At 43.0% G+C, this 72,089-nt stretch overlaps 1 protein-coding gene across 1 annotated transcript; it reads right to left on the bottom strand.

Moving 5' to 3' along the window:
• Window positions 1-25,814: 25,814 nt before the first annotated feature.
• On the bottom strand, window positions 25,815-50,708 carry LOC147629645 (uncharacterized). The gene is made up of 7 exons (XM_086811149.1): window positions 50,589-50,708; window positions 50,460-50,497; window positions 50,270-50,375; window positions 49,707-49,794; window positions 49,501-49,590; window positions 26,452-26,556; window positions 25,815-26,317 (listed from the first exon to the last, which is right to left on the bottom strand). Exons 1-7 carry the CDS (start codon window positions 50,607-50,609, stop codon window positions 25,953-25,955), a joined length of 813 nt encoding a protein of 270 aa, XP_086667275.1. The 5' UTR covers window positions 50,610-50,708; the 3' UTR covers window positions 25,815-25,952.
• Between the last annotated feature and the right edge of the window lie 21,381 nt (window positions 50,709-72,089).

The raw sequence follows: 72,089 nt of genomic DNA, 5'->3' as shown, positions 1-72,089 counted from the left end.
AGCAAAGAAAAATAAATAAATAAATAGACATATATACATATATATATATCTATTTAGATACATATGTATATGTATGTATGCGCCGCTGTTGAGTAGCCGATTGAAGGGAGTGCAGAGGCGGTTAGGCCCAGGAGTGAAGAGAAACAAAAAGAAATATATATATATTTATATTTCTTTATATATATGTTCGTTGAAAGAAGGGCGATTGCAAGCTGGCGGTGAAGCTGTAGGCTGCGGCTTTGGTAGCTGGCGAAGAAGCAGAGGCGACGTGGCCTGGCGAGAGGCAGCAGGCCGCTGAACGCAGCAGCTGCAGGAGCTAAGGCTGCTAAGTGGGCAAAGAAGGAGAGCCTGTGTGAGTGGCCACTGGCTGTAAAATAAATATAAAAAAAAAACGAAGGGCACGGCCGGCGACTCAGGTGAAAGGCGCCGGCGATAAGCAACAAAGGGGTGGTGAGAGCTTTGGAAGACGAAGTGGGGGTGGCCGCAAGTTGGTGAAGTGGTCGCTGCCTCAAGAAAGCAAAGGTGCCTGCAAGCAGCAAGCAGTGGAGGTGGCCGTCGACTGCTGTGGCTAGTGAAGAGCGCAGCAGAAACAAAAAAGGACAAGCACGGAGCTGCAAGGAGGCACAGCTGGGCGGCGTTAGCGAAGAGAAGCGAAAGCCTGCAGGTGGAAGAGAGGGCGTCGGCTTACGTGGCAGCACAGCTGCAGAAGGAGTTGGCATAAGAGAAGCGAAGCCTACACCTGTGAAGGGTTGCAAGGAGGTGAGGGTGAGGCGAAGGCAAAGCCAGGCTGGTGCTTCAGCTGGCTGACGGGGTCAGGCACTGCAGAGAGCAAAGCTAGCAGTCAAGGCTGCTGAAGCACCGGCTGGAAAGGGTGCAAGCGGCCGGTGACGTTGGCATAGGCGGGAGCAGCAGGCATAGCCGGCCGCCGAACTGAAGCAACAACAGCGAAGAGGCGTGAAGCAGACTGAAGCAGAGGTGGCCGCTGAAGAAGGCGAGCAGAGAGAACGTGCGGTCGGCGATAAATCCGGGGGCGAGCGGTGCGGCGAGCGGCGCGAAGAGGATAAGGTTAGTGGATTTTTCATTTTTTTTTATTTTTTTATTAATCTTTATTAATTTTTATTTCTAAATTAAAAAAAAAGGAAAAAAGAGAAAAAAAGAGAAAAAAAGAGATTAAAAAAAGAAAAGAAAAAGAAAAAAAGAATTAAAAAAAAGAAAAATAATTAAATTGAGAAAAAGAAATTAAAAAAATAAAAATAAAAAAAATAAAAAAAAATTAAATTATTTTTTTTAGAAGTCCATATTGTTTGCATATTTTTTATTTTTTATTTCTGTAATTTTTAGCATAATTAGTTTAGATTTGCATTGTTTTAACTTTTTGTTATTAAAAACAAAAACAAAAATAAAATAAAAATAAAAACAAAACAAAACAAAAGGAAAAAAATAGAAAAAGAAAAAGAAGAAAAAAAAACAATTTCTATTTTGAAATCATTGTTCATCATTTAAATTTTTGCATAATTAAGGTAGCTTGCATTTTTTATTTTGTATTTTTTATTTTTTTTAGAAGTCTGTAAATGATGCATAATTAGTAAACTCATATTTTTTGGCACGAAATTTATTTTTAAAAAAAATAAAATAAAATAAAAATAAAAACAAACAAACAAACAAACAATAAAAACCAAAAAAAAGGAGGAAAAAACAAAAGAAGACAAAAGAAAATTTTTTGATTTTTTAGGAGTCTATTATTTTTTGCATATTTTGTAGTTCTTCATTTTTTTTAATTTTTTGCATAATTAGTTTAACTTGCATTTTTTAAATTTTTGTAACTTTGTGCATAATTAGTATTTTTTAGGGTGATTCATAATTTTGTGTAAATTTTAAAAAAAAAAGAGTAAAAATCAAAAAAATCATAAAATCATTTTAAAAATAAAAACAATTAAAAAAAATAGGTTAGATAAGTACACCATACATTTTCTTTTTTAATTGTCTTTAGTGGTTAGGTAGGGTAAAATATATATATATATACATATATATATATATATATATATATATATATTTTTCAAAAAAAAAACAAAACACAAAAACCAAAACCAAAACCAAAACAAAACAAAAACACATAACAAAACCAAAACAAAATTTTGACCTTATGCACTTGCGGTCAGGACGTCTTGTAGATTCTGCCATAGGGCCTAGGGCACCTTCTAGAGTGCCTACGCAAGAAAGTGGGACCCAATCGGTAGGCAATTTGGCAGATATTGCTGAAACCCTTACTGAATCCCAATCCGATACCCTTTCCTCCAGAACAACTAGTTCATTGTCCATGGACAATCTAGGGCCATCAACTAGTCATCCCGTAGCCCAAAATAGGACACCCACACGATCCTTTAATCCATTTGAAGCCGATACCATGGGGTTAACATTCAATGTGAGACTCCAATATGTCTACACAAATGCTCAAGGAGCTGAGATCTTTAGGGACCCACAACAAAGGTACCTTGTTAAGATCGCAGACATATTCTCAGAACTTGATAGAGCACCTCTAGTCAATGACCAGGGTAACATGTACATGGGTGGAGATGGTGTTCGCTATGAAGTCACCTACCATCCGGAAAAGGTAGACAAATTAGGGGAGCTCTCTAAAACTGAGTTGTTAGACTATTCACAACTTTCCAGAGCAAAAGAGTCTAGAGATGACTGGCTTATCGAGCCGGACATGCCTGGACCATCCAATGCCCAATCCTCAAAGCCATCCACCATAGATGATTTACTTCTTGTAGATCTAAATTTGGACAAGGATAGGAAAGGCAAGTGTAAAATGGATCAGGGGGATGAAAGTCAATGGGAGTTTGTACGACAAATTCCTGTGACAAAGGTTTTACAGGATGACCAACTTCAAGAGGTCTATAAGGATTCGTTAGAGGGATACTATGCCACAACAAAATCGCCAGAGCTGGATCTTCCTCTAGCTTATGTAGTGGTAGTTGAGAAGTGTGCAGGACACATGAACAGAATAGTTGATAAATGGGCCAATGAATATCGAACGTTAGATTGGAAAGAGATTAGGGAACTCACGTGGAAAGGACAACCATTATTTATGGAAGTGTTCTCAACACATACAGCCAAACCAGGAGAGACAGCCTTTCTTGGAGAAACTGTTGCTCCTCCCCTACGAGAGTTCACTAGAGAGGGACCTTCAACATCTAAGTGGACCACAGTTAGTAGCCCAACTCTAGCACCAAGATATAGTCCTACACCAAATGTGCGACCACAGGTCACACCACCACAACAACATCTTTCCCACTATAACAATCGGATGAGAAGGGAGCCAACTCGGCCTCCTATAAGTGCACCTCCTGAAATGAGGGTGCCAAGATCTTTAGAGGGGTTTGGTGAGGCTGGTAATAGGGTACCCACACCAATTTTGGAAACATGTGGACCATCTTTCCAACGAGAGGAACAATTCCCACTAAGAGCGAGAGGCCGTAGGCCCTATGATGAGTATTCACGACAAGTAAGGCCATCAACTCTTCAGAAATTGGTTAAGAAGTATGAAGGGTCGGGAGATCCATACGACCATGTAGCAGCTTTTAGGCAAGCAGTTCGAGCTGAGCAAGTTGCTGATAAGCATACTCAAATAGAAGGGTTTGGACTCACTCTTGAAGGAAAAGCCCTTGCTTGGTTTCAGGCATTAGAAGCTTCTGACAAAACTTCTTTACGAGTTTTGGAAGAGAGATTCATTGCGGCTTTTTCCTTGATGGGAATTCAACATGACACGGTAGCACACATCTACTCTTTCAAGCAAGGAGAGAATGAGAGTGTTAGAGACTGTGTAAATAGAATGAAGCAGTACATTAATCGTTGCCTAGAAGATGAGAAGCCCGCCCAAAGTCGATTAATTTCTCTCTTCTTAAAAGGCCTCAAAAATTCAACACTGCATACACATCTCTACGCAAAGAAGCATACAAGTTTCAATGAGTGTTGCCATGATGCTATGGATTTCACCGATAACTTCAAGTTCCAAGATGGTTCTGGCCCTGAGGTGAAACCTAGAAATCAGTGGGGTGATGACCAAAGTTCAGGGTCTAGCGCGCTAGTAAATCCAGACCAGATAGCTAACCTAGTACTACGGAGATTGGGACAGACCTATCGTCCACCCATGCAGCCACAACAACAGCAGCAGAGAATGAGAAGTGTGCTTCCTACAGGTCCTCATCTTTGTGGAGCATGTGGCGGTGACCATAAAACAGAGGACTGTAATACCTTTTCTCCTCTAGTCACAAACCAACCCACAAAGAAGTGGTGCCAAGCCTGTGCTTGGAACTTTACTCATACCACACAGGAATGTACTCGCATTGCGAGAATGAGACAGGAACGTGAGCAGCCGAGGGGTGGAATGGCTCCACAAATGTATCAACAATATACAAATTTTGCACGTAACCCACCGATGACACAAGAACAAGCACGACCTGTTCTTGGTGCTCAACCTCCTGCTCCAGGGACTGCTCCTGTGAGGGTTGTCGACTACGACAATTCAAATATGTGTAGAGAATTGGTAAACCCAGGCTATGTGGAAGAAGAATATGTATCATATTCATCCAAAGAAAATATCTTTGAAAGTCCCGCATATACAAGCCAAGCACTGGAGATTCAACCAGGGGAACAAAACTCTTTAATGTTGCTAGGCGGCTACCAACCTAGGACTCCAGGCCCCTCAGGTCAATGGCAGCCAAGGAAAGTAGAGGCCAAACCAATGGGCCCCTGTTATGAGTGCGGAGAACCCCATTGGGCTCGTGATTGTCCACATCGCTCAAGGCAAGCATCTCGGTCAAATACAACAGTACAACAGTTTCCACCAATCGAAAGATATTGTCTAGGGTGTTGTGTAGAACACTTCCCAAAAGACTGTCTGCTGAAACCACATGAGGAAGGCACCTCTCAACCAAAGGTTTCACTCAACCTTGTAGGTACAGTTCCATCGCCACCTTCATCTGAGAATGATGATGTCGTGCCACTTAGAGTCATGACTCGATCACAGACAAGAAACGCTGAAATACAAACTGATGAGACACCTCGAACTCGGGACGCAAAGACAAATCTAGTGGACAAAACCCTACAGTCCGGTAGAAAAAAAACCACTAGGAGGAAGAAGAACCGAAACAAACAAACTAAAAGTACATCCACTAGTTCTCAGGAGACCTCTAAACAAGACATGAGGGATAAAACTTTTACATCCCAGGAAGTGCGTGAGGAACATCAACCTCAACCTGAGCCTAGTGTTAAACAAGAGGAGGCTAGTACGACTGAGGTTAGTTCTGGGGGTTCTGTTTTTGTGGATAAAGTAAATGAGACTCTAGAGGCCATCATTGATGCTCATAAAAGTCGCATTACAGCCTTATCTGAACTACCCAAGAAGCTTCAAGAATACCCAAACCCTCGTGAGGAGAAGATCAATTTAGCTGTACATCAGCAAATCATTAGGGAAGCTCAGTCGATACTTAAGGGACCACCACCACCTATTCCTCGGGGCCCAACCTCTCTTAAGCCAACATTAGAAACTATACCGGAAGTGTCATCAAGTAGAGAAATGAAAAGTGAATTCATTTCACAAGCTCAAAGCGAAAGATCGGCACCAAGTGACACTCCATTGAAAGAAGAAAGTCTACCATCACCTAGCCTTGTCTTCCCATGCAATGATGAAGTTATTGATGCTAATGAGGACATGGCAAACGAAATGTGGGCCGCAGTAAATGAGAAAATTAATGGGAACATGTCTTCTGTTAGTTCGCCTCCATTCTCTGAGGTGGATTTTACCAGAGACACGGAAAACAACTTTGGACGCCCAAGCATCCAGGAGGAAGGTCAAACAATGGTTTCTCCTAGAAGTAAGCATACAATGAAAACCTTACCGTCCTATCTGGGAGAATATGAGAACTGTTCTCAAACCTTGAGGATACCCTCCATGCATAAAAGGTTGACTAAGGAGAAAGATATGAGTATGGTGCAAGCTATTTTGTCTGCACCAGTGGCTTGTAACTTACCTTTGCTTGAATTGATAAAGCTTAAACCTGAGTTGTGGAATGATATTGCCACATGTTTGTCAGAGCAGGTATTGCTACAAAAGGGTCACCATGAGTGTACTATACACTCTGAAACAAAGCATGTAATGCCAGTTCCTATCAACAAAGTAGGAAAATTTTGTGAGGACGATCAGGGAAATGCTACCCTCCCATTAGAAGTGCGAAAAGTATCTTCAACTGCAATACTTGATAGTGGCGCAGGAGTGGGCATTGTGACAAGGTCCATTTGGGAAAAGTGGGGCAAACCAGCTATTAGGAGTACAAGGATGCGCTTGCAGCTAGCAGATGGAAGCTTAGAACATCCCCTTGGGCTGCTTGAGAACATATTGGTCACCACATGTGGGATTGAATATGAGCACACCTTTGCAGTAGTGGATTTTGGAAAACATCCAAACTACGAAGTGATATTGGGTAGACCATTCATGCGACAATTTCAAATGATTCAAGATTGGGGATACAATTATTTGTACCTCCGACATGATTCTGTCATCACAAGGGTCAACCTAAGGAATCACTCATATCGTGATGTAACAAGGTCTCCAATAGATGAGTTTGATTCTGCTTCATCTGAGGACTCAAGAGTTACATTGTCCGACGGGCGAGAAGATCTATGGATGTGCGGAGCCTCATGTAGGGATTTCAACACTGAGAGACTTAAGGGTAATCGAAGTGTATCAGACGAGGCATACATTCCATAACCCTTCCCTGAGCATTTAATTGATCCATTAGAATGGAGTCATGTCCTTGCAACATTATCGACATGTGCTTTACTGAAGCCAATTCAATTCTGTGACTCAGATGGATATGATATTGTTCCTATACGAATGGTACAACCACATAACTTTCGAGATGATTTGTACTATAGGAATGCATCCACAATAGCATTGCATGTTAAGGAAGTCTCTGCTACACCACGAGCTTTATCGTGTCAAAGGGGTAATGTTTCTACCTTACCCGACCCACAATCAACATCTGCTCTTGAAGCTCCAAAAAAAAATGATGTGGATAATTGATGAGTACTCAAGTGAGGGCCATGGCTGGCATGTACCAAATACTCTAGTTGCTGCTCAAAGAAGGCCGAGCAAGAAGGAATTATCAATGTGGCTACCCAAAGATGCGTACAAACTTGTACCATCTAGTCCAGTTGCTAAGCCTCTTAAGAAGCACATCATTTCCAAGCCCAAACCTCGGATTGTTACTCGATGGGTCCCAAAACAGGTTCTTAAAGCACAAGGTTATTATGAGGGTGCAACAGCAATTTGGCTTCCAAAATGCCATGCTTTGCTAAGGGTAAAAGAATGTTTCAAAAAGGTTCCAAGAGCCACCCTTGATTTTCCATATCAGTGGGTACAAAAGAAGTCAACACAAAATCTTCAAGAAAGGAAAGGTGGCTGTGATAGCACCTACATATCTACTTGTGTTGATCTTCCTAAAACATGTATTGAAACACCTGTTGTCCCGATTTCTCCTTGTTACATAATTCAACCATCAACTGGTGTACCTAAGACAAGTCCAAAGGAGTCTCATTTGAGCATAGATTCTAGCATTTCAATGCCTAAATCCTCTTATCTTGCTCAAATTCCAAGACAATTGATAAAATTCCCACCCAAGAAGGACATACCTAAAACCAAAGATAAGGCATTAACACTACAAATGAAGCTCTTTGGTAAATCAATGTTTGAATAGTGTGGTTCCTTATGCCTTTTGAGAATTATGTTCTTTTTGACACGGACCCACCATCAGCGCAAGAGTAACTCAGTGACTCCACAATAAGAACGACAAGCCAGGGCACTTTTCTCCCATTGGGTTTTTTCCCCTCGGCTATATTTGGTGATTGGCACCACTAACAAATTTTATTCTTTTGTTTTCTTTCTTTGTTGGTTAATAAAATTTTTGCAGCGATCTCAGCTTAAGAAGAGCATCAGATACGCCCCTACAGTCCACCTATCGTGCACACAAATTAGGAAGGGGGGAGATATGCTATGCCTACAGGGATCAAGGAGAAGCAATCTGCACAAGATCAGCAATTATTCAAGGCAAACGAACAACATCAACAGGGCACTACAACAGGTGTATGCAAATCTTAATCTTTATTTCTTTAAGTGCTCTTATCTTTCGAATATATAGTTTGCATGTACACAATATTGGCTGGTTTGAGTTTTTGATTTGTAGTTAAAATATGGTGAGTGAATTCTAGAGTTTTAGAAGACTTAGTAAAAGATATGTCTATCCAAAGACAGTGTAGGATATATACCAAGGGAGTATGCCAAGTACTTATGTCTTCAAGGTATATTAGTTATCCCTAGTGGTAGTTATCTCTTAGATATGAGCTAGGTGCTACGAGTAATAAAAATTTATGAAAATATACCCTACAAAAATATATATATACAAAGTGAATTGCGACATGAAGTGTCTACTGCCATGTGAAATGCTTGGTAGGACCTGGGGATGTCTCAGCACCTTGGGGCCGATGCCTTGGTTTCCATGGGGTGAACACTGATGTCTAAACACTTCAGAAGAAGAACTTTGAGGAATCTATCGCCTTGATAGATGTTGGTAGGACTCGGGGGTACACTATGGGCCCTCAAGACCGATGCCCTCATCTTCAAGGGGTACTCCTTAGGTCATAAAAGAAAGAAAAAGGGTCTGTCACCCTTGAGATACTTAGCGGTCTTTAGATTCTCTTGGCGGAGGTCTCTTGGCCATTGCTCGGGTCTCATGGGGATAGAACCTTAATCTTTATCACCTTCTACACACATATCAAAAAAAAAAAAAAACAACAAGAGAGAGCTCCAATCACCTTTGCTCATACTTAGGAGTAGGGTTGCCACTTAGGAGTAACTTACATACTGATAGGACATTGAGACTGCGGTCATAACCGGCGGTGTACTAAGCACATTTGCCTTTGCATAGCATTATCTACTACCTAAGTCTCACTTTGACTAGTTTTTACTCACCTCTTTTAGTACTCATTAAAACTTTAATCAGCCTTGCACTTGTATGCTCACGTGTGTAATTATTATTGCTGATTTTTCTTTTCTTTTTATCAATAAAGGACTTTACTTGTATCAATTGTTTTTTTGTTGCAGCTCTTGCTACTACCGCGCTCGAGGACGTGCGCAAAATAGGAAGGGGGGAGTGTTGCTTGCAAATGAAGATCAATACCAGGATGCAACAAAAACGATACTTAGGGCTCTTGAAAAGAGTTCCACTTTGTAGATGAATGTGGGAGAGGGTTTGATAATAATCCCACATGGGGACTTATGGGAGTCCTAGAATTTTTGTATAAAAGGTGGCTCATTTGAGAGCTTAGACACACTTTGGGCTTAGTTCATGCAAGAGCTCCTTTGAGAGACCTACTCTCCCTCTTCTCCATAGAGGTGAAGACTCTTCTCTCACCCCATCTACATTATTGTATGAGGTAAATCTCTTCATTGAATCATTAGCAATGTCATGAGTCTTTCTCATCCTCTTCTCTAATCATTTTACTCTTATGCATGCTTTTAGTATTTCATTTTTGAGTACATGGATTGATTTGAAGCGTTCATGGAAGCTTGATGCTTGAATGTGTGCATGCTTGTAGGAAGATAGGAGTGGAGTGAGGTCTTTCTCTTTGCTTGAGTGCATAGTGATTGTATTCCTCTTGCTTGTATTTGTGAATGAAGGGGTGTGTAGGAAAGAGGACAAGTTGAGCTTGTGTGTATGCTTAGTCTAGTGTCAAGTGATGGTAGCCATGAGCATTCTCTCCATTTGTGGATAAGCTCTTGTGCACCGGTACGGGTCGAATCCCTAGCTCCGACAGGGATGCAAATCCCATTGGATTGAGCTACATGTGGATCGTGCTACTCTTACTACAAGTGAGAGAGTTTTCCGTCTCTCCAATAACCTGTTAGAGTGTCACCCATGCTGTAAGTGATGCCATACTCAAGAGTACCTCTGATGTACCTAAGTACCCTCATCCCTTCCTTCCAATGACTCTCTCATGGCTTGTTGGAAAACCTGCTCAACACACCAACTGTGAAGCTGATATCAAGTCTAGTGTTAATGAGAAAATCAAAGTCCCCACCAATTTCTTGTACTTCCTGATGTCAACAAGTGATGAAGAATCCTCTGCAAAAAGCTTCATGTTCACTTCCATTGGCGTAGACATAGGCTTGCAGTTTGTCATCCCAAATGCTTTGAGAATCTCCCAAGCATACTTTTGATGCTGCGAAATGAAGATTTTACTTGACTCTTGCCAGACCTCAATCCCCAAACAGAAATGCATAAGACCCAAGTATGTCATCTCAAACTCATGGCTCATCATATCCATTGTCTTCTGGATCATCTCTTCATTGTCACCTGAAATGTTTAAGTCATCTACATATACAAGACAACCAAAACAATCTTGCCATGACTTTTTAGAACATATAGGTTAGCATTAGAAGCACTTCTTATAAACCCAATCTTTTTGAAAAATTGGTCTATCCTGTGATACCATGCCCTTGGGGCTATTTCAGCCCGTACAATGCCTTCTTCAGCCTAATGTGCAAACTTTGTTTTCAGATCTGGTCATCTCAAAACCTCGTGGTTGAGCTACATATACCTCCTCCTTGAGCTGTGGGAGCAAAGGTTTCATCAAAGTTGAAACCCTCTACCTATGCAAATCCCTGTGCAACCAACCTAGCTTTGTATTTTTCAAGTGAGCCATCAGCCTCCTTAAACTTAGCTTTCCAAACCCATTTGGTATACTCAGACTGCATTACAACTTTCCACTTTGGATTTGCTAAGGCTTCATCCAAGGTGGATGGCTCCTTCATTATTCCCATTATCTTAGCCATCAAGGCCATATTGACAATGAGATCATATGCTCTTCTATGCTCCTCTATTCTCCTTGATCTACGTGGTCCATCTGCTGAAGATTCTGGCTTCTCAAGTATTGAATTACGCTCACCAAAGAACTGCTGTGCCCACTTTGGAAGTGGCTTTCCTTGTGGTGTAGCAGCAGGCTGTTGTGATGTGTGAGAGTCTTCATCGTCTGAAAACTCCTCCTCCTTGATAGGAAATATGATTGGTAGGTTGGTGGACTATTTCTCCGACTGACGATAGAGTGGACAAACCTCCCTTCCTCCACTGAGTGTGGCTGTTCTACAAATACCACATCTCGGCTGGCCACAATTCTCTTTGCCTCTGTATCATAGAGCCGATATGCCTTCGACTCTTGACTATATCCAAGAAAGATACACTTCTTGCTTTTGGTATCTAGCTTGGTCCCTCGATGCATCTGGAATATGCACATAACTTTCTCAGCCAAATGTTCTCAAATGAGAAACTAAAGGTTTCTTACCAGAGTAGGCCTCTTGAGGTGTAACATACTTGAGTGCCTTTGTGTAGCTCCGATTGAGGACATACACTGTTGTGTTGACTACTTTAGCACCCAAAATGTATTGGGCAAACCCTTTGCCTTCAACATGTATCAAGCCATCTCCATGTTAGTTTGATTGCGGTGTTCTACAACACCATTTTGCTGAGGTGTATGAGCAGTGGTTAGTTGGCGCTTGATGCCATTCTCCTTGCAGTAGCTGTCAAATTCCGTTGAAAGGAATTCTCCTCCTCGATCTGGTACAAAACTTCTTCACCTTCTTTCCTGTCTCATTTTCCACAAGCTTATACCACTGTTTGAACTTGCCAAAAGCTTTAACCTTATCCCAAAGGAAATAAACCCACATCTTCCTATTATAATCGTTGACTAACAGCATAAAGTAAGAAGATAGACATTTTACCACAAAGATTAGCATGTACCAGCTCTAGAGGAGTCTTTGCCTGATTGCTACTTTCTTGTGGAAATGCCTTGCGTTGTTGCTTGCCCATCATACAAGCTTCACATGGTTCCTTCAATTCTGAAAATGTAGGTAAATTCGTTACCATACCCTTTTTCTGCATCTCCTTTAGCACGGCAAATCTAATGTGACCAAATTTCTCATGCCAAAGCTTGCTTGTGCTCTTATCTGCAAACACACTGTAAGGGCACTCAGTTCGTAGATATTGTTGCGCCTTACTCCTTTGCCGACTACCTTGCCAACAGCATCTAGAATTTCTGCTTTAGTTTTCTTGAAGCGTACTTCAAGCCCATGATCCATCATCGTAGAGAAATTGATAGTAGATTTCTCTTTATCTGGGGTACATAGAGCACATTTAATAACTTCTTCTCTTCACCTATAGCTGCCACAAAAGATATGGTTCTAGACTCTTTGGCTAGACATTTAGCATTATTCCCAACAATAACACTGATGGGTTCCTGTAGAGGCTTCCAAGAACTATACCAACCCTTCTTATTGGTCATGTGTCGGGATGCCCCACTATATCCAAAAGCCATGAATCATCAATTGGAGCCTGAGCAAATGAACATACCTCTTCAATGGCAACCCAAAGTTCAAGCTCAGTGTCTTGACATTGTTGACCGACTCCTTTCTCTTCCATGAAGACTTCAAGGTGCCGTTCTTTTCATCAACCTGCTTCTTTCTATAGTCTTTGATAGCGTGATCCTTCTTGTCCACAGTAATAATAGCTCCCTTGAAACTTCTTCTTCTTTGGCTTCTTCTTCTTCTCATCAGAAGATGTCGTGCCTTTGCCTTTAGCATCACTACGTGGGTCTTCAGCTGCATCTCCTCCTCAAGTAGTATAGCACTAAATTCTTCAAATGATAAAGATGGTACTCTAACCTGAGTGTTTAGTGATGTAGCCAAGCCATCATACTTCTATGGAAGAATTCGGCAACTCCTCACTAGTGTGTGTAATCCCTACTGTAGCCATTTGATCTCTCAAATTTTTGATCCACGAGATAAATGCTTCAACAGCTTCTCCTTTAGCAAAATTTTCAGCAGCAAGCTGATTCTCTAGGGGTTAAAAATCCTGGTCTGATTGTTGCGAGTCGTCTCATACTGATTTCTCAGTATGATCCAAGCCTTTGTAGCCTTGGTAGTATGTTGAATCAGAGTGAGAACATAATCACTTCTGCTAGTGAGACGATGGCACAAAGTGCGTCAGCATTGTGCCTTCTCCATGCCGGAAGAAGTGTAGCATCTGGTAGAAGCACGTTTGTAGGGTAGTTGGGGTCGAGACTTCCCACCACTGGTTCTGCATCCATTCCCAGAATAGTTTCTAGGAGCTCATAAGAGTCTAGAATGGCATTAATTTTGAATTTCCAAAGAGTATAGTTCGTCCCATCAAGCTTGCCTTCCGTGAAGGCAAGTGGACAAATGTGCAAGATTGGTGCAGCAAAAGCAGAGCAGTAGAGGTAGAAGCCATTACTCCTAGGATTCTATGCAAATAAAGACTAAACTTTATGCATCTGATACCATATAAGAATATGGCATAGCGGAAAGAGATAGCAAGACAAAGCACAATAGACAATCCAATAGATACACAGTCACCAAAGATATCCACGCGTGTGTGGAGGAAGAAAATGGAATAAGGTGTTAGAGTTGTTTTTTGAACTCGAGCATGGATCTGGTTGATTGGCCTTGCTGGTCCTCAACGAATGAGTCCATGGCTCTTTTATATGGATCTGTTGGTTGATCTTGCTGATCTTCAATGGAGAGTCCATCCGGATTTTTCTTATGTGATTATATTTCTGGGTACTATGAGCTAAGAACTATTGAAAAGGCCCCTGAGTGAACAAGTGGTGAGCGTTCTGGTTGCCAATGATGCCATAGGTACACCGATGAAGGAATGATTGGAAATTAGAATTCAAGCTAGATATTTTGGAGGATTATGATCAGTGATACTATGGTTTCATTAAAAGATTGTTTTAAAGACAGCTGAATCTGTGAAACAGGCAATTTCATATTGGGTGTGTAATTGGTGTGACTACCTTGAAGTTTGCTTGAAGCGTCAGCTAGGGGGCCTGGAAACTCTTTTCCTTAGTACCCGGGGCAAAACATAACCAAATTTCTAAATGGATCCTATCACTATAGTGGTTGGCTAACCCATGGGATTGGATGGGGTTAGGCTCGACTGATGGATCCCTAAAATGAGACTCAACGCTGTTAAGTTACAATAGTTGAAGTAAATCCCGGATAACCCTTGCTCTATGGAAAAGAATCAACAGCTGTGGAAAAAAGCGTTGGACTCTATGATCCAAGTACAAGTCTCTTCCTTGACCTGACCATGAGACTTAGGGGTTTAGTTGAATCAGTTTGGTTAGTTAAGGCTCTTGGCTACGTTATAATAAAATATCCCGGAGGAATCACCTATGTCTGCTTGGGGAGAGGGAAGTTTTTTTGGGTTCGATTTTGGAAGAACCGAGGGATTAGTCTCTTGTCCGGATATCCGTGGGGGGCGAGGCCTGAGTGAGAGGCTCTGCCCTGCGCAAGAAGTGCTACTTCAGCTGCTAACAGCCCAGAATTCGTTGTGCAGAGGGGGCAGGGATCTTTCAGCTGGTATCAGAGCGAATTGGCTAAAGAGGATCAACCGAGAAGCAAGAAATATCAAAAATTTATGAAGTACCAGTAAAAGATTGTAATTGTGTGATGAAATTCATACAAATTGATATTCATAATGAAGATTCATAAATTGAAAATCGGGTCTTCAAATGGAAGTACCACAATTGTATGGAATCCCTAACTTGGTTCAGGCCTAGATATGATGGTATTTACCTTATAACTCCAAGGACCATGACTACCCATATATACCGTGGGTATATCTACAGCTCTTTATTGACAATATATATGAGTAAATTTAAGACCTTGAAGTTATAAGCAAAATGCTATCTAGAGGATGAATTCGAATGCTGGTTGATATGATTTTTTCGAATTCTAGTTGAGAATTGATGAATTGATTTGGATTCTGATTGAAAGATGATTTCTGAATTTTGGTTGAAAGAAGATAAGTTAAACAAAGCCACAATAAGGATGAATAGGACGAATCCCAATGATGATGTTAGTAACTAGAAGACGATTATGACTTCAGCAAATCACTATGAGATTAGTGGATTGTGCTGACAGATTGCTGTTGTTTGACCTTTGACCTAGTGGATCTAATTAAGGGATGACAAATTGAGAACTTGCATAACTGAAATTCCCGTAGAGGAATGTTCAGATGAAATTTTTGATCTGATGGACCATTATTGTGTTAAGAATATGAATGAATTATTATCTGGTAATTGAGTTCTGTATGTTCTTGTAGAAGGCACATTTATCCCAGGATTCTATGGGGAGCTGACCAAACTATAAAGAACCCCAGAATCAGTTGGATCTAAAGTTGGATTTTAATTATAAATAAAGTGGTCTTTTCGCCTGAGCATCTTGGTTAATTTGAAAAAAAAGGGGACTTAATAATAATTTTCATATTGATAGGATCATGGATCGAGGTCGTTGCGGTGGGAATGTTAACCCCCAACTTGATGAGGAAGAGCTCGACCCGGATGTTCGTAAAACTCCATAGATCGCAACCTGGACCTTTCAAGGGTGAAGGGTTTTAAAAACCTGGGTGAGGCTGTGGAGAAGTGGATCGAAGCAATGGAAAAATACTTCGATGTCACCGAGTACAACGAGAAAAGTAAAATGGCTCTTGCAAGGCTGAAGATAGTAGAAACAGCTAGAGTGGCATGGGCGAGACAAATCGTCTGAATTGGAACACCGAGACATGGAATGATCTCAAGATTTACTGAAGGAAGAGATTCTGTCCTCCTGGCATTTTGGAAACTAAGATGAAGGAATTCTTAGAGTTAACCCATGGGAGCAGAACTATTGAAGTGTATCACCAAGCGTTCGCTCTCCTCCTTAATTACTCACCACCGCTGGATGAAGAACAGCTGATGGCAAGGTTCATTTCGGGGACTGAAGTTTCTTTCCGTCAAAATCAGGGAAATCCCAGAGGTAGACCCTCTAACCAATCCTTAGTTTCAATCCAAAGTAATGCAAGACCTCCACCTCAAAATAGGGGAAGTCAAAGAGAGATGTTCCCAAATCGGCCATCCACTTCCAAGGCAGTAACGTTGGAAGTGATTGAAGAGGAAGAAGATGAAAGAGATTATACTCCACCTTCGAGATGAGAACATCTCGCGTTTTTTAAGTGGAGTAGGATGCAAGATTCCTCCCTCCATCTTTTGAGGTGTAAGGGTGTAAGAACCTCTCCTTCTATTCTTGTAATTATTCCCCTCTCTGAAATAGAAAAAAGATCTTGTTTTACCCTGTTTTGGCGTAGAGAGAGAAAATGTCTAGAGAGAGATAATCCAAAATTGAGATATCTTAATATATAAAAATCCTCCTAGTGTCTAAAATGGATTCCCCTGAACCAGAAGTTCAAAATAAACTTTCCAATGTGCATTAGGGATTAATTGAAAATGGTATAACGGACCTTAGCCTAAGGGTCTACATTTTTAGAATTTTTGGATTATGATCCAATTAAGGTTCCAAAGGGCCAACTAGTTTAATCCAAGTGTTGGGATGAAATAAATCCAAGAGAATAAAAGAAAATACCCAAAAATGAGTAAATGCTCACATAAGATGAAGAGTTTACTGAGTACAAGGTTTATTAGTTAAAAATTATGAGATATTACTAAAAAAAATGAGATATTTTAGAATAATGATGCATTTTTGACACCTTGGTAAGGAAAGGGGGACTCTTGAGGTAGGCTCCTCTTTCACATGTGTGGAAGGGTTTTTAATTCAAAAAAAATGTGATATTTTTATCTCTCCTCTCTCCTGGATCAAACCAAATCAAAAAGGAAGCCAAACTGGTCCGAATCTTGTCCAAATTGAGTCAAACTGAACTTGGAAAATTCTAGAACCCAGTTGGACTTGGTTAGTGGCCTCTCTCACCTATAAATAGACCCTTAGTCATTTGTAATTGAATATTGGAGCTATAAGTATTATATTAAAATAATCATATTTTCTATTATCCCTTAAAATTTCCTCTCTTTTGGGAGGTTGGAGCTCTCTCTCTCTACAACAACTCTTGGAGTTGCTCTTTTCCTCTTGGTGGACTAATTGATTGGTCGGGGGCTTCACTGCAATTAGAGAATCAAGCCAAACTTGGAGGTAAAAATAAATTTTATGATTTTTTTTAATTTTCTCAATAACTTTCTTCTTCTCAACCCCTCTCAAGCTGGAGAAGCTTTCAAAACGATTGTTTTAATTCAAATCAAGCTTTCTCTAAGTTTCTTAATTTTTAATTAGCATTAAGTTAACCTTTATGCTTAAATTGTAATGCTTTCTTTAAGTAAATCTCTCTCTCTAAAAGAATAGCCATCTTTATAGCTAAATCCCTTGAAAAAGGATGCTTCTCAATGATAGTTTATTAATTCAAATCTAAACTCTAGGCTTGATAAGCTAAGAAAATAAAATTTTCATGATTTTGTACTATAAAAATAATGGTAAATTCTTTTAGATTGTTTATGAGAAGTTGAAAACTACTCTAATTCATTCTAAATAAGAAATGGATTATCCTACTAATTTGGAAAAAGAGGAATGTTGAAATTAGCTTAATCTAGTGGGATAATCATAGTTATGTTTAATTTTATAGTTAAAATTATGATTTAAATTTATAGTTGGATTTTAAGCTTAAAAGAGGAACTACTATCATATTTTCATTACAAGCTTTTATTCTTTTAGAAAAAAAATTGAGAATTATCAGTAATAGCAGCGAAGCTATAGCAAAATTTTCAGAAAATAATACATATCTTATTTTTATGCATAATGCTAAAAGAGGACTTCCTACCATATTCTAGGATTGGACATCCTATGCAAAAAGAATGATTTTTATCATATTCATGAGAAATATTTCTTTTGTAATTATGCATAATTAATTGATTATGAGAAATTTTTAGAAAATTTATTTTGATGCAAAAAGAGGAATTCCCATGATATTTGAGATCCAAGTAATTAAATGGTAAAAGAGAAATTTTTGGTAAATTTATTTTATACAAAAAGAGGATTTTCCATGATAATTGAGATCCAAGTAATTAAATGGTAAAAGAGAAATTTTTGGTAAATTTATTTTTATGCAAAAAGAGGAATTCCCATGATATTTGAGATCCAAGTAATTAAATGGTAAAAGAGAAAATTTTGGCATAATTCAAATTATGAGTATTTATCAAAAGTGGAATTTTGAGTATTATTATTTTTACTCGAAAATAGGGGTAGAATTGATTTTTGTAAATCCCATGAATCTTTTACTCAAAAAGAAGAATATTGAATATATCTTACTTGAGAAATTTGAGAAAGAATATAAAAATATCCATTGAGAAAACTTGGATAATTCTTATTCAAAAAAGAGAATCTAGAATCCCTGGGAGGATCCAGGATCCAATGAGTAGACGAAAGTTTAGAATTAATTCTCATTAATGAAGCTTAAGGAATGAAAATACAATACTTAAATGCTCTTTCTGATATGGATATGTTGGTTGATCTTGCTGATCTTCAACGGAGAGTCCATCCGAATTTTTCTTATGTGATTATATTTTCGGGTACTATGAGCTAGGAACTATTGAAAAGGCCCTTGAGTGAACAGTTGGTGAGCGTTCTGGTTACCAATGATGCCATAGGTACACCGATGAAGGAATGATTGAAAATTAGGATTCAAGCTAGATTTTTTGGAGGATTATGATTAGTGATACTATGGTTTCATTAAAAGATTGTTTTAAAGACAGCTGAATCTGTGAAACACGTAATTTCATATTGGGTGTGTAATTGGTGTGACTACCTTGAAGTTTGCTTGAAGCGCCGGCTAGGGGACCTGGGAACTCTTTTCTTTGGTACCCGAGGCAAAACATAACCAAATTTCTAAATGGATCCTATCACTACAGTGGTTGGGAGGTTGGCTAACCCATGGGATTGGATGGGGTTAGGTTGGACTAATGGATCCCTAAAATGAGACTCAATGCTGTTAAGTTACGATAGTTGAAGTAAATCTCGGATAACCCTTGTTCTATGGAAAAGAATCAACGGCTGTGCCTCTTGATGAGGAAAAATGCGTTGGACTTAATGATCCAAGTGCACGTCTCTTCCTTGATCTGACCATGAGACTTATGGGTTTAGTCGGATCAGTTTGGTTAGTTAAGGCTCTTGACTACGTTAGAATAAAATATCCTGGAGGAATCGCCTATGTCTGCTGGGCGAAGGAAGTTTTTCTGGGTTCAGTTTTGGAAGAACCGAGGGATTAGTCTCTTGTCCGGATATCCGTAGGCGAAGCCCCGAGTGAGAGGCTTTGCCCTGCACAAGAAGTGCTACTTCCGCTGCTAGCAGCCCAAAATTCGTTGCACGGAGGGGGCAGGGATGTTTCATAATGGGACCTTGGCATGTGGGAGTGGATAGATCCCTTTAGCTCTTAGAGTCCCACCACCCCCTTTTTTTAACTACTTGACGTCGGATACAGATGCATGAGATTTGAAAAGATGCAAAGGGGAAGAGAGCTTGAGCTCTTGCAAGCACACACACACACTCACAAAACCCTAATAGAGAACACACAAGGTGAGAGGCTGAAAAGCTTCTTCTTCTCTACTCAACACTCAACACACCATATACAAGAATAAGAGTACACATAATATGAAAGGTACTCAACCAATACATACACTGGTTCTCTATAGTGTGAACCCGACTAAATGAGCTGGCGCTATAACTATGCCAGTCTCTAGAATGGCTGTCACACAGCCTGTCATCCCACTGGCCTCATATCACCCAAGATCTCACCAACCATGCCAGTGGTGTAAGTGTGGAGCCTATCCCCCAGGCGGGTCATCAGTGTCCACCGCCTCACTAGACGAGCTCGATATCTCAACACTCCCCCTCGAGCTCAACTCCATCTCATGTACACCAAGCGAAGCCCTGAATCTGCGGAGCTTCTCTGTACCCAATGCTTTGGTAAAGATGTCACCTGATCCTCTGTGCTGACATAAACAAGGTCAAGGTCTCCTGCTAAGACCTTCTCTCTGTGACGAAGTGGTAGTGGACCTCTATGTGCTTCGTACGAGCATGAAAGACTGGGTTCCTGGCCAACTGTATACTGCTAATGTTGTCACAGAAAATGACAACTTGTCTATCCACTGATAGACCCAAATCTGCAAGTGGCTTTCTCAACCAAGCTACCTCACATGCTGCCATAGCAGCTCCTCTGTACTCGGCCTCTGTACTCGATAGAGTAACCGTAGGCTGCTTCTTGCTGCTCCAAGTCACAGCAGCACTCCCCAAAGAAAACATGAATCCACTGGTAGATCTTCTATCTGAGATACTACCAGCCCAATCGGCATCTGTGTACCCATGTACACATATCTCTGTCCCAGTCTCATAGAATAGTCCACAATGCAAAGTAGACTTCACATACCTCAGTATGCGTCTCACTGCATCCAAATGCGATTTCCGTGGAACCTGCATAAACTGACTCACCAACCCAACAGCATAGCTCAAATCTGGTCTGGTGATCATCATGTAGATCAAACTTCCTACTATGCTCCTGTACATAGTAGGATCCTCCAAGATCTCTCCTGAATCTGCACTCAACTTGCCATTCTAATCCAATGACACAGAAATAGGCTTACAGCCTGTCATACCATACTTGGACAACATATCCAAGCCATACTGTCTCTGCAGTAATCCAATACCATGTGGTGACCTAATCACCTCAATGCCTAAGAAATATCTGAGCTCCCCCAGATCCTTCATCTCAAACTTCTGTCTTAGCAAGATCTTTACATCAAAGATCTCTGCATCATGGTTCCCTGTAATGATCAAGTCATCTACATAGATGACAACAAGCACAACTCCTCTATCACCATGTCTCACATACAGCGAGAAATCTGCATTGGCTACATGAAAACCAATAGTGACAAGATATTCAGAAATCTTGTCAGACCATGCCCTTGGTGCTTGCTTTAAGCCATACAAGGCTTTCTTCAACCTGCAAACATGCTCGGGATGACCCACATCCTCATAACCAGGTGACTGCAACATATACACCTCTTCTTGCAAATCCCCATGCAAGAATGCATTCTTTACATCCATCTGATGTAAAGACCATTGCTTTGACGCAGCCACTGCTATCACAACTCTCACCGTTGCCATCTTGGCAACTGGGCTGAAAGTTTCCTCATAATCAATCCCATATGTCTGCGCATATCCTTTGGCTACCAATCTAGCCTTGTACCTGTTTATACTTCCATCACTGTTATGTTTAACTTTGTACACCCACTTGCATCCAATGGCTTTCTTGCCTTCAGGCAATTGCACTAAATCCCAAGTTTCATTTCCATATAGTACATCCATCTCCTCATCCATAGCTTTCTCCCAACACACATTTCCAACAACCTCATCAATGCATGTGGGCTCTACAACCTTCACAACCTTTGCCATATATGCATAGTGATGTGCCACATAACCATCATATGTAAATCTCTGCACAGGGTTCTTCACTCTCCCTGATCTTCGCAGCTTTTCATTCATGGCTTCCATAGCCTTCTTTACACCAGGTGTTCTCATAGCTGGGATCCCAAGCTCCTCATCAAGGCTCATATCTGAGCCACTAGACTCTCCATCAACATGAGAATGCCCTGCAGAAATGTCAGGCATACCAAGGGGCTCAACCACTTTCTCTTTTCCTTTACGTGATGTAGTAATCACATTTGCAGGACTGGTATTATGACGCAGCCTGCCACTCCATGGTCTATCAACAGACCCACTAGATGAGGACTCTCCTGGTCCACTCAAAGACTGTGATTGCTGACCTGCATTCTGTGCAACCACACTTCCACTCACATCAATCCCTTCATGAAAATATCAACCACTTGATCCTCTCTATGCTGACATATACTAGATCTACATCACCTGCTAAAATCTTCTCTCACAAAGTGATAATGCACCTCAATGTGATTCATTCTAGCATGGTATATTGGGTTACTGGCCAACTCTATGCTACTCACGTTGTCACAATAAATAACAACTACCCTATCCCCCACGGGGTCACCCATATCACCAAATAGCTTCTGAAACCAAGCTACCTCACAAGCTGCCATTGCAACACCCCTATACTATATCACTATACTCGACAAAGTAGCTTTTGGGTGTTCTTTGCATGCGCAATGGGATACGCAGTATCATCGCTTGTTTCTACATAACCTGGTTTTTTTCATTTTTTGCATATCTCTAAACCATTTCACCATGACTGGTCCTGTCATTAAAGGTGAAAAAATCCACATACCATATATCTTTAGATCTTGACAAATCTCTTGTTGTGGAACTGAGCATGTGCTACATCACAAACAACTGCTTACTTTTATCATCACCACCATGCCAGATGATGCATAGTTTACCATGCTACAACTTTTCACTTTTAATTTCATTCTGCTTTTTAAAGAAGTCCTTTGCCATGTGCCTTGGTTTGCCACAATAATATCACTCTATGCTAATTACACTCTGATTTCTTTGCCAACCACCTCAGTCCCTCTGACTCTCTCTACCTCTAGACTGGCCTCTTCCATTTGTGTATAATTTCTACGAATCATTGGACTGTTGTTGCCCCTAATTATGGTTACGGTGTCAACCACTACCTTGGCCTTGACCACAACCTCTACCTCTGCCTCTACTTGAATTTGAGTAGAAGGCCTATTGTAATGTGTTCTTGCTTTGTGAAGAAGATTCCTCACCAAGAGACTTTTCTTCTATAATCAATATAAACACTAAGTCCCAAAAGTTGGAAACATTCTCCCTCACTGCAATGGAGGCCTTGAATGGCTTGTACTCTTTGTCAAGTCCATTTAGACAGACACTCACTAAATCGTCATCTTCCACTGATACATTAATAGAACCAAGGGATTCAACAATGCCCTTGATCTTTAAAGCATAGAAGCCAAACTAAAGGATCTCGTTGAGCCTTAAGAGGAAGATATGAGGCTAGTGCCTTTGATTCAATTCCTACAACATTGGAGGTTGAGTGGTATACATGGCATAAGAAGGCACAAAGAAGGCTGAAAGAAATCCCAGTGGAGATCCACATGATACCTCTCACACAACGACAACCCTGTCGAGGTCAAAGAAAAATACCTACAACATTAGGGACATAGTGATATCCATGGTGAGAAGGCTCAAAGAAGCCTGGGTGGAGAGCCACATGCCTCTCATGACAAGCCAATCAAGGTGAAACAAGTCGACCTTGTTTGTTTTGGTAAAGAACCTAAGCCACTATTTATTTCCAAAGACCCCATCCCCTGTGAGCAAGAAGGCTCAAAGAAGCCTAGGTGGAGAGCCAGAGAACCACATGATGCCTCTCATGACGGCCCCACCAAGGTCAAAGAAGTAGATCTACAACATTGGGGACATAGTGATATCCATGGTGAGAAGGCTCAAAGAAGATCGGGTGGAGAGCCACATGCCTCTCATGGCAAGCATGCTGTGGTGAAAAACGTAGAGCATAGATATCCCGAGATACATACATATAATGCTATGCATGTCACAATTGGCCAACTCACGATATCCTCCCATCGCCTCAAAGAGACTGGCAAAGCCAAGAATTTCCCACAAGATGAGAACATGCACAGTATGCACCACTGAAGTGTTAGAGAATGAGGCCCATTATATGTTTACCTATCCGGCTTACTACGAGATGCCAGGAAAACTTACTACCTTTTTCGAGAGGGATTGGGGATACAATGCATAGATCATAATGCTTGGCCATCTACTTGATGGAGCTCAAACGACACATGGATGTGGTATTAGCAACATGGGCCCAACCCAGCACGACCCCTTCCACAAAGAAACATCACAAATTTATTTGTGATATATGCATCCATATCAAAGTCCACCACCCATACCAATGCCTTCAAAGACCAAGCATATTCGTGCTCCAGCTCCGCAGCCCTCCGCACCCCAAAGAGTTCTAACGAGAGCCCAATCCATTCTACGAGCCAAAAACCCCCCACCAAGAGCATCAAGACCCTCCACCACACGAGTTCTTAGCTGGAGAGCCCCGATCCATTCTACAAGCCAGACGCCCCCAACCCAAAGCATCAACACTCTCCACCATCCAGAAACAAATCCAGCAAGCTCTCAACCAATGTGCCATGCTCTTGCCATCATAGAGGTCACCCTCTTTCTACCCTAAGATTAATACTAAGTGAGGGAAGATCATAGGAATATCATATACTATCCACAATACCATTTCCATTCAATTCTTCCATGATTAAACATATCCACTTTACCATTTTACTACTTGTGAATTCATAGACCCTTGGTGGATTCTTCTTCTCTCTCTCTCTCTGTCTCTCTCTTCCCCCTGCTACATACTAGGGTTTTCTTGTTCTCTTAATGCAATGGAATCCTAGAATAGTACGGAGACATCATCGGCACAACCTATTTTAGCAAAAGCAAAAGAGGTCGAGGGTAACAAAAGTGGAACCATGGATACCTTCAAAGTAGAGACCAAAAACTTGGGTTAACACAATCTCATAAGCAGTGGGAGAGCAAGTCACCGCCCAAACTAAACAGCAACTTTCCAACTCTCAGTTGGGAGCCTACCAAAAGGATGAAACGTTGTAGATGGTGGGGTTGTGCTTTTCAAGCAGTGATCTAAGCCACGCCACACATTACATGGGTTGCTACCATTTGAGGTAGGTACTATTGAGTCCTTTGCCTTGAGCGAAGCGAGGCTATAAATATTCAAGCTATTTAAGTTACTAAGACGCTTTGGATATCTTAGAGACTGCACCAATGCCACTCGAGAAAAAGGAACAAGAATTGGAAAACGTGAGGTTGTCAAGCAAAGCAAGACCTCTGATACCAAAACAGGCAGCTCCTAGTCTTCAAGTCATCCCATTATGGGGGGCTTAATAGCTAATTAGAATCTTCACATAAATAAGGCAGCTCCTAGTCTTCAAGTCATCCCATTATGAGGGGCTTAATAGCTAATTAGAATCTTCACATATGTACTGGGCCCTTTTATTCCCTAAACTCATAGCTGTGTCCTGCAGTGCCCATTTGCTATGGAGCTTCCTTTCCTCCACTTGGAGTTTTGTCAGGCCTTCGATAATGTAGACATCCAGCTTTTTCAACATTAAAACTGTTCCCACTTTTGGTCAAGAGCGTGACTTCCTTTCAACATTCCTCTTTACCCTCACGTTGAGGACTTCCTCCCGTCTCCTTTGTCCTTCAAAGAGAGCAGCTGAATAGTTCAGTTTGTGGGAGCTAACTCTTTTTGTTGACCAGCTTGGTCCGTTCCACCTGACTTCTCTATGCAATCCTTTTGGGTTCTCACTCAAACTCCGATTGCTGAGCCTTTGAAAAGCCGTATACTTATCTCCACCTCCAGTAAGCAGGTGTATGCAATTGTCTGGAGGGAGAGAGACACACAGAGAGAGAAAGACAGAGGACTATATCTTCATGGAGAGCTTTGCATGTAAGGAGTAGTTTTTGCTCAAACTCATACCAAGTTCTATATATATATATATACCTTCATAAGTTCAATAGTTGCAACGAATACATGCACATCATATATGCCACCACAGTATCTAACACACTGATCCTGCTTCAAATAAAAACAATTATAATAAAATTATACCACCGACAAGGTAAGAGAGTTAGGAAATCATCCTCCTTGAGCTTGCTTATGCATCCCATTCTTGATGCAGAGATTTGGGAATTTACCCAATAGACAGTTCTCACAACAGTGACAATACAGATATCATTACATTGGGCATATTCCACTCAGCAACACCATGTCTGCACATACGTATTAATGACTATTAAGCCATGCCTATTAAGAACTTGATTGAAATCTTTGAAACGCCATAGAACTCAAATCCCCGATTCCAAAGAAATAGGTACTTAAGAACTATTTTAGAACTACTACACTATGAAAAAACATCATGACATGAGGCACGAATAAGGCCAAGGAAGAAATAGCCAGGAATCTTTACTACTGCTGGATTTCCCCCATCTTAACCTTCTTATGTTTGCGTGATTTTTTATCTGAAGACATACGTTCTTTTCCTCCTTTCAAATCTTTTTGTGAAGGTCTTAATGGTGATGAATCAAGCTCCAATGTTGATTGCTCTCTTTTCGACTTCTTACCTGACTTTCCAAGGTTCCCTGTTGAGACCCTTTCATCATTTTCTTGCAAGCTTTCTACAGTAGATAAGCCTCCGACCGTCATGCCTATGCTTGCTGACCCTGGTTGACTTTCCTCGTGTTTGTTTCGGGCTGTAGTGTCTCCTGCTGATGCACCGTCGTGAAATGAACTTGAAACTCGTTGCTGCTTGGATGGCTTTACCTTGACCGCACCTGACCAATTCAATTTCTTTAAGTATACAATTATTATTCTAATTACTACGCCCAGTTTTAATGGACCAGTATTGCTTATTGAGAGGCAAGTAAAATCACTAAACCTTAATTCCTAAATTTAAACAATGACATACCATCTGCTTGAGGGGAACCACCCTGGTCATCATTCTGAAAGGGACTCTTTAAGACAATCGGATCAAGACTGCGCACGATAGAAACTTGGCGAGAAATCTTGTGTACTGAAATTTGAAGGAAAACCAGAGTCACCATGCTGCAAAAATAATCACTGAGGAGACTCCCCAACCATCTTAACTTCTCAAGGTTCCAAACGCTCTCTCTCTCTCTCTCTCTCCCCATGATGAGGATGAGGTTCCAAACGCTCTCTCTCTCTCTCTCAGACATGGATCATCTACCACCGTTCCAGTATGACAGGGATGCACCACATATCCGTCTCTCTCATAGTGAGAGGAACAGAGTATTGAGACAGGATCTATGGCAGCTCTATACACGAGAGACATGGATATTGCCTACACAGCCTCTGCCACCGAAGATGCTATACTACAGAGATCACTTCATGAGTATCACTGATGATGGATTTATAGAGAGGCCTAGATACATGGAGGGCTTTTTACCACACGGCTCCCGAGTGGCTATTGGTCAGCTAAGAGTTTCATCACACCGATTGGAGATTGAGACTGGCAGAGCAGCACGGATCCCCCGAGAGGAGAGGGTATGCAGATTGTGCAGAGAGGAGGTGGAGAGTGAGGAGCATTATGTATGCAGATGCAGAGCATATACAGCCATCTAGAGAGATATCCCATTTTATTCAGAGAGCCACATTCCCTACGCCAGATCTTTGAGGCAGCAGACCAGCGCATACTGGGGAGATACATTCTAGACATACAGCGCCACAGAGAGACATTATTACAGGCTCAGACAGCTCCAGAGGGGGGGCGACAGACACAGATTACTACATTTTTTCAGAGATCCATACCCCTCCCAGCCCCTACACGGCAGGGAATTACTCTCCAGAGAGCAGAGACACTTAGAGCCCGCAGGAGACAGAGGACACCTGGCTTTCGGACACCGCGCTTATACCAGAGAGAGATGACAGAGATCAGAGCTCAGTTTCACAGAGAGGGTGCGGAGCGACAGGCTCGCTTCAGAGCACACCCAGGCATGTTCTTCACGGAGCTGTGGACACCCCCTTCACTGATGTATACCATTTTATACCCCCAGTATGGTACAGGATGGAGCTAGCTAGGTTGCATATCATGATTGTATACTCCATGCATATAGCTTTGCATTCTTCTAGTAGTAGAGCTCCATCCCCTGCACACCCAGATTCAGCTTTTTTATTCAGTACTTTTTCATTTTGTTGGGATGACAGAGGATACCCCATACAGGTACTCCGATTTGTCTCATAGGCCGAGTTCGGTCTTTTGGAAGACGTTAATAAAATCTTTCTTTCTTTCTTTCTTTCTCTCTCTCTCTCTCTCCCCATGATGAGGATGACGATGATCCATACATGTCTACATCTACCTAGGGATTAGTATTAGTCCTTTTTTTTGTTATGTTGTCTTTTTTTCCATGATGAGATTCCATGGACACGTTGTACACCTTTGATCTCATAGACCTATTGGGTCTATGAGATTCCATGGACACATTGTACACCTTTGATCTCATAGACCTATTGGGTCTTTTGCAAGACGTTAATATTTCTTCTGCTTCTCCCTCTCTCTCTCTCTCTCTCTCTCTCTCTCTCTCTCTCTCTCTCTCATTTCCAGGAACCCAGCACAAAGAGCTGGCTCTGACACTTTGGTGACTCTAGCAGCAATCTAGGAGGGCATGACTGGAGGAAAGTAGAGAGGCTTCAAGTGATGCTGCACTCACGAATGATTAGGTCCAAACCATCGGTTCCCCATTCCATTGTCCTGGCAGAGTTTGCAGCTACTCCCCTAGTGGTGGATGCCCTTTTTCGGACAGTTAACTACATTCAGCGAGTGTACATATTGAGCAGAGACAGGCTCCTGTGGCTAGCATTTCAGCCCCCCCCCCCCCCCCCCCCCCCCCCCCCCCGCCCGATGGTTGGCCAAGACTGGGAATGGAAAATCTTGGTATGCCAGGGTCATGCGGTGGTTTTTTGCACATGGATTTCAGATTTTGACAGTCTCCCCCCCTTCAATTACAGTCTTGACTCCCAGGGGGGCGGTCCTACCACTCACCCATCAGAATATTAACCACCTCATTTGTACTGATCTCACCAGACTGGAGGTACACACTACATGGGTGGCTCCTCAGCAGCTGGGCACCAAAATGCAGTTTTACCAGCATCGTTTTCTCCACCTCACAGAGGATGCCTTCGTCTAGAAACCACAGTATGTGCTCAGGCATATGTCACATGCGATGAGGATACCTATAAGCCAGATTAGGGTTTCTTCACATCGCTTGCGGGTGGAGACTAGGAGAGCTGTCGGGATTGATATAGAGGAGAGGATCTGTCGGTTATGCTCACTAGAGGTGGAGACAGAGGAGCATTCAATTTGCAGATGGCCCGTATATTATGAGATCAGAAGGAGATTTCATTGCCTTTTCAGAGATGGATTTGGGCCACTCACCCGGCCCCCGGGTCATGGATTACCCTGATCAGAGATGCCTTGAACTATACCTCATGGAGCTTCGCCAACACAGAGACAGCTTGATGCATGCATTACAGAGACATGGACACGATGCCCCCCCAGCCCCCCCCCCCCCCCCCCCCCCAACACCTCTATCACAAGCTTCTTTGCCCCCTATTAGGAGAACAGTCATAGATGACATAGGAAGACCACAAAAGAGGCCTCATCCACCAGACACAAGTCAGGTAGCAGCAGCCCAACCACCCACACTCAGGTTCCCAAGAGTATCCATCAAGAGAGCATCCAGATGCGGAGGGCCAGACAACCGAGATTCGCAGACAGAAAGCACACTCCCCTCATCAGTCGCAGATCCAAGAGATACTCCAGAGACCATCACCATTTGGTCCCTTTCAGTCTTGACCAGTGTTTCATACACTGATCGGAGCCAAGGTGTGAACACGGATTTTCCACAGAAGCAGGGAAGTCACAAGATGGAAGACGCCTGCGTAAAGCCAAGACTTGTTGACCACCGGCAGCCAGGCCAGGCTGATGAGAGGATATGCCACATCAGCAATGCTTGAGGGACATACTTCCAAGACACTTCCAAAAACCCAACACTCAGGGATGGTTATTTGACACTTTAGTGACAACAGCGGTGATGTATGAAGCTCTTTCATGGGGGCCACATCTTGGAGAAGAGGATTGGTGAAAGGTTGAGAGGCTTCAAATTATGATGTTTTCCTGAATCATTCAGTGTAAACCGTCCATAGCGCACCCCAGCATACTAGCAGAGTTTGGAGCAGTACCTTTGGTGGTAAACACACTCTACCAGACAAGGACATTCATACACCAAATCTACACCCTGGCCAGAAAGATTCCCAAGGTTTGCATTGGAAGGTCTTGTGGTAAACCGAAAAATTGTATCGTGTATAAAACCCCTTGATCCCCCAACAACTTGCAATGCAAGGACACACAAGATGTCGTATGTCAAGTTTTCTCACTGGTTTCTCTCACTGGGGCTTCATATGGACCGCTTACCCTTCCTACACAATTCTAACCCATCAGGAGGTGAACCACCTCACCCGTATTGGACTCCTCTGCCTACACACCCACACCACATGGTTCACACCTTTACCCCCGAAGCTGCAGCTCTACCCGGACCTTTTCATGCTGATCACAAAGGACAGCTTTATTTAGAGATTAATGTCACATGCACAGAAGCTCTGTCTTCTTTCTGCCCTAAGTAACTGAATAGGAATCTTGATGCAAATCACCAACAAAGAAAGAGAGAGAAGAGAGAGAGAGAGCTATATTTTCAGTATATTATATATAGTACACAAAACTATCCATAGGACTGTACAGGACTCTATGGCCCTCGCCCTTCCAAAAGATAACCTAAAGACCTTCTAGAAACTGACTCTTGACCTGCCCCAGCTATGAGGGGTCAGATCATAGTGGTTGAGTACTTTACGTACGGTGCGGTATGATGCGTGTACGGTACGAGCACGTAAAGTACGCATCAAGATAAGTACGTTCATGTTTTTTACTATATATATATATATGTGTGTGTGTGTGTGTGAAACCGGCCTTCAGAAGAATCCCAAAGGGCAGTAAGCAAACATTTAACACACTCTCTCAAAACTGTAAATTCAGCAAGCTAAAACACAAAGACACTAGCGAGCCAGAGTGCTCCTACACAAATAACAACACGACACCTGTTGGCCCCAATGCTTGGCGCCCCTTTTGGTATTTCTTTATTCAAATTCAATGGAAAAGCTTAACTGAGTACAACAAAGCCAGTCAAGGAAAAGAAACCTGCATGTCCAATCTGGCAACCCTCAAGACCTCTTAGCATAGAGGATACACACACAGACCTGTGTCCCACAAAAGCAACACACTACTGTCTCCTCTAATCAACCAAGACAATGCAACAGGGAAGCCTTGAGCACGCATCTAGCTGTTCCATGATCGTAGCCTCAAACTCAGCCAAAGAACAAATCCACAATCTTCCTCTGTTTCCACCCTTCAAACTGCCAAACCCCTCCTCTCACAAAGGGCCAGATGAAACAACTCTAAAACAGTTATAAGCTAGTGGAAAGAGAGAGAGAGATATTCAGCCGGTACACTGCTGTCCCTCAATCGAGTCCTCGTCAGATACACCAGCCCTGAGGGAATAGTGTCAGCTGTCCTGAATTACAGCCACCTGCCTTTGCCCTCGAGAGCTCACACGAGGGGAAGAGAGAGAGAGAGAGAGAGAGTTTCAGGCTGCACTTACTGCTCTGTCAACAGCCCGCCAGTAGTCTTCCCTCGCCCAACCCTCTGTGTACCAACTGTCCTGTAGCCACCTGCAAAAACCCATGCCCAGCTCTGTACGGCTACTGTCCTACAGCCACCTGCAGTTCTGTCCACCTGCAACCTGGTTTGGTGATGAGCACCTGCGCAGACTGCCAACTCCAAGCGTGTGTAGCCCTCTGTGAGTTTTCTGTTGCAGCCGCCTTCTCTCCACGCCTGCAATCACCCTAGGCTATATGCGCCCTCCTTTCAGAAAAGCCAAAGAGAGAGAGAGAGAGAGCCAAAGAGAGAGAGAGAGAAAGAAAGAAAGAAAGAAAGTAAGAAAGTTATATTAACGTCCACGGGAGGCCAAATCCGACCTATGGGACAGATCAGGTACATCCATTTACATTCCACTCTGGGTATCGATGCCAAAGAGGCATAAAACTGAAAAAAAAAAAAAACTCAAAATGAACTCTTAAGACTCTTAAGAGTTTAAGTTACGATGGGTTCTATTGCATCTAGTTCGAAATTGAGGTTCAAAATAAAAATAGCTATATTTCATCCATGGATGGATTTGCTCTTGAGGGGAGTGGGGTAAGGAATTCTTTAATGATTGCTTGTCCTCCTCTGTATATTGCCCATTTGCCATTCTTTCTTGCTTCTTTAACTTTATTCAGCTCTGCCGATTTGTTCTTGAGTTGTAGCGGGGTGAGTTCATCAGCTATCCATACCTTTGTCCCTTGGAGAGACCTTGTTTGCTTCATCACTGCTATTTTCTCATTGTTGTCCATATAGGAGACTTTTGCCTGTGTACCCTTTACTATAATAGAGATAGGGTCTCCTAAGTCCACGAAGGGGACTACTTTGCTCAATTGTGCTGTAAGTACATCTGTATCTAATATGTAGTCTTCTCGAAGCTCTTGAGCTATGTCTGTCCTATCCCTGCCTTGAGGAAGACCACCGACTCTGATTACCTTTTTGTTACTTTCCATTCGTTCCTTTTCTTTGACCGCTGATATGACTTCTTTAACAAAATCTTGTGAGAGAGAGAGCCAAAGAGAGAGAGAAAGTTGGCGCCAGCTTTTCTTCTAATTATGGAGGCCCACGTTTCAAAAAAGCAGGAGGGATCAATAATGTTTATAAACTCTCGTCCAGCCAATTTAATAACTCCTGTCCGGCCCAGTTTAAAAACTTTTGTCCGTCCACACTTGTCCAGCCCAAACACACTTATGCTGTACTTTTTCACAGGGTTGTAACAGTGTGTGTGTGTGTGTGCGTGCGTGCGTGCGTGCGCGCGCGCGCGTGCGTGTGTGTGTATAAAATATGAAATATCTAGCATCCATACAAAAATAGCATGAAAGACAATAGTAATACTAAAATGAAAACTAATCTATTAACCACTTACTAAAATAATTAAAAAGTGGGCCAAATAAGTGTTGTACATTGAACCTCATATTTGGTACGAAGACCTTATCCATACGAAGTACGGTACGTATGGAGTGGTACGGAACGTACTGAAGGTGCACATCGGATGAGTATGGGTACGGAATGCGACTATGGGTCAGATGATCTACCAATGGACAAAGCCTTGCCTTTGATAGTCCCAACATATGCTGGTCAGTCTGCCCTTCACGCTGTCGGCCTGCTCACGACTTGCATAATCAGCCTTCAATGAGGCCCTTCACACATGTGAGCATCCCCTGCTGGCCAACTGCTCCTTAAGCTGGCCGACAGGGTGCTTTGTTGACGCCAAGGAGGAGACCCGTGTCAAAATATGCAGCGGAGATGATGACCAAATCTGGAAACACGAGCAAAAACGCAAGCAGAAAAACAGCACGAGAGAGAGAGAGAGAGATGTAGGCGTGTAACTCTGCTCTATATACACAAGAAGATCCCGAGAAATGATACAAATAAGGTATGGGGGCTGGGGTCCGATATATACATCCCATAGAGGGCAGTCGGCCAGCAGAAAGAGTGCCCACGACTGATGAAAAGGTCCCACGACTGCATAAATGCAGTCGGCCAGCAAACAGATGCCCACGACTGATGAAAACCAATCGGCCAACAGCCCTGTAGCCCACGACTGATGAACATCCAGTCGGCCAGCACTGGAGTGCTCCTGACATCATCTGGCAACCCTCCCAAGTCTCAAAAAAATGGGAAAAAATAGGGGAAAAATACGGAGTGTGGGAAAAAATGATAAAACACCTCATAAGGGCGGGCACACCCACAACAAAGGCCCTGGTGTATAAATCTAGACAGGAGATGACTTCTAACACCCCCTCTCAGCTCCTGGCTGTGTAACCAACCACTGGGAGCTGGGGTGGCGCCTGAGCAAATCCTCAGAGAGCGACTTCGTGAAGAGGTCCACCGTACTGTCCTCCGTCGAATAGAACTCCAGCAAGATGTCATCAGCAACGATCTGTTCACGAACAAAGTGCCTCTGGATGACCATGGGTTCCTCCAGTGGAAACCCAAACCTCCAATGTAACCTCCTCCTGCTCCGTAAAACTGCTCCTTGGCCTGAAGTAGATCCCCTCGTGTCCGGATCTCCTCCCCAAACCGAGTCACTCCAACCGTGGAGTCAGACTCCATCCAACAATCCCCCTCCTGTGTACAAGAGTCCATGATCCTTCGCATGCCGCAGAAACCACAGGAAACGCAATCCTGCCTCACAAAGAGACATCTGCAACCATGAGCTCAACCGCCTCATCAGGAAGCTCTCGTCCAATGTGGTGTCCATCAACCAGATCAATGAACCATACAGCTTCTGAGTCAAAGAGACATCACTCTACTCACAAGGATCAACACCTGTTACGGTGCACAAGCAAGTCCTAGAAACCTGATGAAACCTGTCAACCACCCCCTTCTGCAAGTAATCACCTGCCACCTGCCTGGCTTTCCGAAAGGTCCCCGTGGAAAGAACATCCTCAACTACTGGAAGTTCTATGTCCCGAACACTACGAGACATCAGAGCATAAGTGACCTGTTCAGCTTCCTCTGACTCACGAACACAAGAACTACCAACATCAGTACTGGAAAGTTCCTGCCAACTGCTGCCATCTACTGGCAAGCTATCCACCACCTGGTCTCGGAAAGCCCGCACCTGCAGCGTATCCACACTTGAGTAGCCATTACCAGACTGCCACTCATCACAATCCTGAGGACCTGGGAGAGAGAGTGCTGAAAGCCTGTAAACTCCATTCTCCACTCCACCTTCCCAAACCACTTGGACTGTTGCTTTGTCCCGGAGAGCAACAAAATGCTCATCAAACTCCACCCGTATGCCAGTCTTGCAAACCTGATGCACTGACAACAGATGAAAACCAAGTGCCGGAACATACAACACCTGGGAGGAATGCTTTCTCCCTCTGCCATCGGGAACTATCTCCATCCTGCCCTCACTGTGAACTGGGATAGTGGACGTATCCCCAGTAAAAATATGACTAGAAAGCCTGCAGAGATCCTGTAAACCGGAACGGGAAGGAGTCATGTGCTTGGAAGCACCACTATCGAGAATCCACTCCCGAGTATCCGTTGCAGAGAGTCCTCCAATCTCCTCCCTGCCTGAAGAAAATGAAACATTGATGTCCATCACCTCCAGGTGCACAAAAGCCAGAGTCTTCATGATTGCTGCTGAGGAGTCTTCACCCTTCTCAGTCTTCCGCTTGGGACATTGCCTCCAATAGTGGCCTTTCTCGCCACAATCATTACAGGTCCTCTCTGCCTTCAGTTTCTCGCGGTCAGCGTCGGACTTCTTCTCAGAAGACTTCTCCGATTTGCCCGAGTTACGGCCTTTCGACCGTTGGAAAAGTAAAGGCCTCCGAACCTCCACCCTGAGGAGGGTTCGTGAATCGTTCCTCCTGGTCCAGGACCATGGGCACAAGCTCCTCCCACGTGATGGTGCTGAGCCTGCCACTGGTAATCAAAGAGGAGTAAAATGCTGAGTACGAAGAGGGCAAATATGACAGCAACGTGATGGCCATGTCCTCTGACGATATCTCCTTCCCAGCCTGAAGAGCCTGCAGCTTGTTAATATGCTCCCGCATCGTCGATGACTTTGCAGGGCTCATAACCCGCATCTGTACTTCCAAGGAAATCCTCTTCATGGGCGATACCCTGTTGTAAAGTGAGGCCAAATGCTGCCATATACCTCTGGCCAGCGTCATATGCTTTACATGGTTGATTACTTGTGGTGTGCAGTTGAGAAAAATAAACGAACGGACCCTGGCGTTGACACGATCCCACATCTGTGTCTGGGCCTCTCGGTCCTTTCGGGCTGACGGTAACTCCCCTTCCTCTACTTCCGGCCATGGAACACCAACAATGACGAAATCGGCGAGGTCGTAAGACTCCAGAACAGATTCCATCACCTTCCATATGCCGTAGTTGCTCCCGTCCAACTGACGGTCCACCGGGAATGTGGGGAGTGTCGGGATCTTCACATGTCTCTCGGCCATCTCAAACAGATAGCGGGGATGTACTCTGAAAAGGGTGGGTGGGTGGGAACAAAGAAGAACTGATACCTGCAAGTGGCTGTCCAGCAAATCAGCCCGCCTTCCTCTTGCTTCTCCTCTTCCCGATCAGCCCAAAACAGTCCACCAATCAGCCACAAAACAATCCCCCTCTTGCTCACACAAATCCCAAGACCTATCTAGAGCCTAGGCTCTGATACCATGTCAGAATATGCAGCGGAGATGATGACCAAATCTGGGAACACAAGAGCAAAAACGCAGGCAGAAAAACAGCACAAGAGAGAGAGAGATGTAGGCGTGTAACTCTGCTCTATATACACAAGAAGATCCCGAGAAATGATACAAATAAGGTATGGGGGCTGGGGTCCTATATATACATCCCATAGAGGGCGGCCAGCAGAAAGAGTGCCCACGACTAATGAAAAGGTCCCACGACTGCATAAATGCAGTCGGCCAGCAAACAGATGCCCACGACTGATGAAAACCAGTCGGCCAGCAGCCCTGTAGCCCACGACTGATGAACATCCAGTCGGCCAGCACTAGAGTGCTCCTGGCATCATCTGGCAGCCCTCCCAAGCCTCAGAAAAATGGGAAAAAATAGGGGAAAAATACGGAGTGTGGGGAAAAATGATAAAACACCTCATAAGGGCAGGTACACCCACAACAAAGGCATTGGTGTATAAATCTAGACAGGAGATGACTTCTAACAACCCGCTGCTTCTCTTTCTCTGCTCTTCCTTCACTGCTGCGCAAGAAGTCGCCTCTATGCAGGGATTGACACCTTCTCTTTCTCCCTTTTCTGTTGTCTTGCTGTGCTGCTAATGAACAAGCTGCTGATGATGTGCCTGTGGATGCCTTGGTGCCCCCTTTCTCTCCCCATTCAGCTCACGGCTAGTGCCTCTGCGCGTTGTGAATGAGCTATGTCAGCTGGCAGTTGTCTGCTATTGTCTATTGGCCCTGACTAGGGGCGATAGCGACCTTCTACTAAGCCTTCTTCTATGGTTGCCTGCACCTAATGCACACAACCTTCTGTCCTCTAGTACCTTCTTCTGCACACAGCTCTGTTGCACAAGCTGTCAAGCCTTTTATTAAGGCTTTGATAAGACTTAAAGCTGTAAAGGCTCACAGGAGTAGTACTCGGACAGCGAAATCGTAGCAAAGATGACGCCATGGAGCGCTATGTTGGAAAGTGTCATCTCCAGATGGACTCATATCTAGGTCTATTCATGCTTGTACAAGCCAGATTTATGAGGCCCTGCATCTGCATTTAGTCTACCTATTTTTTTGGCACCAATTCTAGTGATTTCTAGAATTTTTAGGTTATTTATGATTATTTTGTCCATTTTGCTGCTATCGGCCTGCTGTACCGACCTACTCCCCTAGGACTATATAAGGCCTAGCTACTTTCCTCATTTAATCATCTCACGTTTCTGCTAAAACCTGTCATCATTGGCTGTTGCAATAGCCTATCTGCATCTTGTAAGCGCCTAAGGGTTTCCCGCGTGTTCTTATTCAGCAATAAACTCTGTTTCCAGCCATCTACTTGGGCATTCTTTCTGCATTTTCATTTTCTTTCATGGTACCAGAGCCCATGTTCTATATCTAGGATATTTTTTGGGTGAAAGTGGTCATACCCCGAGCTAGTGGTAGAACCCTACATCAGTGTTTTCTCTCTAAGAGCTGAGGTTTCTTCAGAGGGCTGCGTTTTCTACAGAGTGGTTGCGTTTTGCTACTGTAGGCTGTGTATTTTGCATAGCTTCTGCGTTTTGCTGTTATTAGCTGAAACCCTCTTCATAGGTGTTGAGGATAGGAACCCTGAGATAGTTTGCTTCTTCTATTTTCAGATTCCCACCCTCCCTTCCCTTTCTTTCTTCTTTCTCTTGCTGTGCACAGCTTGAGAGGAGGTACTTTGCTGTTTTTTTTACAGCCCACTTGCGTAAGAGAAGGATTCTTTGTCAGAGAACAGGGCTACTAGAGTATTCTCTGCTCCCGTTACTTCTCCATACTCTTATGCACTGCAGCAGTGGTGCTTCGCAGATTGTTAGCAAACCACCAGAGCTAGAGGAGGATTATTTGTCTGCAGACATGGCTTCAAGAGACCACTTCTCCACAACCATTCCCTCTCCTATCTCTTCTCCTGCTCCATCACAACCTGGATCCCCTGCTCCCGCCGCTCCACAAGTGGTTCCTATTCCCAATCTTTCCTCTATGAGTTTCTCTCATCCAGGTCTTGCTCGCACCCCTACCCGCATGCCATCCTACAATCCTCCCCAAGTCAGTGACTCCATGAAGCTTACAGCAACCAACTATCATACTTGGCCTTTCTACACTCAGTTGTTGCTGGAAGGAGCCGGTGTGTGGATGGCTATCTCCACACCTCACTTGGTGGACCCTACTTTGAGAAGCATATTGGATGCTCGGGCTCGTCTTATCATCATCACTTGCATAACACCAACCATACAGGCACAGAATGTCTCCTCACGGAGTAATGCTCATCAAATGTGGACAGAGATCCAAAGGAGGTATGGGAGAGTTTCGAAAGTGAAGATTGCCAAATTGGAGTCAGATCTGGAGAAGCTTACCATCACTGAGTCAGATAACTTGATGGAGAAGATTGGAGAGTTCTCTCGTATCAAGCTGCAACTTGAGGAGTACAGGAGCACCATCAACAATCCCATCCATAAACTTCTTGGTAAGTTGCCTGCTTTCTTTGATTCTTTCAGGGATAATATTTTTTTTCCGTGATCCTCTCCCCTCTTTTGAGGAAGTCGTGAGTTATCTCCACGACAAGTGCCTTGCTTCGCAAAAAAGACAAGTCGGAGTCTGCCTTTGTTGCCTCTGGCAAGGGCAAAGGCAAAGGCGGAAAAGGGAACTCCAACAAGCAGCAGCAGAAAGTCACCACAAAGTCATCTTCCGATGACCACGATTCTGACAATTCTAACAGCATCAAGGGTTCCAAGATGAAGGATTATTGTGAGTTTTGTGGCCGACTTGGTCATTCAAAGTCCAAATGTTTTGCTCGACAGGCTGCTTCCTGCAAAGCTAAAGCAAAGCAGGAGTCCTCCTCCCACTTCACCCACGACACATGGCTCAAATACTTCACCAACGACAGAGGAGAGTACGAAGTCTCATGCTAAGATGGCTTTTCTTGCTGTCTATGATCCCCCTGTTCTTTCATCTTCACAAGAGCAGGATGAGTCCATCCTGGTGGTCACACAAGAGACTTCTTATTTAGAAGTCAGTGCCCTATCCGCAAAAGAGGATTATTTACAAGAGTTTCTGACAAAACCTTATCAGTTCCTCTAATCCCTTTGGATGAGTATCTTCCTTCCCTTGTGCTGTTTCATGCTGATGCTATTATTTCAGATTTTCTCTCCTCTCTTTCAGAGGAGGATAATGGTTCTTCTATAGAGCAGGTGGATGATTTTGTTGAGAGAGATCCTCACATATTATGGAGCTTCCTGCTTTGGCAGCTTCTCTCCTGGCAATTGCTTCTCCTTCTTATGTTTCATAGGAGGCATTTTCCACTATCTTGGAGCCTGTTCCTACTCCGAACCTGGCAAATTCAGCTATCATTAATGATCATTTTGTTCCAGTGGTTGTTTCATTTCCTTCTTCTTCAAAGAAGAATTCTACTTCGGTCCCAATATTTGTTGCACATGCAGAGGAGTACCACATTTTTCGGAGCCATCTCTGGTTCCATCTCCTGAGGGCTTCTCCCTCCAAATTGATCCTGGTGTTTCGTCTTCGATATCTTCTCGATCTTCTCATGGCTTCTTTTGAAGACCTCGGTATTCAGATGTACCATATCTTCGCAAGCTTTGTACCTTTTATGAGGAGGTTGTTCCTTCAAACTCTTTGGAGGATTTTTTGCACCATGCCGGATTTGGTTCACCCATCTGACACTGAAGACGAGGTGTTTGGAAAGTGTCATCTCCACATGGACTCATATCTAGGTCTATTCATGCTTATACATGCCAAATTTATGAGGCCCTGCATCTGCATTTAGTCTACCTATTTTTTTGGCACCAATTCCGTTGATTTCTAGCATTTTTAGGTTATTTATGATTATTTTGTCCATTTTGCTGCTCTGTCGGCCTGTTACAACACGCCGACCTACTCCCCTAGGACTATATAAGGCCTAGCTACTTTTTTCATTTGATCATCTCAAGTTTCTACTAAAACCTGTCATCATCATTGGCTATTGCAATAGCCAATCTGCATCTTGTAAGCACCTAAAGGTTTCCCGCATGTTCTTATTTAGCAATAAACTATGTTTCCACCCATCTCTTTGGGCATTCTTTCTCATTTTCTTTCAGGCTATACGCCCAGGGAACACGCTATTGGATTATATCATCTCCACGCCGACCTACTCCCCTAGGACTATATAAGGCCTAGCTACTTTTCTCATTTGATCATCTCAAGTTTCTACTAAAACCTGTCATCATTGGCTATTGCAATAGCCAATCTGCATCTTGTAAGCACCTAAAGGTCATCTCATTTTTCAGCATTCAATTGAGGTCATTAGCAGCTGCTACTGCTTCTCACCATTGTACAGCACCTACGGGCTTCCCTCATTCAAATTTCAGCAATAAACATCAGTTTCCAGCATTTACACGTCTTGTACCTGGGCCTACATCTGTGTTTTATATTTGCTTCACTTTCTTTCATGGTATCAGAGAAAAACGCTGACCTGTAAGCAGAAAGCTGAGATTAATATTTTGGAGCAAAGGCTTCAACAGTTTGCTGCGTTTTCTACAGATTTCAGCGTAGAAGGTGTTGCGTTTTTCTTACGGGAGCAGAGGCTTCCTCAAGAGTGCTGCGTTTTCTTCATCTGACACTTGGGACTGTTGTATTTCTGAATTTTTAGCAAAGATTGCTGATTTTTCTAATTGTTGAAGCCCTCTTCTAGGTGCTGAGGACAAGGAACTACATCTTGAAGAGATCTTCTTCCTCTCCTTTCAGTTTTCCACCCTCCCTTCCTTTCTTCTTGTTGTGCATAGTAGTTAGGGGGTTGTTTGAAACGGGTTTTTAAAAGTTTCAAAAGGGTTTCGTAAAATCAGCCCAAAGTTTCCTACAAGTTTCCTACCTACAGGTTTTTGCATGTACAAAATTTCAAATATATACTGTATAAAATATGTAAAAATTACACGACATGCATAGAATACATGGAAACATCAATTTGAAGCCTACAGTCTTTGAATCACAAATGACAAAAACCATATAATCATTCATCATCAATGTCAAATGATCATGATTCACTGACCATGTGTCATGTGCAAGTTTTGCCCATGGACATATCTTGAAGCTAGTCCAGAAGGGGCAGCCAGAAAAAGATGACTAGAACCAGGTTTTGGAGCATGAAGTGCAGTTTTGGCCAGTGTTGGACTTGGAGCAGGGCATGGAAGATATGGAAGGATGCTGTCGGCTGCATGGAGAACAGGCGGCGCAGCATTGATGATAATTATGCCCAGTCGGCCAGCACTCTATTTGTCCAAGAGGCCTATAAATAGGCATGTTTGCTCATTGTTGTGGTCATTCACTCCCTTATGGAGTGGGTCCATTATGTAGAACTGTTTTGGGTGTTTTCCACCTTTTCATGAAGGCAACCCATGGCTGCAGATTTAGGGGTACCTTTTTGTACCATATGAATATACTGAATTTCCAGCTCTCTCTCTCTCTCTCTCTACTCTCCCTTCTGTCTGCGTTTTTGCATCAGCAGGTTCTAAGTGGTGTTTAGGGCTGAAAGAAGACTCTCAGAGCTTCCGCGTGTTACATTGGTATCAGAGCATCAAGCTCAGCAAGGCTAAACATTGATTCAGTCCCATATGATGGTGTACAGGTCCAAGGTCCAAGGTACAGGAAAGTGCACAGGTATGAAGCCCAAGGCAAGGAACACAAGATCGGGAAGAGCTCCCAGGAGGTTTGTTGGTGGTGTTCCACAAAGCCCAGAGGGGATGGCAGTCCTGTGAGCTAGATAGGTTTTTGGGCAACGGTCCCAAGGGAGGATGATCCTCGAAGGGGTGGAGTGAGAGTGCCAGATTCATTTCTCAGGAATGAAGACCAAGACGGTGTTCAGAATCAAGGCAAGAACGGATTGGGGACTGGATGGAACAGATGCATAGATCTTATTCAGAGTTAGAGTGGTTTGGAGACCGGGCCGGGTTTTCAGTGAAAAGGGTTGCCAAAGACAGATGGATGACAGAGGGACTCAGGGAACAGAATGGGATGATGACAGTCATCCAAGAACTGGTTGGAATCCCATCATCAAGTTTAGCAGAGGGGGATGTCATGTGCAAGTTTTGCCCATGGACATATCCTGAAGCTAGTCCAGAAGGGGCAGCCAGAAAAAGATGACTAGAACCAGGTTATGGAGCATGAAGTGCAGTTTTGGCCAGTGTTGGACTTGGAGTAGGGCATGGAAGACATGGAAGGATGTTGTCGGCTGCATGGAGAACAGGCGGCGCAGCATTGATGATAATTATGCCCAGTCGGCTGGCCGACCAGCAGTCAGCCAGCACTCTATTTGTCCAAGAGGCCTATAAATAGGCATGTTTGCTCATTGTTGTGGTCATTCACACCCTTATGGAGTGGGTCCATTATGTAGGACTGTTTTGGGTGTTTTCCACCTTTTCATGAAGGCAGCCCTGTTAAGATTCTAGAAATGGGATTGGTCATGGTGAAAGACATAGATTAAGCATAAAATTAAGGTGGATTAAACCACACTAAAAACTCCATGACTAGAGAGAGAGAGATTGCACACTCAACACTATTCCCTTGTATTGCATATCACAATGAACCATATGAAGAGGGGCTTAACAAATAAGTGGTGTGAACGGTCTTGAAACCCTAACGTTATTTCCAAACCTTATCATGAAGAATTGTTCTTGTGGCTGGCGGCATTTTTTTTACTCCTCTTTTTTTTTTTTTGGTTCTTCTCTCTCTTCGAATTGCACCGCCTGTGCTACACGCCAACCGCCTCTGATTTCTATGCTGCAGTTGGGGGCCCCGCTTTTCAAGTCTCCTTCTTCTCGGAGTATCTGTGCAGCTGCACTCATGCTCACCTACTCAATCTGCAGGCCACAAGCTATTGCTACCTCTTGCCGGCAGCCTTGGTCACTCATGGGCTTTTGATGCTCCTCTCCTTTGATGGCGCGACCCTTAGATCCTGTGAACACATTCTTTCTGTTCACAACTTAAGCTGTGTTGTACTCTCTACATGAGCTCATGCCGTCGGTGCTCCTTGCTCTCTCTCGAACTGTTTTCACACAGGCAGTGCGCAAACTCCCTTGTTGCTCGTGTAGCATTTCAGCAAAAAACTCCTCCTAGAACCTACAGCATTACTTTCATCTTCTCTATTGGCTGGACAGCCCGATATAGCTGCTATGTGCAGTTTCTCCAAATGCCCTGTTTTGAGCTATTCCAATCAGCCCATGTCCTTGTAGCTGGTAAAATTGCCATGTGCGCTGCTGCTATTGTTGCTGATTTTCGCTTCTTGGTGCTAGTCTACATGTTGATGCGCCCAGCTCATTCTATGCCTATTGTTGTCTGTCTCCTGTTGTAGTTTCTCACTGCCATATAGCTGCTCTAACAACCTCTTTCAAGTCTTCTTGCCATAGCAAATTGTTAAATCTCCTTCATGAGATTTGCACAGCCATCATCATGGCTATACCTTGAGCTCCGCATGAGCTCATCTCCTTTTGCCTCAACCATCAAACCTCCCTAATGAGGTTTACACACAGCCATCCAAATGGCCTTCAAGAGCTCCCCAATTTGAGCTCTAACATGCATCTCCTTCTTGTTTCAATCTTTTTGCCTCTTCTAAACCTCTCTCATTGAGGTTTCTCCCATAGCCATCAACATGGCCTTGCAAGTTCCCAAATGAACTTGCACTCTCTATGCTTTTTCTTGCATACAAACTTCAAGGGTGCTTCTTCACATGGTTTCTCAATTGAAACCATAGGTGCAAACCAATGTGAAAACTCCAAAAGCTTCCACCAAACATTGCCCATCTTCTATGAGCAAAAACATGAGCATCACTCTTTCCAATATGCTCAACCATGGACTTCTTCCAAGCCCATAACCGCTTGTCCCTTCTTGCCACAATAATGGCATTCCAAATCCTTTTTGGAGCGAGACTTCTTTGCTACCACAAGAAAAGCATTTTCCATCCTTGGCATATTGCTCTCTTTGCTTCGGGGTTAAGCCGAATTTGTTCTTCCTTGGGCCCTGTTCTTTAGATGTGTTATTTTTAGCTTTACCACCCTTGGAGGGCTCCCGGAAGTTCTTTTTAGGTGGCTGTCCACCCTTTTGCTGATTTGGGACAGCCTTGTCTTTTCCCTTGGAACCTCCTTGATCCTGCTTAATCTTGAGCACCAATTGCTCCGTAGCAAGAGCAGAAGCTGTGAGCTGTTGCAACGTATGTTTCGGGTGCAATTCAATTCCCGATCGATATGCTGGTTGAAGTCCAGAACGAAACTTCCTCTTTCTTTCATCCTCAGTGATTTGCATGAAGGGAGTCACTTCCAGCAACACTTTCCAGAATTTGTTAACATACTGTTGCACGCTTTCATTGTCTCTTTGCTCCAACCTGTCCCACTTTTGAGTGAGAGTTTGCTCTGCATTGGGTGGCAAGAACTGAGCATAAAATCTATCCTTGAATTCCTTCCAAGTAGAAATGGGATCCTTGGTGATCTTTTCAGTGATCCACCAATAAGCAGCAGTCCCTTTCAAAAACATGCTAGCATGGCGCACCTTTGACTTTTCTGTGAAGTCCTCATCGCTAAAAGCAATGTCGAACTGTGCCACAAATACTAACACCTTAGAAGCATCATGTTCACCATGAAAAGCATCAAATTTGACAGATTTGTCACCTGCTTTGAATTCCTTGAGCTTCCTGGCATGAGGCTCATGGTCTTCTCTTTTTCTTTTCCCCTTATCCAACGGGGCAGCCCTATCTGCATGGGCTCCATGGGCCGTGATAGAAGCTTCATGGGGCACGGTGGCATGTGCTCCACGAACTCGAAACTCAGATGCATGTGACTTACCTGCATATGGCAATGTCTCTCCATGAGACAACTCAGAAGGCAAAATTTTTCTAGAGGTAGACATGTCACCATGAGATACATGTCTTGCATACATGTGACTTTCATGCCCTCCATGAGCACTGGCATACATATATCTGTCACGCTTTGTGCCTTGTGGAGAGGATGCATGTCGAGAGGTGACTGTCACCTCTTCCTTTTGCATAAAAGATTTCAGCCTTTGGGATGCGGGATCTCCATGCTTCAAACGAGGTGGATTTCTGAATTTCAGCTCTCCGTCATCCCCCTCTTTGATATCACCTTAGCGGAGGAGGTAGGCAAGTGCCAACTCCCTTGGTTTCTTGTCCACTTCACGAGCCATTGATTCAAAAGTTACATCTACCATAGCATCAGCCTTCCTGGCTTCAATAGCACTTTGTAGATGGGGATCTTCATGTAAAAACTTTAACTCTTGCTCTCGAGCCTGCAAAAGTTTTCTCATATGTTCCATTTCAGCCCTCATAGCATCAGGCTCTTGTTCAAGCATAATTGTCTTTCCTGGAGACAGTTGACCCTTTGATTCACTATCAATAACCCTTTCAAGGGGCTTGTGTCTTCCTCGCAGGGCATCAGACCCACGAGAGGCACTAGACGGACCCCTCGAATTTGGCACTTCCAAAGGGTTGCCTTGGCTGTCCATTGTGTTTTAAGTTTGCTAAAAGCGGGATGTCCAGTACACAGGTTCGTTTCCCCACTAGGAAGAGGGAAACAACCGTGCTCTGATACCAATGAAACCGATCCCGTCAAGTGGGAAAGACTCCGTTGGACACCCACACGCTTAATAGCACAACTTTAAATCCCCAAATTTGAAATGGACAACTTAATACAACTTGAAATTGAAATGAAATGAAATGGAAAGATGGACACCAACACTGGGGCCGGAATGGGCCGACCCCCCCCTCAATATATGATATATTTATTGGGAGTAGTTAATGAATACAATGCTCCATGGGTTCCAAGAACCAGATGATGTCCATGTACCTATGAAAACAGTACCAAACAAATAGGCTCGAAGTCGAATTTCGATGTAGAAGCTCGAAGCAGAACGACCACTAGTGTGGTCCAATCTCTACGGTCCCGTGCTTTCACTGGACTCCGCGGAGAGCGCCTCACTGGTGTTCCGAGACCACGCACAAACAGGCGCTCTCGTACTAACGCCCGGCTCTCCCGATCTCAGCACCTTTGGACCGAGGTTCTCCAATAGAGCTTGGACAACCCGGCACCGAACGGGTGTTGGCCGTACAGGGAGTCGGGAATCCCTTACCAGATTTAAACACAAAATACTTTACTTAAATCTGAAATTCACTTACTTGTGGATAGCTGATAGAGAACCAATACCCGTGGTATGATGAAGCCACCCAGGAGATGCGAAGTCCCCTTGTAGAACGCCAGTGGAGCAGATGTGCCACCTTTGCAAGGGAAGAGAGACCTGGCCGCTGTGTGGAGGAGCAGCCTGTTATGAAGAGAGTGTACACCCACAGTTGCCTGCAAGAGAAAAAGGGCAGCTTGCTGGAGAGCAAGTGCAGCCACCTTATATGGAGAAGAGGGATACTTGCTGCAGCCGCCTGTGGGGAGTAGAGGCTGCAGGCGAATAGGTGCAGTCGCCTGTATAGGAGGTGAAGCAGCCGCCTGCAGGAGAGCTCACGCAGCCTGCTGAGAAGGGGAACCGGTAGAGGGTACAGCCGCCACAGATGGTCCAGAAGCGCACCCTGGACAGCATACAGGTGAGGTTGCCAATAGATGGTGGGCAGCCTGTAGCATGTGCAGTCGTAGAGCAGCCAGCCGCCTGGGAAAAGCAAGCGCAGCCTGCTATGAAGACAAAGAGCACACACACATGCCTGTATGGGAGGTGAAGCAGTCGCCTGCAGGAGAGGAGGCACTGCAGCAGTGCAGCCTTGTGGAGGTGACAGCCGCCTGCAGGAGAGCTCACGCAAGAGATGGTCGCTGTCTTTGTTTTTACGAAAGAGGCTGAAAGCGGTTCATGCCCACGCTTGAAAGGGAAGGTTTTCTTTTATAAAATTGAAGTGGTGTTACACTTTGGTGATTTCCACGTTTGCATGTGGGTGATTAGCGTGGGTAGGTGACCATGCCCACCCCCACACTCACTTAAGTGGGGCTGCCCACCTTGGCCCCTAAGTGGGTGCCCAAAGGGGGTGCCCACATTTAAGTGAATGTGAACACTTAACCTTATAAAACTAAAGGTTAGAAATAAAATAATAAAAACATGTGCAACATACTTACCACCTGTTCACATGCACCAAAACTCGCCAGAATACAGAGCAGACTTCACGACTCGCTGGCAGGCGTCCCCGCTCAGTAAGTAACACGTCAAGCAGGCAAACGCACAAATACATGTCATGCGAAAACAGTTTCAAACATGCAAAATATGTGTGCATGTGCAAATAGTAACATGGACATATCTCCCGTTCATGGAACAAGTACAAAATATCTGTCGGCACAAAACTGGCACGACATAAAAACATAAAAACCTGGTCTTCCTATGGAGTGACAGTCCCATAGGTAAGACAGTTCCAGGCACGAGTCTCCCTATGGTGTGGCATTCCCATAGGCAGAACACGGCACGAATACTGGCTCTTCCATGGCGTGACAATCCCATGGGTCGAACACAGTCCAGGTCATACACGGGTGGCACCAATCTGGCTCCCGTCCATACAACACCATCCTGCTAACACACGGGTGGCACCAGTCTGGCTCCCGTCCATGTCAGCAAAATACTGGCCTCTTCACATGAGACACCGGCCTGGCCTCAAGTGAACGAGACGCAAAACTGGAGATGGACCAAATGGTCGGCCAATTGGTGACAAAGGCCGAGTACAGAGGTGCTGCTATGGCAACATGTGAAGTAGCTTGGTTGAGAAAGCTACTTGCAGATTTGGGTCTATCAGTGGATAGACAAGTTGTCATTTTCTGTGATAACATTAGCAGTATACAGTTGGCCACGAACCCAGTTTTTCATGCTCACAGGAAGCATATAGAGGTCCACTACCACTTTGTCAGAGAGAAGGTTTTGGCAGCAGACGTTGACCTTGTTTATGTCAGCACACAGGATCAGGTCACTGACATCTTCACCAAAGCATTGGGTACAGAGAAGCTCCTCAAATTCAGGGCTTCGCTTGGTGTACATGAGATGGAGTTGAGCTCGAGGGGGAGTGTTGAGATATCAAGCTCATCTAGTGAGGCGGTGGACACTGATGACCCGCCTGGGAGATAGGCCCCACACTTACACCACTGGCATGGTTGGTGAGATCATGGGTGATATGCGACCAGTGGGATGACAGGCTGTGTGAGCCATTCTAGAGACTGGCATAGTTAGAGCACCAGCTCATTTAGTTGGGTTCACACTATAGAGAACCCTAGTATGTATTTGGTTAAATACCTTCATATTGTGTGTACTCTTATCTTTGTATATGGTGTGTTGAGTATTGTGTGAAGAAGAAGATTTTCAGCCTCTCATCTTGTGTGTTCTCTTTTAGGGTTTTGTGAGTGAGTGTGTGCTTGCAAGAGCTCAAGCTCTCTTCTCCCCAGCATCTTTTCACAGCCGACAGAGGCATGTCCACCACAACTGGTTATAAACCACTCGACCAATACAGTGTACAGTCGGCCAGCACCAACAAGGTGTCCACACAGTCGGCCAGCATCAATACACGCGAACAACTGCAATCGGCTACAACAAGGACATCTTGACACCTCAGGGCTGCCTCCCAAGCCACAGAACAAATGAGAAAAATAAGGAAAAATGGGAGAAAAATATGAGTGAGAAAAAATGATAAGACACCTACAGAGGACGCGCACACCCACAACAGAGACCCTGGTGTATATATATAGACAGGAGATGACTTCTAACATTTGTATCACCTTGGTATGGGTTTCTAGGGCTCCTCTAGCAACTCTCTTTGCTAGGAGATCTATCTCTTCCTCCTCACAAAGCTCAATGATCGGAGCCTTCCCCTTCTCCTGTTGAATGTCTGGCAAGGCTGATATACACTCTCAAGTGGAAATCTCTCTCTCCTCAAGACTGTCATGTTTAATTGTATTCTTCTTGGTCTCTAGATCATAGAGCCTAGAGCCCTTTGACTACAAGCTATATTCAATGAAGTTATACTTCTTGGACTTTGGTTCTGCTTTGATCTTTTCTCATTTGGAATGTGAACATAAGCATCAAATCCAAAAACTTTCAAATGAGAGTCCGAAGGCTTTATACACTCTTCTAAATTCTTTCCGTCATCACTGCTTGTGTTGGAGATCAGTTGCAAGGTGTAGAATGTCATTGCAACCGCCTCTGCCCAACACGTGTATGGTATGTTCTTGTTGTGAAGTATGGCCTTAGCCATCTCCACTATGGATCTATTCTTCCTCTCCACCACCCCATTTTGGAATGGATTATACAAAGCGGTAATCTATGCCATTTTGCTAGCAATACTTAATGAGCTCTATAGACTTCTAATCACCTCGTTGTTCCAACCAAGTTCTCAAATGGTCACTTCTAAGTAATCCATTATAAGTTGTGCAACATTAGATTCTAGCATGACATGAGAAGAAATTTTCTCATTCATAAAGAAACTCCAACAAGCTTAAGCCCAAAACTCAAACAAGTGTAAGACCCCCAAGTTGCTCATCAATTTGTTTTGGGGTGTCCTTCATAAAATAGCATATTCTTACTATCCCCAAAAAAATATATAAAATGCAGATGAAAAAAATAACACACAACATACCCTCCAAGGAAGTTGCATTGCCTTTTGACATGAAAGCAAATGGTTGGGATCCACCCACTTGATGTAAATCCAAAATCTCAAACTGGGTTCCTACATGTATTGAAATATGTTATCAACCTACATGTATTGAAATATGTTATCAGATGCAATGTCATCAAATCTTTGAGTGATGAAGATTTCTCTATATTCAAGAAAGAAAGACTAACCCATGGAGTTCTCGAAACAACAGAGCCTGTCATCAAGTGACCTAAGAGCCATTGTTACCCGTTTTTCCTTAAATTCATCAGGTCCCAACTGCCATTTCTTTCTTTTAGAGCTAGAATAGAAAGGAGCATGTGCAACTTATGTGTGTGTGTGTGTGGTGTAAGCCTATATAAGTGCACACTTGTATACATAAATGCATGCATGCATGCTGCCCCCATATACACACACACTACATATGCATACAAAACATATGTGTTTGTATACACACACACACACACACACACTCAATCCACATATACAAATACAAGCATGCATACAAATATATATAAGATATAAATACATATACTGAGAGTTATGAAATATACACGATAAATATGTGTTGTAAACACATATGCATACAAAACATATGTGTTTGTACACACACACACACACACACACACTCACTCAATCCACAGGAGCACGATGGTTCATATATATATATATATATATATATATATATATATATATATATATATATATGCACGAAATGCCGAATAATGAAGGAAGAAAAGGAAATCTAACGTACTTGACTGTCTTGAATGCGAACCAGCCATAGTTCTGTGTTGTCGGGCGAGACCTCTTGTATGAGTGGGGGAGTGTCAATTAGTTTGAATTGAGGAGGCGGCGTGTACCTGAATGTGAAGATCAAAGATAAGTTCGGAAAATTTTTCTTGAAAAAGAGGCTAGAAAAAAAGGAGAGAGACACGAGAGCTCACGATACTGTAGTTTCTGGCCCCTTGCCAGACACATTTTCCTGCTAGCCCAGCAAAACACGGGTGAAAAAGGTTAGAAACAAGCAGACCTCACACCCTTCCACAGAAGAAAAGCGGAAAGACAGTCCAGACCTTTCTGTCCGCCGCTGTCATGTCCAGCAGATTACACACTCTCTGCAGTTAAGGTAATGCATGCCAATTCCTTTTAGAAGGCATGGATGTTTTAAAAAATGTCTAACATCTAGGGGGATCGGACGGTTGCTGTTTTTCTCTCTCTCTCTCTCTCTCTCTCTAAAAAAGCCATCAACTTTATATTTCAAGCTATATTAATATCTTTATTCCTTATTTTATAAGTGGCGGGAGAGGTCTGCATTTGTTGTTTATTAGAGAGTTGTCTTTTTCCTAGAAAAAGATCCTACCAAAACAGGTTGAATTACATGCTCACAACCTCCAAAAGATGGAAAACACTCCCCTCCATGGTTAGCCACTCTTGAAGGGAACTACCTCGTACAAACAACCGGCGTGCGACAGGGGCGGGGAGGTATGTGGGGGGGTGGGAAGGCGAATCGGTGGCCTATAGCACCAAGTGAGGTCATCGGCGTTATCTAAGAGGAAGGGAGCCTACTGCCAAATGCGTAGGAAGGCCTCTCGAGGTTTTTACACATGCAGTCCACATCTCCCTGTAGCTTCCCCCCAAACGGCCATGGTGGGTATGAATGATATATGTCCATATTGCACGTCTGGACTCCGTTGTTGGGGGGTGAGGGCGTCCTCAATAGTCTCACTATATCGTGCCTGCTGTTGATGATCTCCCATCTCTTAGAAGTGCCAGGGAACCAAGCCTCTACTAGAGAGTCGGGGATGGAAATAGATTCTATCCTATAGTGTGTGAGCCTAAGGGCCTGGCCATCAGATGGTGGAGGGCGGGACCTGCTGACTCTATCACCTAGGTGACTGCCCCCCAAGTGATGATGCAAGAGAAAGTTCGAGGGGTGGTGATAGTCGAAGAATCCTCAACCAAACATGTTGTGCCTTGGGGTAATCCCAAAGGCAATGTCACCTCTACGGGTGGTTGCACCTCATGCATTACGTTAGACAACCACCAATGGCCAGTACCACGTGCCACCCTCTAAACTCTTATGAGCAATCTACCAGAGGAATAGAGTGACCTTTCGAGTTCAAAAGCTATACCACATTCACTTCCACTAATCTCTCAGGAAGCTAGGTGAGATCTGCTAAGTGAGATGTCCCGAGAGGACCAGAGGAATAGAGTAACCTTTTGAGTTCAAAAGTTGTCCCACAATCGCTTCCACTAGTCTTTGAGGAAGCTAGGCGAAATGTCTCGAGAGCACCAATGGTCTACTAAAGCGGGAGTACCGTCAATCTTGTTGAGATATCGAGCTCGTATAGTGAGGCGGTGGACACTGATGACCTGCCTGGGGGATAGGCCCCACACTTACACCACTGGCATAGTTGGTGAGATCTTGGGTGATATGCGGCCAGTGGGATGACAGGCTGTGTGACAGCCATTCTAGAGACTGGCATAGTTATAGCGCCAGCTCATTTAGTCGGGTTCACACTATAGAGAACCCGTGTATGTATTGGTTGAGTACCTTTCATATTATGTGTACTCTTATTCTTGTATATGGTGTGTTGAGTGTTGAGTAGAGAAGAAGAAGATTTTCAGCCTCTCACCTTGTGTGTTCTCTATTAGGGTTTTATGAGTGTGTGTGTGTGCTTGCAAGAGCCCAAGCTCTCTTCCCCCCTGCATCTTTTCATGGTATCAGAGCCTGGTTCGTGCTAAGGGCTGAGCTGCAAGCAAGAGAACCACAGGAAGCGGTACGAGGGTAAGAGCTTCAACTACTCTTCCCTATTGTGTTGGTGACTACACCCTTGTTGGGAGCTCTACGGGAGGCACCGACAAATGGTCTCTGATTGAGGAGCTTTCTTCACGGGAGTAAAGCTATAGGGCAACTATCAAACAAAGTTTTCTAGGCCGAAAACGCGTTTCGGGCGCGTCTAGACCTCCGTTTTTCAGAAAGCAGACGATTTCGAGCACTACGGGTAAGTCATTGATTCTCTGCAAAACTCTGTTTTAAGAACTGCAGGAAGACAGATTGACTGTGCAGACACTGTGGGTGCTGCAAAGAGGTCTACAATTGCCATTGGGTGTATGTATGCACATTGAGGTCACTGGGGTTTGTGACATTTGAGTGGACTGCAGTACCGCTGTGCAGAAAATACAGCAGTTGTGCAGGAAAAACCAGAGTGCAGTTTTGGCAAGATGTCTAATGATGGCATAACACAGATTGTGGCTGAGAAGCTGGATAAGAATAACTTCCGTGCTTGGAGGTTTAGGTTGACGAATTTCCTGATGGGAAAAGGCTATTGGGACTACATAGAAGGTGAGCATGAAGAGGCACCAGAGATACCGGATATAAATCCGACTGCTGCAGATGTGAAAGAGTTTAAAGACTGGAACCAAGGAGCCAGGAAGGTTATGTATTGGCTTTCCATTAGTATACAGGACACCATGATTGGGCACATTCAGGATGCCAAGTCCCCCAAGGAGGCGTGGGACACCTTGGTAAAGCTTTATGAAACAAATACCAAGGCACGTAAGATACAGTTGAAGAATGAACTTCATACTGTGGAGAAAAAGAGCATGTCTGTGAATGACTATGCATTGAAGATAAAGGGCATTGTGGAATCCCTTGCATCTATTGGTGTGTCAGTAGATGATGATGACAATGTGAAAGTCTGTCTACGTGGTCTCGGGCCACAATACAAGGCGTTCAAGACGTCTATTCAGACTCGGGAAAACATTCCCAACTTTACAGATTTGGTGTCTATGCTGATTATCGAAGAGAAGAACTTGGGTGAAGACCAACAGTCTTCACAAAGTAAAAACAGTTCAGAGCAACAGGCTTTCTACACGAGTTCAGGAAGAGGACGAGGTAGAGGAGGCCGTTGGACGCGGTCAAGGAGGTGGCCGAACAGGTAATCAGAATTATGGCCAGCAGCAACAGCAACAACAACAATCCCAGAATCAACAACAACAACACGCAGGTGGAAGAGGCAAATTCAGAGGCAGGGGGAGTCAAAGAGGCCGTGGAAATTCGCAAAGGCAATATAATGATGCACGTGAATGCTATTATTGTGGTAAGCCTGGACATGTGCAGTCAGAATGTTATAAGAAGCAGGCTGACATGCAAAATGGGAAAGTGCAGCAAAACAACTATGCATCCTCAAGCAGAAATAATGAGGATAATGAAAGGTTGTTTGTTATGCAGCATGTTGTGAATGCCATGTCTGAAAATGTTGATGCAGCACAAAAAGATAATGTATGGTATGTGGATTCAGGCGCTTCGAACCACATGACGAGTCATGGGGAGTGGTTCAAGGAGATGAAAAACCCAGAAAGACCAGGTTTTGTGGAAACAGGGGATGACACTGCTCATCCAATTGCCTACGTTGGAGATGTGCCATTGTCTATGCAGGATGGCAAAGTGAAGTACCTTGCATATGTACTTCATGTACCGAACATAACAAAGAATCTGGTTTCAGTTGGCCAGATGATTGAGCATGGTTTGCAGGTTCGGTTTAACCCTGATGGATGTTATGTTGAAGATTTTAAAGACAAGTGCAGGTTGGTTGCAAAAGGCAACAGAGTGGGCAGAATGTTTACGTTGGATGTAGACATGCCTGAGATGAGTGCTGTGATGTTTGCAAATGGTTCAGGAGTTGTTGCAGACACAGACATATGGCATAAAAGAATTGGACACGTAAATGTGCAGAGATTGAAGTCTATGCAGACAAAAGGAATTGTGACAGGGCTGCCAAAATTTAAAGTGGAAGGTATGCAGAAAATATGTGAAGCATGCCAATTTGGGAAGCAAACAAAGCATGTGTTTCCACGTAACAGATATGTGAGCAGAAATGCACTAGATGTTGTGCATTCAGATGTATGGGGCCCTACGAAGACCATATCTATGGGAGGCTGCAGGTATTATGTGACTTTCATTGATGACCACACAAGGAAAGTGTGGGTATATTTCATGAAGGAGAAGAGTGAGGTGTCAACTCACTTTCAGAATTTCAGAGTTAGCAAACACGGAAATATGTCAAGTGCCTAAGGTCAGATGGAGGGGGAGAGTACTTCTCCAATGAGTTCTCTGAATATTTGAAGAAGAATGGTATTCGGAGACAGTTTACATGCAGATACACTCCGCAACAAAATGGAGTTGCTGAGCGGAAAAACAGGCACATTGCTGAGATTGCGCGAGCATTGAAGGAAGAGAAGAATATGCCGCATTGTTATTGGGCTGAGGCTGTTTCTACAGCAGTATACATCATGAACAGGACTCCAACTGCAACCATACATGATGTAACTCCAAGAGGAGAGGTTCACTGGCAGAAAACCATATTTGTCTCATCTGAAAGTCTTTGGATGCATTGCATATGTGCATGTGCCAGATGAGCTGAGAACTAAGCTGGATCCAAAAGCCGGAAAATGTGTGTTTATTGGATACTCCCTTGAGCAAAAGGGATACATGTGTTATAACCCTACTACACGTGAGTTGAGGGTAAGCAGGGATGTTGTCTTTGATGAGATGAGCAGCTGGTATGCTGCTGAAAAAGAAGCTGTTGGGTTAGAAGTTTACTTGGAGTGTAGTGTGTGGAGTCGAGCTTGAGGGGGAGTGTCCTAGTGCGACGGAAGAAGAGGGCTTATCTTGCTCAGTTAGAGAGGGATTTGTATCAGCTATTTAGGAGTTGAGGGTAAGCAGGGATGTTGTCTTTGATGAGATGAGCAGCTGGTATGCTGCTGAAAAAGAAGCTGTTGGGTTAGAAGTTTACTTGGAGTGTAGTGTGTGGAGTCGAGCTTGAGGGGGAGTGTCCTAGTGCGACGGAAGAAGAGGGCTTATCTTGCTCAGTTAGAGAGGGATTTGTATCAGCTATTTAGGAGTCAGGACTCAGGCGAGGCATGGAGACTATTCCATGAGCATTCACCATCACCAGCCATTATCTCCACAGAGATTTGGGGTGAGTATGCAACTAGAGACGTGCTTTCTTTACTGTGCTGAGATGGTAAGGAAAGCTATTGACAGGATGAGGACTGGGAGAGCATATGATCATGATGGTTTGGTAGCTCTATTCTAAAGTTAGAGCACTCATCATTGAGGATTTTCGATCCAGGAAAAAACCTAGGCTAATGTCCAAAAAGAAGCCAATAGATTTTTAGTGAAGGTGATTATACTTGATGCTTAACATGGCATATTGGATGGGTGATTAGTAGGATGCTTGTATTTTTTATCTAAGAAAAAACCTAGGCCAATACCCAAAAAGAAACCAATAAATTTTTAGTAAAGGTGAGTATACTTAATGCTTAACATGGCATATTGGCTAGGTGATTAAATTAGGATGTTTTTTCCATGTCTAATTTTGTTTTTTTAATCACGGATCAGTATATCCATGGTACCATTGTATTACTTATGGTCTCATATAGAGCCTTGGTGTCTTCCATATACATTAATGTAACTCTCTCTCTCTCTCTCTCTCTCTCTCTCTCTCTCTCTCTCCATGTACAAGAGGATCAAGGTAGAGTAATCGATTGAATAAGTAAGGTTTTTGTGTGTAGAACCATAAGAGAAGATGCATTTATAATTATCAAGAAGGATTGAACAATCAAGGTCAAAAAAATCTCTTTTTAAAACTTATGAGAAAGTTACCCAAAGAGTTTAGTGATTTAGGGAATAGTAAGAATAGTTATAGTTCCCCTTAATGGATGGAATAGTAAGTTACCCAAAGAGTTTAGTGATTGATGGAATAGTAAGTATAGTTATAGTTCCTCTTAATATGCCGAGTAAAGAACCTTTACCATGTAATGATTTTACACTTTTGGGTCCCTCATGCCCAAACCATCCAATCCTTAGCATATTATGTATTCATGTGACAACATCTTCATGGCATCCCTTGGTGGCTTAATGGCCATTATATCTCATGGTGAACTTTATATGTAGTTTTGAACAATTCTTGTCACTTGATCACTAACTCCTTGGGAAACATTTTCGTTAATTTTTCGCACACATTATCAATGGCATCGTCACTTGCCTTGATCTTGCAATGCATTGACTTCACTAGTGGTCTTGGTGTGGATCAAAAGTAAAGTGGCGTCCATCTGTAATATATCAACTCATTAGAGTAACATTCTTTCATGTGAACATAGCAGCAAATATAGCGTGACATTTTCCTAGTACTAGCCTATTATTTTACTCACTCTACAAACTAGCCGAGAATGCAAGTCTTTCTAGATTTGGGGTGTACGATTGCATGCCAATGCTCTTGCCCTACCGTGGGACATGTCTCTTAGGGAAACCTTCCAAGGTGGGAGTCCCAACTTTTTTGTCCCTACCCTTGATATATTTAGGGAGTTATGGCAACCCTCGATATATTTAGGGAGTTATGGCAACCCTCAATATATTTAGGGAGTTATGGCAGCCCTCGATATATTTTGGGGAGTTGTAGAGAAACCTTTATAGCCATGTTTTACTAGGGAAAAGCCTTTTAAAACCCTGTTTTACTGGGAAACTCTATGAAACACGTATTAGTGGGTTACCTTCTATGCTTTGCTAGTTACGTCTCCTATTAGTCAGCACATGTTACAACCTTATATTATTCTATGACAACTTTCCTACTCCTTTTTTGTAACGTTTATCGGTAAAATTTTATTTGTTCAAAAGAGATATCTATGGTCCACCATTTTGAAATAGTCCACAAACACCAAGTATTGACAACACACTAATCACCCTTGGGATGCCATGGCAAAAAGACGTCATGACAAATATTTCTAGCATAGATAAAGAGCTTGTAGTAGTGTGAAAAGGAGGGTCTACTAAACCAAATAGTTTCTAAACTCAACGTTTTAAGGCATGTTCTCACGCTTCATGAAAGTGTTTGTAGTGTGAAAATGAGGGTCTACTAAACCAAATAGTTTCCAAATCCGATGTTCTAAGGTATGTTCTCATGCTTCATAAGGGGCTTGCACTAGGTATATAATTTGTTCAAGCATGGTAGCATAAAAAACTGGTCGTAGTTGAGAGTATTGTGGAGGTCACTAACTTTTATTTTTTATTTTTAATATCATGCCTTTTAACCCTTTACATGTAGACGTGCTGGTGGGGCTAAGGATGGTTTAGATTGGTTAGGAAGGGTGTTGATGGTTTATTTTTAACCAACCCTAGGTTGGGCTGTTCATGGCCCTATTAGTAGGGGGCGAAGTTGTGAGGATAATGTTACTTGCATGAACTTTCTAGTGGCCCCCTCTCCGATCGCCCAACACTCATGATGTGTGAATGTGCCCTTTGTTGAAAGTTCCATGCGCCATGGGGTGTCAAGAATGAGGCTCGACCCAATCCACATTCTAGTTTTGATATATTGACATAGACATATTCAAACGACAGACATATTCAGGACTACATACATATTCATTAATTAGTGCCCACAAGCGGGCAATAATTAATGAATAAACTAAGGTTAAAACCTTAGGAATTTGAACCTTAGCAATCTTATTTTTTTGTTCAAAATTTTTATTTATTTTTAAATGTTTGTATCATGCATGAACGTTATCTCTCTCACTGGCAGAGGCACCATACACCGATATGCAATCTACTTGATTAAATGTTTTTACTTGCTAGAATCATCAAGAAGCCGCCTTAAAACGAACCAATTTTCTAGACTGCCTAAGTTGAGATATATTTTTTGCCAAAGGTTTAAAAAGTGCAGCCTCAAAGGTTGCACCTGCACCCATATATATATATATATATATATATATATATATATATATATATATATATATATATATATATATATATATATATATATATATATATATATATATAAAGACTTACCAGTTATTGTTGGGGGTGTGAGAGTATCCTTTGTAAAGGCAGTTGATGGGGGTAGATGATCAGATTCGCTGCACTCCTCGTCCTAGAGGATCATTGTTATCATGCCTTGGGGAAGCTTGTGGGTAGCTGTGTTGTCATTATAGCTGAGTTAATTGTACTTATAGCATTCTGGACCTTCTGCCAAGGAGAACTGCTTCTTTAGTCTCACTTGTGGGAACCACATAAACTTACAAGCCAATGGGTTACAGATAGTATGTACAGTGTGTGTAAAAACCCAAGGCTTTATATACGTTGTCCCCACTAGGCAATTGAATTTCAACATGGATAGTTATAAGAGATGGTTTGCCTAAGGAGATGCATGTTTCCCATGGCAAAAGATTGTGGCTAGATGTGGGAGACAACAAGGCACGTTTTCTTTGCATATTTCTGCCAAAGGGGAAATCTAGCCATACCCGAAGAAGGGTGGTCATTTCATGTTGGGGAGCTACGTTAACACTCACGGTGTGAAGCGAGTTAATGGCTTTATAGGGTTCATGAAGAGTCTTGCCATTTGGGAGTAGGAGTTGCATGCTGAGTTTGCAATCTGGGAGGGTGTCAAGTGTAGCAAGGATTTTTAGCCAGTTGTGTGGTCAACTTCGTCACTATTGATAGAAGCGACCGTGCATGGCACCCGCACGTCATCAAGGGCTTGATGACAAGCATTGCAAAAAGAGAGATCATTGCCCCTGGTAGTGGTCACAAAGTCTTCACGAAAGGGACCTCTGGGCATGGGATGTGAGTGCTAGTATATAAATTGACTTTGAGGGTTTGAGACCCTTTGCGGAGACAGACATGATGTGTGTCCTAGTAATGGATCAGTTGTGTTTATCGCATGAAGGCTCTGCTGCCCAGGATGGCATCATAGGTAGCGTTACGAAAGTACATGACCACAAATACTAGGTGGAAGGTCATGTCACACACTTTAACCTTGAGGTCATGCGCTGTGCCCAGGGGTTATATTCCCATCCGCAAGCTTTATGATCAATCTAGTATGGCCCTAGTTTTCCTAGCATGTTCCTGTGAGGATTCTTACACCAGCACCTCCATCCAGGATGCTTTTAACTACATGTCTGTTATAGTAAATGGACAGGGCAACGTTTATGTCATCACCTTTAAAGTAGTGGTCCATCGCATTTACTTGAATTGTTGGTGCGCCTTTGGGTTGTGGGCTGTGGTGATGGAGTAGTTCAGGATGATTGGGGCTTAGATTCATCTGAGGAATTTGAGTTAGCTCCCTCCTCTCCACAGAAGCTTGTAGTTTTTGTTCCATCCAATCCCAAAGGTTATTCCATAAATTTGGATTACCTTTTAACATGGTTCCAATGGGCATTTGGATTTAGGAGGAAAGGAAGGCTGAGAGACCGGCCAAGTCTCATTGATGAGGTGGTTTTGCAGGGGCAGGGCCTTGATCATAAGGTGGACCAACAAAGGTATATAGAAGTTCAATTTGGTCCTTATTTGACAGGGGTGGAGGTTGACATTTGGGTGCCGTATGAGGTAAAAGACCCCAAAAAACTTTGTATGGGCACCTCATAAGTCTCTATCAGACTTTGTGTCACTGTGTGCATCATGTAAACGTGGGATTTGGGCTTGGTCGCCTATGGAATAGGCACTGGACGATTAAGAGGCACATGTGGGGCAAGATCCTCGTTTGTCAACGTCATGTTGGCGAATGGATCTTCCTCAGCCTTGAGCGTAAGCGAGGGCTCCCGCTTTACATGTGCAGAAGTTCACGTTCTCTATGGGGGACGACGCGCACTCAGGTACCACTCAGGTACTGGGTCAAAGGTTACAAAAATGGGCGGTGGTTATAGTTGAGCCTGATAATGCTTGGTCCTTCTGAAGACGTTGTTTCTTCACAGATGGCATTGGGATATGTAGCCAGCTATTTGGTGAATTTTTTCGGGGGCTACATGGGCAAGTGGTAGTTTGGCGCGATCATTTTTCCAGAAGAAGGAGAATGTGGTCTTTGTTGAACCAGTGCGGTTGCTAACCTGATCAGCACCTTAGCCAATGTGCTTAGAGCATTGTTTCTTTCGGGATGTGGCCTAGGTACACCTAGCGGCAACCATAGACACATGGGAAAATAGAGGCACAAGTTGGGTAACACCTGCTGAGGGGCAAGATATGCCACCGTTAGTGCCAATAAACATGATAGGTGTTATGCACTTAACTCCTGATGGCAAGAAAGTGGCAAACTTAACTGACAGTAGCGAAGACTCTGACCAATGTAACTCTAAGTATGAATCTCAAGAACATACTGACTCTGAGCTGATGGGGGGGATGAATCAAATATTCACCCAAATGTGGAAGCAATGTGCTCAAGGCCTAGGACGGTGACCTCCTGCAGTTCATCCGAAAGTGAGGGGGACACAAGTGAAGATCGACCAAGTGAGTTCGAATCTGATAGAAACAAAAATCAAAAACTTGGTAAGAAGAAAACGAGACATAAGCGCCAACGCTATCGAGCTAATGTGCGAACCACAATAAACAAGGAGAGATCCACTGCAGAATGGCTTAGTTATGTAGGAGCTATTGACGCTCATCGGAAGTTAGCGGATAATTGGGGACAATACCTCCAAAGTGTCATGTGGTGTATTCTGCAACCTCATGACGTCGCCCAATTAGAAATCGAAGAGAAGCCGAAACTAAGTCGTACTGCAAGAAGGCGGCAAAACCAAGAGTTAGCTCAGCAACAAAAGGAGGCGGAATTGAAAGAAAAAAGCCTGGCACAACAAGAACCAGTAGACTTACACCCCGCACCCGAGCATTTCAAATCATTCACCACAGGGGAATGTAAAGTGGTCTACACAAAAGCCCAACGAACACCTACCAATGGGAGTAGCGGTGTCTACGATGGCCCTGCGGTAGTTAAGGAGATAGACTTAGAAGATCCGGATGAGGAGTCTAAACCAGTTTTTATTGCTCAAGACCTCACCCAGTCAGAGGAAGCTGCACTTAAGAAGCTTCTTAAAGAATTCAAGGACATATTTGCTTGGACATATCATGATATGAAGGGTGTTCCACCCTCGGTGGTGCAACACACGATTCCAATGATTAGCACTGCTAAACCAGTCCAGCAACGTCCCTACCCAATGAATCCTAAGTACGCAAAGATTGTACAAGAGGAAATTGAAAAGCTTGTAAAATGTGGATTCATATACCCTATTAAGCACTCAGAATGGGTTTCTCCGATAGTCATCGTACCAAAGAAGAATGGGAAACTCAGAGTGTGCGTTGATCTCAAAAAGGTTAATGCAGCCACCAGAAGGGATCATTACCCCTTGCCATATTCTGAACATGTGGTTGAAAGAGTGGCAGAAGGCAAGGAGGCATATAGCTTTTTAGATGGGTACTCGGGTTACAATCAGATCACAATTACAGTCGAGGACCAAGCTAAGACAGCATTTATCACGGAGTTTGGAGTGTTTGCCTTTCGCGTCATGGCTTTTGGCTTGACCAATGCACCTGCAACATTCCAACGATTGATAAACACGGCCTTTAAGGAATATCTAAGGGACTTCTATGAAGCTTTCTTAGATGATCTTTGTGTTCGTTCCTCTTGGGACGAGCACTTGATGTGTTTACGAAAAATATTTGAAAGGTGTAGATTATATCGCATCTCATTGAATCCTTTCAAATGCCAATTCTGGGTTAAACACGGAGTTATCTTAGGGCATATAGTGTCCAAAAATGGGATTTCCACTGACGAGAGTAAAATCAAGGTCATTCTGGAATTGCCCCACCCACCAACTATAAAGGAGTCCAACGCTTTATGGGCCACGTTGGTTATTATCGAAGGTTTATTCTATTCTTCGCCGAGATAGCTCGACCATTGTATAAGCTTCTCATCGAGTTTATTTGGACCGAAGAATGTGACCGTGCCTATGAGCTATTAAAGAAGGCCTTCGCGAGTGCTCTAATCTTGAGAATGCCTAACTGGGATTTACTCTTCCATGTGCATATTGATGCATCAAACTTTGCTATTGGGTGTGTGTTAACTCAACCTAAGGAACACAAACTAGACTACCCCATTAGCTTTGCTAGTTGCCATTTGAACGATGCTGAGATGAACTACACCACTACGGAGCGAGAAGGGTTGGCAACGATATATGCAGTAAGGAAATTTCGTTATTACCTCCTTGCCACCAAGTTTGTTTTCTATGTGGATCATCAAGCATTGTTGTATCTGGTAAACAAACCATGCTCCACAGGAAGAATCACACGATGGCTATTGATTCTTCTTGAGTTTGATTTCACTGTTGTTGTGAGACCTGGCAAAAAACATGTTATGTTTGATCATTTGTCTCGCATACCTAATGGTGAGGCTCCTATGGGAGTTGATGATGACTTACCTGATACTTCCCTGTTCATGGTGGAGACAATGCCTGAATGGAGTGAGAAGATTGTTAACTTTTTGGTTAATGGCTTTCCACCCAAGGAGCTTCGTAAAGATCTAGCTCGAAAGCTGATCAAAGAATGCAAACCCTATTGCCTGATAGCCGGGACTCTTTATAAAGGAGGAAAGGATGACGTTCTTAGGCGTTGTGCCCGAGAGGATGAGTTTCTATACATTTTGCAAGAGGCACATATGGGCGTAGCCGGTGGTCACTTCTCAGGAGACTTAACTGTGCGAAAGATCTTACAATCGAGGTATTGGTGGCCCACTATGTTCCAAGATGCATCACTCTTTGTGAAGGGTTGCGATGAATGCCAACGATACAAGAAACCCCAGAGGAAAGATCAGATGCCCCTACATCCAATCAAAGTAAACCAACCATTTGAAAAAAGGGTTTAGACTTTGTAGGTCCAATTAGCCCAGCAGCCCGAAACACACAATCTCGCTATATTATTGTGGCCACTGACTATATGACCAAATGGGCTGAAGCGAAGGCGACACGTAAGGCAAATGCAAGGATAACAGCCAAGTTCCTCTTTGAAAATATAATCACACGCTTCTGTTGTCCTTTTGAACTTGTGAGCGACAATGGTACGCATTTTATAAATGAAGTGATTAAGGAGCTCACAACAAATTTCATGATATCCCATCATAAATCTACTCCTTACTATCCGTAACCGAATGGCCAAGCCGAGAGTACCAACAAGACTTTAATCTCTGTTTTGACAAAGACAGTTGAAGCTCATCACACGGATTGGGATCTAAAGCTTACAACAGCTTTATGGACCTATCGTACTGCGTAGAAAGTGGCTATTAATTGCACACCATTCAAAATGGTATATGGCCAAGAAGCGGTCATGCCGTGGGAATTTGTCATTCCTAGTCTTCGTGTTGCTACTCAAGAGGGTTGGGATGGTAATCCATTAGTAGAGCGTCTATATATCCTTGAGCGGCTAAACGAAGAAAGACAATTGGCTATGTACAATGCCCTTGTGGAGAAGGATAGAAGGAAAAAATGGTTTAATCACCACCTAAAGGACAAGGACATCAAGGTTGGGGATAAAGTCCTGATGTATGGAGTGCGAAACGAAAAGAAGAAGCTCAAATATGCTGGTAAGGGACCGTATAGAGTATGTGAAATTACCCCGCAAGGTACCATCAGAGTGGAGACTCTCGCCAACAGAGTTGAAACCATTGGATTCCTTGATGGGAGTAAATTCAAAAGATACTATGACCCCCTAAGCAGAGAGGAGTTATATGCAATCCATCAAAAGAAGGCAGCTAAAGAACAAGCTTTGCTTAAGAAAATACAAGCGAGAGTTGAAGCCAAAGAACGTCAATAGCATGCTAGGCACCAATGAGAAGCCAACTTGGAAATTACCCAAGTATTTTTCGAGGAGGCAGAGGAGGATTCACTGGAATCTGACCCACCTCTAAGATACTCAATTGAGTTACAAAGTCCTTACCGGGAGGTGCTGTATATTGCATTATTGGATACAGGAGCTCAACACAATTTGCTATCATAGTGTGGTGTCAACTTGGAAAACCACCGTTATCCAAGAGTGCTATCCAAGTTCAAGGTATCAACAAGAAGAAAACCCCTGTCTTAGGAATTCTGCACACTCCGGTTGCCTATGACAAGGGGACCGTAATTCAAAGCTTTTTAGTTATGCCTACTGGTACCATGGAAGGCATTGTAAAATGCTGATTCCAAACTATGGATTCCAACATGTTGATTCCTTCCAAAACAGAGTTCAACCAGCTGATTCTGACATGTGGATTCCAGCATGCTAATTCTGAACTGTAGTTTCCAAACTTTTGATTCTGACTTATAGATTCTAAACTACCCATTTTATCCTATGGATTTCGAAGTGTTGATTCTGACGACCTGCGGATTTTGACCTGTAGATTCTGAAGTGTTGATTCCAACCTATGGATTTTGACCTGCAAACCAGCGGATTCCAAACTTCTAATTTTCCAACTTGCTGATTCTGACCTACGGATTTCACACTGCTAATTATGACCTGCCAGATTCTCACCCTTTGATTTCGACTTGCCAGATTGTTTTGCACTCCCTGAGAGATACTTCCTACTCGGTTTTGGTGGTCGCTCGAAGTGTGTTAATCCTCAAAGCCCTTAGGCTCTCACTGACTCGAGCTTTCCATGGCTCTCTCCATGGCCACACAAAATTAAAAAAATCACCCTGTGTGGGCAGGCCACAACCTTCCCAAAGGGTGTTTTTTTTAATTTTGTGAAGGCCCTCAAAGCCCTCAAGCTCTCAATGGCTCAAGATTTCCATGGCTCTCTCCATGGCCACAAAAATTTAAAAAAACGCCCTGTCTGTGGACAGGTCACAGCTGCCCACAGGGCTTTTTTAAAAAAAATTTATGAAGGCCTTCAAAGCCCTCAAGCTCTCAATGACTCAAACTCTCCATGGCTCTCTCCATGGCCACAAAACAATAACGCCTTGTGGGCATGTCGCGCCGCGCGGCATGCTCATAGATTTTTTTTAAAATTTTGTGAAGGCTCTCAAAGCCATCAAGCTCTCAATGACTCAAGCTCTCCATGGCCACAAAAATTTAAAAAATGCCCTGTGGGCCGGCTGCACGGCGCGACTTGCCCCCACTTGCCCCCACAAGACAAATCAAGGAGAAATCAATGGGATTAGATGCTTGACATCTTGTGGATGTAAAACCTATAAATTGAGGCATTGGCCTAATGAGAAATTGCTGGTTTTTTATTATCCATGCCTACATTAAGCTATTAGATTAATTGTGCACTAATCTCATCTTAATCACCTCCTAATTACATGCTAATCATGTTGATCCTTGCATTTGATCCACCATAGCTCATCACATTGCTGCAATTTTTGACTTGGTATCAGAGCCAAGCTTAGGAATCAACTAATATTTAAGCCTAATCACTCTACTAATTATAGATTAGGAGTTAATCCCCTTTCTTAGTCATTTTTCAACTATCCTTTTTGCACCCCCAGCTGGTGGAGGGGCTTGATCTCATCCAGTCTCAACATTAGGCAAAAAGGTCTTAGGCACACATAGCTATCTAGCCCATGCATGAGCCCCTCACTTTAGATTGTCAAACCATCGAGAGGAGCAGTCGAAATTCGCGAAATCACTGGCGCCTATTTTTTTGAGTAAAACTGCAAAATTGCCTTCATGTCTTGGAATTGGGAGCAATGGAGCTAGCCCAAGAGGTTTTTGGATGCTCTGAACATGCTAGTGGCCTCAAAATCTTAAAATTCATCAAGGAAAAGCTACATCAAGCTCTGCATCAAATCTACAACTTTGGTAAAACAGAGATTACGCATTCAATGTTTGGTCAAATCTTTTGTTTTTGAGCTTGATCCTCTACCAGACTGATTGCTATTGATGCCTTTGAAAGGATTTGAGCTCATTTGAACTCTAAGGCACCAGATCTGGCCTCCCCGTACACTATTTTTTGCACACAAAATAAGAAATTATGTTTACTAATCAATGATTAATTAGCTTTAATCACTATATTTTGGTGCAATTGATGGTTTAAACTAACCATTGGGTATTTGATACAGATCTCTATCACTTTAGATTGCAATTTGAAGTTGGTTTGATATCCCAACCATCCAGTACAAATCAATTACCCTTGGCTTTATGCAATTTTTGGTGTATTCATGTTTGTAAATATGTTGTAATCATCATTTAACACTAAAATAAGGTTGTAAAAGGGTAGACGCTGCCCTCGAATCTTGAATTGGATCAAGAGGTAAGACCCACATCACATCATCACATGAGCAATTCACAAGAAATAGCTAAGTTCAACGGGGAGCAATTCCATACATGGCAAACAAAGACCATGTATTTGCTCATGAGGAAGAATCTATGGGATCTAATTGAGGGAAGATATGAATGTCCAATGGAGAGTGGGGAGAATGAGTGAAAGAATAGAAATGAGAAATCATTAGGGCTCATTGCACTTGCTTAAATGATGAAATCATTCACCACATTGCAGGGATACAACAAGCTAAAGATGCATGGGATGAACTTTACAAATTATTTGGCACTTAAGCAAAGAATTCAAAGATAAATCTGCTAATGCAATTCTACAAACTTAACATGAAGGAAAGTGAACCTCTAACCACACACTTGAAGAAATACAAAAGCATCAAGGCAGCCATTGGGAAGAAAGTAGAAGATGACGAGGCACTAGCATTGCTTCTAAAAGAGTGTGGACAAGGGAGAGTATGAGAACATTGTGGGAAACCTTAAAGAATGTACCGGATTTGAAGCTACATGAGATAGAAGGAGCTCTACTAGAGGAGCAAGAGAACAAGGTCAAAGAGAAGAAAGGATTGGAACCAACAACTGGAGAGGAGAAAGCATTCTACACCTGAGGAGGACTCGCACAAGGACGAGGACGAGGAAGAGGCAGGGAGGAGGAAGGACCTTCACTTGCCACAACTGTGGGAATCCAGGACACATGGCTAGAGACTGACAGCAAACCAAATGAAGAAGGATCGGCATATAAACTTCATGGAGACTCCTAAGATAGAGGAGTCAAGATATCTTTTCTGAGAGAGAAACCCCACAACCCAATGTAACTTGCCCCAATAGAGTAAAACCACCTCTGAGCCACCGATAATGTAGGCCATGTGGTAGATGTATGTGTGAGAACTTTAGTCAAGGTCATGGGCACTTGTAGTAGCCTTGGACACATAGAGTGTCAAGGACTATGATTTAGGGACTTGAGGCACTGGTCGTGGGCTTCCAAGTAAGAGGGAAACTTGGTATAGGGTCCAAGTGTGCTAGAGTTATTCACTTGAGGGGAGGTGTTGAAATATGCAAGTGAATGGGTGTGTGCGGGAACAAGCCCTTAGCTAGAGATCGTAAAAGGGAGTCACTAATTGAGTGGGTAGCAGTGGGAAAAAGATGTAAGTTGTTATCTCGGACCTAAGTACCTTATCTTGTTGATTACAATTAATGATGAGAAGGAAGGTGGGTAATGTGGTTGCCATGACCACTCAAAAGGTGGATAATTTGCTTGATTCATAAAAGGTGATTATGAGGGTCCCTTTGCTAGTTACCACCTCTAAATTCTGGTTTTGCAAACCCATTTTCTTGAACCACTTTATTTAGCATCCTCTAGAATCTTACTTGGGCATTCCTATCCTTAACCCTAAATTCACAAGTGGCAATGGTAAGAAACTCTCTCACAAATGGATCATACACAAAGGTTGACATGGTTGGCCACCCTAGTTAAATTGTAGCAATGTGATGAGCTATGGTGGATCAAATGCAAAGATCAACATGATTAGTGCGTGAGGTGATTAAGATGAGATTAGTGTATAATTAATCTAATAGCTTAATGTAGGCATGGATACTCAAAAAAGAGCAATTTCTCATTAGGCCAATGCCTCAATTTATATGTTTTACATCCACAAGATGCCAAGCATCTAATCCCACTGATTTCTCCTTGATTTGTGCCACCTCCCCTACATCTGGGGCACCTTTCCTATACTAACTCATCTAAGTGGATACCTGTACTACAGTAATCGGTACTAGACAACACACCTCACTCATTAAATATGGTGTAAAGTGTATTCACTACATGAATATGAGTCTAAGTACATATACTCTATAAAATAAAAAATGACTTTAATTGAGTTTTAATAATGACATGAACTATATGAACTCATGATTACAATATCAAGCCATGCCTTTATATAGATTTTAAATTGACTTAGCTTATTGATCCTAGTGTGTAAATCCTAGAATCTTAGATTTCTCCATTATTGTTTAGTTCTAACCACCACGAGGCATCTTGACTTCACCAAGTTGTCCTTTGTGATTAGTCACCCCATAATCCACTTTCCTTTGTGATGTTAAGATATTGAGATCAACTAGTGATGATAGGATGACACCTCTGCACTTATACCATTGGCATGGTTGGTGAGAGTATGGTTGATATGCTACCAGTGGTTTTATAGGATGTATGATAGCCACTTTGGTTACTAGAGTTATGGCATAATTATAGTGTCAGCTCCATATTATGGCATAGTTATAGTGTCAGCTCCATATTATCACGTTCACACTATGGATTTTGTATGTTTTTGTAGTAGAGTTCTTTCACTTATCGTATGTACTCTTAACTTTATGTTATGTTATAGAGAACTAGGAAGATAGAAGAAAATTCAGACATCCATCTCTCTCTCGTGTGTGCTTTAAGAAGAATGTGGAGGAGAGGTTATGAGCTTGAGCTCTTTACAAGTAAACTTCTTCAAACACTTATACAAGAACAGATAAGCACACAAGAAAGAGATGGATGGCTGAATTTTTCACTTCTCTACAACCATAACATAAAAATAAGAGTACATACTATAAGGGAAGATACTCTACTATCAAAACATAAAAGTGAACCCAACTATATGAGCTAGCGCTATAACTATGCCATAACTCTAGTAAACCAAAGTGTCATCTCACCAACCATGGTAGTGGCATAAGTGTGGAGTTGTCATCTTGGCATGTCATCCATATCCACACTAGCTGAGCTCGATATATCAACACTCTCCCTTGAATTCAACTTCATACCATTGTACACTACTTCTCTGTATCCAATGCCTTTACGAAAATATCAACCACTTAATCCTCTACGTTGACATTAATAAAATCCACGTCACTTGTAAGAATCTTCCTCCTCACAAAATTATAATACACCTTAATGTGCTTTGTCCTAGCATGATACACTCATCTTAACATGATACACTAGGTTATTTGCCCATTATATGCCACTCATGTTATTAAAATAAATGATAACTATCCATGGGCTCACCCATATCTGTAAGTAGCTTCTATAATCAAGCGACTCACATATCACCACCATAGCAACACCCCTCAGCCTTTGTACTTGATAAAGAAACTCTTGGATGATTCTTGTTGCTCTAGCTATAATAATAAAAATCCGTTAGCTGAGACACTACCAGCCTAATCTGCTCTATGTGCCTATGTGCATGTGTTGGCAACCCTTAGTTCACTACCAAAGGGAATTCTAAAACATTCACTTTAGCCATCATGAACATGACTATCTTGTTGTAACAACTTCTACTCAATGGGACACCCAGAAGAGGAAGAGTGGGGACACTCTTGATACAAAGGGTCTAAATGTAACTAATAAGATGAGAGACTTATGAGACCTTTAGAGGAATTTTCTAAGATAAGACTTTTGGGTATGACTCCGAAGAGAGCATGTTTTTGGCAAAGATATGAATGAAGCAAGGAGAGTATCATCTATTGTTCTGAGCTATCTCTACATCATCTCGTTGTAAAAGCTTGGTGTGTAAGTACGATTATCTTTTCCTTTCTATTTTTGTCCATTCAAGTGCATACATAGCATCATGCATCTTGCATGTCTTTGTTCGTCTTTAGATCTATGCATGGCGTTACCTTCCTCCTTGATGATAGACCATGCATAGCTGCATTTTGCATGCCTATCACATTGGGCAAAGTAGTGATAGTCATTGCTCTGCAGAGCCGACTAGGTGGTCTTAAACCACTGAAGTGTCAAGTCTTGATCAGCGACACTTTTGGCGATCTTGTTGGGGATGGAGCACCAGGAAAGTGGCACTCTTGGGAAAGATGGGGAAAAGTAGAAAACAATGGCCGGAGTAGAAAGCTAGTGGTGGATGTGGTCAAGAAGTCTGGTGGAGGAATCAAGATTGTGAGGCCAAGAGATGAATAATGAGGATCAAAATTCTATGCTTCCACAAGTTTTGAGTTCGCATGAGAGTCTGCGATAAAAGATTCTTGAGCTTATCTTATGCAGTAGAACTGAGAGGCCTAATTTTGCATGTGGATCATTATCTACAAACCACATGGGATCGTGTGGAAAGAGAACTTGGTCTACATTTAGATGTGCTACATTCTGGGTTCTGGATTAATAGAGTAATCTTTAGCACCATCAGGAGTGGTTATGCAAGGGATTGGTACTCTAGAAAGCCTACGTTAGGGACATGCAGATAGTGTCCTTTCTAGATTTTTGACCATTCTTAAACCTGGTCAATCGACTACCACTCTCGTTTGAAGAGGATGACATGAGAATTGTAGAAGCCTAGAGGAATTGAGAAAATTTACATAGCCCTATGAATAGTGAGGAGAACCATTTATCAAGTGGAAGTCCAAGAAACAAAAGACATTGGTGAAAATTGGAATCTTGGAAATCAAGAAGGGCAAGAAACTGGTTGGTTAGAGAAAATAAGTGAACCAAAATATTTCTACGGATGAGGACAACCCTAACATGGCTGAATGCTTGCAAGGTAGCAAGATGTATCCAGTATCTCGGGGGAGGTCAGTGCTAAGTGAAGCAATGTAAGGAGTGGCCTGAGCTTACGTTTGAGAGACACATCATTACTAACATTAGTACATATAGAGCTTAGATGAAAGGAGACATCTTAACCAAGGAGATATTGATGCAAATAGTTAGTGCCTTCTAAGAATGGGAATGGGCAAAACCATGCATAGGGACGTAGAAGATAACACTTGCAAAATCATCAACAACAATAGCAGAAACTATCAAGGTGTTGAAGCACATCATTGTTGACATCAATACATATAGAGCTTGCATGGAAGGAGACTCGTCCTCAACCAAGGATACACCGATGCAGACAATCAATGCCATTTAAGAATGGGAATGGGCAGAACCATGGAGAGCGACGTGGAAGTGAAGACTTCAAAAATCATTAGCAACAATAGAAGAAGTTGTGAGGATGCCAAAGCACTAGAATCAAGAACAAGAACAAGAACCTCAATGGAATCAAGGAGAAGAAAATCGAGATTTAGAGCTCCAGAATGGAGGGCAAGAAGAAGAAGAAAGGGACAGTAGTGGTGTTGGGTGCAATGGCCCTAAAGTACTCCCAGAGTTTAGAGAGGTTCAAGTGACAAAGATCCATATTCACACATATTCGCATTCGAAATGACTTTTTTGGCCACCAAAACACCAGCAGCTTAGAAGATAGAGTACTTTGCCATGACTCTAAGGAAGTAAAGCCACTATCTGGTATGCACACAGTATGGGTTGGACCACTTCTAGACATTTGATGAGGTGAAGAAGGGTATCCTAAATAGGTTATGGAGAGACAAGACTAGCACTGAGGTGTTGAAAAAGGTACAGAGGTTGTAACAAAAGAAGAGACGTACAAAAATTATGCAACAAAATTCAGAGCGCTCTTGATGAGGCTTGACCAAATCAACAAGCCAACAACATCCACATTAAGCTAATCATTTGTAAGGGGATTGCGTGAAA

The sequence above is a fragment of the Cibotium barometz genome, chromosome 17 (assembly GCF_041138505.1).
Source record: "Cibotium barometz isolate CiBa-2024 chromosome 17, ASM4113850v1, whole genome shotgun sequence".
Lineage (NCBI taxonomy): Eukaryota > Viridiplantae > Streptophyta > Polypodiopsida > Cyatheales > Cibotiaceae > Cibotium > Cibotium barometz.
Note: the sequence above shows the minus strand (reverse complement) of the source record. Positions and strands in the feature narration are given on the sequence as shown.

Coding starts and splice junctions, on each gene's coding strand:
- LOC147629645 (XM_086811149.1), bottom strand. CDS start 50,609: ATGACAGCGGCGGACAGAAAG. Junction 49,591..49,706: donor TTGTTTCGAGAACTCCATGG/GTTAGTCTTTCT, acceptor CAATACATGTAG/GAACCCAGTTTGAGATTTTG. Junction 26,318..26,451: donor TGGTTCCCCTCAAGCAGATG/GTATGTCATTGT, acceptor TGAATTGGTCAG/GTGCGGTCAAGGTAAAGCCA.